Below are 63,017 nucleotides of genomic sequence, written 5' to 3'. Positions count from 1 at the left end.
GACAATTAGTGATTTTCCTGCATACGCAAACTTGTCAGGATGGAGCACTAAAGGCGAATATGCATGTCCTTGTTGTAATAAGGAAACTACATCGTGTTGGTTGAAGCATAGTAGGAAACAATCATAGTTGGGTCATCGCAGATTTTTACCTACTGGCCATAAATTCCGGAAGGATAAAGTATCATTTGATGGTAGTCGGGAAGTCAGACTCAAACCAAAATTGTTGTCTGGAACTGAGATGTTGCTACAATTAGAATTTGAGGATATTTTAACCCAATACAAGAGGGATGACCTTAAGGAGAGGCATAGGAGACAGGTAGAGAAGGAGAAAGTTGGACATCGCACCCATAGTTGGAAGAAAAAGAGTATCTTTTATGAATTGCCATATTGGGAGCACAATCTAATAAGACACAACCTCGATGTGATGCATATAGAGAAGAATGTTTGTGATAATGTGTTGTGGACAATATTAGGGGTTGCAGGAAAATCGAAGGATGGTGTTAATGCTCGGCGTGATTTACAAGATATGAATATTAGAAAACCCCTACATTTGCAGTTAAGAGGGTCGAATAAAGCCTATTTACCACCAGCACAATTCACGATGACCAAGGATGAAAAAGATTTGTTCTTAAAAGTGTTGAAGGAAGTAAGAGTTCCCGACGGGTATTCATCCAATATATCACGTCGTGTGCGCTCACATGATAGAAGTATTGGGGGTCTTAAGAGCCACGATAGTCATATTCTGATGCAACAACTTATTCCATTGGCTATTCAAAGATCGTTACCAAAGAATGTAATTGAACCCTTGATTGAATTGAGCAATTTCTTTAGACAATTGTGTTCGAAAGTGAATCGTGCGACGGATTTGCAATATATTCAAGATCGTATCGCTCTAACACTTTGTCATCTAGAGAAAATATTTCCTCCGAGTTTTTTTGATATAATGGAGCACTTGCCTATACATCTAGCTGATGAAGCCTTATTGGGTGGAGCGATTCAGTTTCGATGGATGTATCCAATTGAGAGGTATCTTCTTACTTTGAAGCAATACGTGCGTAATAGAGCTCATTCTGAAGGATCAATTGCTAAAGAATATCTTATGGAAGAATGCATGAATTTTTGTGCACAATATCTTAATGATGTGGAAACCAAATCTAGTCGACCCGTGAGAAACTATAGTGGTGCTGATAATTTGGGTCATGCTATTGGTGAAAACACAAGCTTTTATCTTGATAATACTTCTTGGGTACAAGCTCATCGGTACATCTTATTCAATACAAGCGCGGTTCAACCATTCATAAAGTAGGTTAAGTCACTCACTCAATATGTTATTATGTTTTATTGAATTTTCAACAAAATTTTTTGTATTGCTAAAATCTCAATCTACACAGCAAACACCTTGAAGTACTTCAGCTCAAAATGCCTCGTGTCGACGATCATCAGCTTCGGCGTGAACATTTTGAAACTTTTCACATTTGGTTCAAGGAACATGTATGTATTTAACTCTATAGATTCTAGTTACTTAAGTCGATCTACATTTTAAATTTTACATTTTCGTGTTAAATAGGTCCAAACTTTGCGAAGGACTACTGATGTCATATTTTCTGAAGAGATTATTCTCTTGGCAAATGGTCCTCATAACCTGGCAAGGAGGTTGAACGGGTATATACTGAATGGGTTTCGGTATCGAGTAAAGGCCATGGATGATCGTCGAGCCACACAAAATTGTAGTGTAGCTTTGAAGGCAGATACCATAAGTTATGCTAGTCGAAAAGACAAGAATCCTCGTGTGGGGTCTGTGTATTATTATGGACAATTGACAGATATTGTTGAGCTTCGATATTCCAATGAGAAGAAACATGTGTTGTTTAAGTGTGATTGGATTGACAATATTCACGGAAAGAAAGAAGATGTCTTCAATTTCACGTTGGTAAACTTCAATCATTTGTTGTACCGAGATGATCGAATTACCAATGAACCTTTCATCTTGGCGTCCCAAGCAGAGCAAGTTTGGTATGTTGCAGACCTGTTATAACCAGACTGGCAAGTCGTGGTGAAGATGTCTCAAAGAGGTTTATTTGATATGAGTTCGACTGATCCACAAATCGAGCCATACATAAGCCAACAATTGGAAGAAAATATAATGCTTCGTGATGAAGAAGTTGGTTGGGTGAGGGAAGCCGCAGAAGGGGAAACAGTTGATGTTCAAATAGGCTGATATTTAATCAACATTAGTAATTCAATTAAGGCCAAGGTTGTAGTTAATCATCAATTTCTTAATTTACTTTGTCTTTGTAATTGTATTAGTTCAATTAATGTCATATTATAGTTGATGACAACCCATTGTCTATGTTTCTAATGTCAATTAATGTTATATTGCTTGCATATTATTATGGGAAGGAAGAGGAAGCCTGATCATCCCCGGCGCATGATGTCTGATGTGCTACATAACAGGACAGCAGTAGCACCACCATCAGAGGACGCATCACATCGGCCACCATCGGAGGGGCCATTAGTGCCACCACCATCTGAGGGGCCATTAGTACCACCGCATCGACCACTATCAGTGGCACCACAACAGCTACCATGTACTCAGCCTCCACGCCTACCATCGGTGCGTCCACCATCAGTGGCACCACAGCAGCTAGCATCCCGACTAGAGTCATCAGCTTATGAGCTATCCGCAGGTATATAGATTTGCTTTGATTTGTATGAAAATTATTTAAACATACATTTATTTATGCTCATTATATATAACTTGTTTATTCTCATTGTATTTTGCAGACCCTTCGTCTTCTTCACAGCCTACATCAGGTATAAGAATTCGATTTGTATTCATATTATTTAAATTTGCATTTGTTTATTACCATTGCATATTGTTTATTGTTTTTGTATCTCGCAGGTCATGTTAGTTCTTCATCAATCTTGACTAGGCGTGGTAGAGGATGTGCCAAGGGCATTAAAGAGTGGGGTACTGCTAAAAAGCTGTACATACAATTTGATGAAAATTACTGCCCAATAGGGGATAACGTCGCTAAGTTAACTACTCAACTTGGCATCATTGTGCGGAATGGTAACATTGTTCCTCTTACTTTTCTTGACTGGAACAATGTGCCTGATGATATTGTTGATGCTATCTGGAAGGATGTGAAGGTAAAAGTATATTTTTGTCCACAAATTTGAATTCCAAAATTGTGTTATTATTATTTACACTTTGAAATTGTGTTTTATAGGACAATTTGAATATATGTCCAGAGGAGTACAAGCCAATCTGCATGAAAAACTGCAACAGCATATGGAAGGATCACAAGAACAAGATTAAGGTTAAGTATTTCAAGCCTGGAAGTTCTGATCCTAATCTGAAGGATGATGTTCCTTTGCACATTGTGCCAAGCCAGTGGGAAGAACTTGTGGAGTATTGGCGTACTTCTGATGCTGAGGTATACAAATAAGTTATATTTATGATATGTAAACATACAAATCATATTTACATACTTACATTTGTTGAACCTGTTATAGAAAATTGCAAGTAGGAATGCTAAAAATCGGCGAGCTCACGGCATAGCTCATACCACAGGGCGTACTAGTTTCTCTCAGATACGACATGAGGTTTACATTTTATTGTTTTATTTTTGTATATAAATAAACATTGAATATTTGCAAATTATTTGGATTCTAATTTTCATATTTCTAAAAAAATGTAGATGACCAATAAGGGGGAGTCTACTGATAAGATGAATGTTTGGCTTATGACACGTAGAGCAGATGACCCAGAGGTTATCCAGACCTTGGTAGTTTCCAAACACCTTTGATTGTATTTGAAGTTTATTTTATGTGGGTCAACCATCTTAATTTGGCATATACTTGTATGTCTTATTCAATACAGGATGAGTTTAATCGTCAACTCTCTATACTACCTGAGGATGGTCGGACTTTGGAGGCTAGGAATGCCATTTTCCATGAGTTGATAGGTCATGACGGACATGGATATTGTCGCACATACGGGAGAATTGTGCCTCGGAGAGCGGTGTATAAAGATGGTGCTGGGCCATCACAGTCAACACCCCAACCATCGACTATTGAGCAGATCACGCAGCAGGTTCGTGCGGAGCTAAGGGATGAGTTGAAGGAGGAGCTGCGAGCAGAGTTCTCTACACATTTACAGCAGATGAGAGCTGAGATGATGGCGTTTGTGTCACAGGGGGCGAGTGTGGATCCCAACAGACAGGTTCGATATAAATTAAATTGTTTGATAGTTCAATTTTCACACAAGATTATGTATAAAATTCGAATATGATTAACACATTATGCATTGACTATCATAGGTTCCTGATGCATCGAGTGGCCACCGGGCATTTAGGGAATCTGCAGAAGATGAGAATCCATATACACCACCACCAGAAGATCAGGTATAAAATGTATCTTTGCATTCTAAGCTAAAATGTATCTTTGCATTCTTTACATTGTAAGTTAAGAGACTTGTGGGAAAAGATGAGACGGTTTGGAACGAAACTTGGCACACACGACCGTCTAGGCACGAGAGACTTGTGGGAGAAGACGGGGCTCGAATCGGGTTCCCGGTTTGGGAGTTAGAGCCGGATTTCACTTTAGGCAAACTAGTTCCTTAAGAAACTTGAACTCGAGGTGTTAACGCCCCAAAATCACCAAACGGCGTCGGTTTGGCACAAAACTTGGCACACACGACCGCCTAGGCACGAGAGACTTGTGGGAGACGACGGGGCTCGAATCGGGTTCCCGATTTGGGAGTTAGAGCCGGATTTCACTTTAGGCAAACTAGTTCCTTAAGAAACTTGAACTCGAGGTGTTAACGCCCCAAAATCATCAAACGGCGTCGGTTCGGCACGAAACTTGGCACACACGACCGCCTAGGCACGAGAGACTTGTGGGAGAAGACGGGGCTCGAATCGGGTTCCCGGTTTTGGAGTTATAGCCGAATTTCACTTTAGGCAGACTAGTTCCTTAAGAAACTTGAACTCGAGGTGTTAACGCCCCAAAATCACCAAACGGCGTCGGTTTGGCACGAAACTTGGCACACACGACTGCCTAGGCATGAGAGACTTGTGAGAGAAGACGGGGCTCGAATCGGGTTCCCGGTTTTGGAGTTAGAGCCGAATTTCACTTTAGGCAAACTAGTTTCTTAAGAAACTTGAAATCGAGGTGTTAACGCCCCAAAATCACCAAACGGCGTCGGTTTGGCATGAAACTTGGCACACACGACCGCCTAGGCACGAGAGACTTGTGGGAGAAGACGGGGCTTGAATCGGGTTCCCGGTTTGGGAGTTAGAGCCGGATTTCACTTTAGGCTAATTAGTTCCTTAAGAAACTTGAACTCGAGGTGTTAACTCCCCAAAATCACCAAACGGCGCCGGTTTGGCACGAAACTTGGCACACACGACCGCCTAGGCACGAGAGACTTGTGGGAGAAGACGGGGCTCGAATTGGGTTCCCGATTTGGGAGTTAGAGCCGAATTTCACTTTAGGCAAACTAGTTCCTTAAGAAACTTGAACTCGAGGTGTTAACGCCCCAAAATCATCAAACGGCGTCGGTTTGGCACGAAACTTGGCACACACGACCGCCTAGGCACGAGAGACTTGTGGGAGAAGACGGGGCTCGAATCGGGTTCCCGGTTTTGGAGTTATAGCCGGATTTCACTTTAGGCAAACTAGTTCCTTAAGAAACTTGAAATCGAGGTGTTAACGCCCCAAAATCACCAAACGGCGTCGGTTTGGGACGAAACTTGGCACACACGACCGCCCAGGCACGAGAGACTTGTGGGAGAAGACGGGACTCGAATCGGGTTCCCGGTTTGGGAGTTAGAGCCGGATTTCACTTTAGGCAAACTAGTTTCTTAAGAAACTTGAACTCGAGGTGTTAACGCCCCAAAATCACCAAACGGCGTCGGTTTGGCACGAAACTTGGCACACACGACCGCCTAAGCACGAGAGACTTGTGGGAGAAGACGGGGCTCGAATCGGGTTCCCGGTTTGGGAGTTAGAGCCGAATTTCACTTTAGGCAAACTAGTTCCTTAAGAAACTTGAACTCGAGGTGTTAACGCCCCAAAATCACCAAACGGCGTCGGTTTGGCACGAAACTTGGCACACACGACCGCCTAGGCACGAGAGACTTGTGGGAGAAGACGGGGCTCGAATTGGGTTCCCGATTTGGGAGTTAGAGCCGGATTTCACTTTAGGCAAACTAGTTCCTTAAGAAACTTGAACTCGAGGTGTTAACGCCCCAAAATCATCAAACGGCGCCGGTTTGGCACGAAACTTGGCACACACGACCGCCTAGGCACGAGAGACTTGTGGGAGAAGACGGGGCTCAAATCGGGTTCCCGGTTTTGGAGTTATAGCCGGATTTCACTTTAGGCAAACTAGTTTCTTAAGAAACTTGAAATCGAGGTGTTAACGCCCCAAAATCACTAAACGGCGTGGGTTTGGGACGAAACTTGGCACACACGACCGCCTAGGCACGAGAGACTTGTGGGAGAAGACGGGGCTCGAATCGGGTTCCCGGTTTGGGAGTTATAGCCGGATTTCACTTTAGGCAAACTAGTTTCTTAAGAAACTTGAACTCGAGGTGTTAACGCCCCAAAATCACCAAACGGCGTCGGTTTGGCACGAAACTTGGCACACATGACCGGCTAGGCACGAGAGACTTGTGGGAGAAGACGGGGCTCGAATCGGGTTCCCGGTTTGGGAGTTAGAGTCAGATTTCGGTCTAGTCAAAATTATTTACTAAACTATCTTTGTAATTATATAGTAGTTAATTTTTTTATATTTTTCTGTAATTAAAATATTAACACCATTATATTGTTATTAATTATTTTTATTTTGTTTTTTTCAGATATTTCCTTAGTAGCAGTTTGCTTTTTGTGGAATGCGGGCGTATAAAGATTATAACCAACTTTTATTTTTTTAACCCACGAAGGAATCAAGACGAAAACTTTTGGTTTTGATTTTGATTTTGATTTATGTTATTTAAATTTGTGAACAATATTATGTATGTATTATGCGACATTATGTAGTGGCATAATTTTTATTGTTATGAATTTTTATTTATGTATTGTTATGAATGGAACAACATTATGAATGTTCATCATGTGCTAACTTTTGTTTATGTATGCATTTATATTATTATGTAATTTTTAGATTTTTTTTTTAGTTATTTTTCATTTAATACAGGTTTTTTTTTTATATTTTTAATTATTTTAGTACAGGGATTTTTTTTTAAATTTTTTTTTGAGACGGCGGAGCTCCCCCGTCGCAAAAAGAAAATGGTAGCAAGCTTTTTGCGACGGCTCAAACACTGTCACAAAAGGTAGGAATTAAACTAAGAATAAGACCTTTAGCGACGGCTCAGGTTGCCGTCGCCAATCGTCATTAGCGACGATACTTTTACCGACGGGATTTGGCAGTCGACAAAACTCTTTTAGCGACGGCAAGACTTTACCGTCGCAAAAAATCAGATTTTCGTAGCTTTTGGCCGACAGAAATTTGCCGTCGCAAAAAAAAAAATTTACCGTCGCAAAAACAATGGCGACGGCTCTTGCCGTCGCTAAAGCCCTTTTGCAACCCCCTCTGTTGCGACCCCCCACTTGCCGTCGCAAAAAACTATATACCGTCGCAAAAAACTATTAGCGACGGCGTTTGGAGTATTTGCGACGGCGTTTTGCCGTCACAAAAAACAATTTTTTTTGTAGTGATTTAAGTCTTAGATTCAATTTTCATTATGCCCTTATTTAGAAAGTTGGCTATTTTAATATGTTAGTTTAGTTTTTGATTATTTTAGTAGGTTAAAATATTTATGTTTGAGAAGATAGTGAGATTTTTTTGTAATTGAATGTAATGTTTATGAGAGAAAAATTGAAATGATTATGAATTTGATGTAACATTTTATATTATTGACTATTTTAACTTATTTTGTCTTTTTGTAGATTGGACCAAAAAGTAGAAAATGACCTTTGCCAAACAAGGCCTATGTATTATCAATTTTTTGAGATGATGTCCGCAGACTCTTTTCAAGATTTTTTTGATCCACATAAAAATATCACTTTACGTGAATTTCAAAATTAATTAAAGTACACGAAAACTGATCTAAATACTTTGTTATAATAAAAACAAAATCCATTACCAGGTTGATTTGGTGTTACCGATTTCACCTTTTTGTATTCTCCTTCTTGTTGGAAAATTGGTTTTATCAGGCTTATTTTGAGCTAACTTTGAGTCTAAAATTGAGTGGGTTCCAAACGTCTTTTGCGGTGGGTTCGAAGAGGTGACGTGTTCCTTGCCGCATGGCAAGTCACATGGTGAAGACGGTTTGTCAAAACCATTTATGAGTGAATGAAAATTTGACATCGTTTTCGGGTTTGTGAAATGGACATTTAAAGAATTAAATGTGGATTTCTTTAAAATGGATTGTCCTACATTGAAACTTTAAGAGATTTTTTGTGTGTATATGAGCTCTAGACTACAACACTTGGGTTGGGCCCCAAGGGCATCCCAAGTTTGTAGAAGAGAGAAGTTATGAACAAATGGAACCTTGGCCCAAACCACTACGTGCGCGCGTCGCCGTCCGACCGGCCGACCGAGCCGTGCAGTGCGCGGGTGTGGGCCAGGTCTTGTATTAATTTTTTGGACAAATTTCATTTGAATTATTGCTAGAATTTAATTCAAATTTGAATTTAAATTTTTTTCCAAACAAATCTTCTCCAGTCTTATATTCCTAACAGATTTAAACTGTTTTGAACAGTATTATAACTGCCCAGCAGTTACAGATCTATAACTTTCGAACAGATTCAAAACTTGGCTGCATATCTGTTTGAATTCAAAACAGCATCTGTTCAAATCTGTTTCATACATGTTCGGTTCTTTCTGCACCTGTTCGGACAAGTTTATTTGCCTATAAATACCAACCACTTTTCAGCAGTCTTGATGAAAAAATACATTTTGCTGTCCAGATTTTGTTCCTTTGCATATATAATCTTCATTCTAGTTTTAGAGAAAATTAAAGAGAGTATAGAACACAATGTTCTAGTTCCCCAGACAAATTTGTTTGGAATGCTACTACAAATTTGTGAAGATCATTGTATCCTGGGAGATAGACGCCATTAGACCGTAAGCACCGTAGCGGGGCAAATCTGTCTTAAGGACAGAGTGTCACACACTCGACTTGGTCTTTTATTTTTCATTCAATTCGATAAAATAAATTCTGTAAGTTATTTATTTTATTTTGTTTGATTTAGTTTCAATTTATTTTATTTACACAAAAGATTGTTCCAACTAGGGGTGTTCGCAGATCGGTTTTGCGCAGTTTGTGGTTCAGTTTTGACCCACCCGCATCTATGCGGTTTTGGAAAAAGTCAACTCACAACCGCTCGCAGTGCGGTTTGCAGTTTGTGCGGATATGGTTAGCAGATATGCGGGTGGTTGCGGACGATTTGCGGTTTACACTATTTTCTTTAAAAATTAATTTTTGAGTATTTGTTCCCATCGAATTTAGGTATCAGATTCATTTTATATATTTGTGATTATTTGACAACAATTTTCTGATGAGTTTGTAAATAAAAATTGAATATCAATGCATTAAATGAAAGTACCCAAAATAAAGAGACCCTGCACTAGCATTTTGGCCATGAAAAAAATGTATATCAATGCATTAAAAGTTGTACTCAATTAGAATTGTCAGTTCAGTAATCAATAATCAATCTAGAAGTTCTATCGACCATAAGAAAGAAAATTTTATTAGGAAAAAGTGGATGAGTCACCAATGAAAATCATATAAGAAACCAAGTTTAGAACTTGATAATTCTACGGCATTAAGAAAGTTGATAAATACTTAAAAATAAGGATTCTAGTGTCATAAGAGAATATAATGGTGCTCCTGTTAAAGTTACAAAGTTGGTATATAAAAAATAATAATAATAATAATAATTAAAGTGTGGGCGGTTTTTGCGGGTTGCGGGTTTAACCCGCGACCCGCTCGCAACCCGTAAATTTGTCATATTTCAAGCCGCATCTGCCCGCATTATGTTTGCGAAACCGCCCATTTATATACAGGTTGGGCGAGTTGGGCGGTTTGAGCAGTTCGGATAAACCGTTGCTCACCCCTAGTTCCAATACTTCTACTCCTTCTAATTTTATTTTTTATTATTTTATTTTTTTGGGTCTCAGTTTAAATTTTACAAGAATTTGTGGGAGTTGTTGACTTATAAGGTTCAACAGAAGTCTTTTCAATAATTTGAATAATATATTTTGAAAGATATTTTATGTATATAATTTATGAAAATATTAAGTTAATTTGATAATTATAATATTTTTATTTATTGTGTTTTGTCTCTACATAAATGGATGATTTTTTAAAATATCTTTATCTATTTAAATATATATATATATATATATATATTTATAATATTATACAACGTGTACCCTTAAAAAATATATTATATCAATGTACGTAATATAATCACAATGTTCCATAATAAATATTGCAATATATTGTAATTTGTCACACCAAAATGGTTGGTCATCACATTTCTTACCACAAAGGTTTGTAATATTTACGCCACACCAACATTCATATATAACATAAATAGTTTGTAACTTGGGATATCTACCCGTCTGTACTACTATTTGATCTTATCACCCATTATGTCCTAAATTAGAGTCTTATTATAATGCCCTCAAAATATAATACAAATAAACCATTTATACTATTAACATAATAAAATGATCTGCTTCATTTATCAGAGTTTCTATTATAAAAGGGAATTACATGTATTATATATTTATAAACATTCATTCTAAATTTACAGCATGTAATTCAAATTAGCGGTAACAAATAAATACCTTATGGACTTACATCTTTCTAAGATATTGCTTAGTTACAACAAAAGAAAGAGTCCTAGACTCTATACAAGTTTAGCCCTTGGCTTGAATAAACATTTAAGTACAAATATAACAAAAATGGAGCCATCAGCTTTCAATCCTCCCAAGCTATGACCTTAGAGGTGGCACGTCACTAGTACCTGAAAATGGTTTCCCAAGTAGGGTGAGCCAAAACCCAGTAGAGATAAACTAACACAATATATAAAGTGTAATTAAGATATAAGTGTGAAATAAATGTTCAATTTACATAACTAATTTCCACTCTTTCCATAACAATTCAACATTAATATTTACATCTCAATACACTATTATTCATTCATTTCAAATCAATTCATGAGTATAGGTCCTTGTTATCCAAACAACCCCAAATGAGACTACAACTTATTGGTTCACAATTTAATAACAACCATTGTTTAAACACTTCAATTTTCTTGCCATTTTACGGAATTTACATCCGAAGGAATCGGCATCCATATATATATATATATATATATATATAAGATTTCGGGACATTCACCCTAGACACTCCGGCTAACTTAATTTTACATAGAGTCCATCCCCTATCTCCTCTCAAACCTTCAAGTACATCTCCTATCTCCTCCCAAACAAAGATACATATACAATGCATTAAGAACATCATTATTTACAATGACCATCCATGACACATAATCAATAACTCAATCATACTGTCATTTTCAATGACGTAAGTTAAGCGATAGGTTTCAATTCACCTAATCCACATGCAGTTTTTACAACAATCATAGCTATCCTCTACCGATAGCCCAGATATTTCTAAACAGATATACAATCTTTTAAACAGATAATTTATCAAAATTTTCATAGGTGAGTGATTTAACAAATCCAATTACATTACTCACTCATACATCCTCCTAATTCCATACTTCCCATATCAATTTCATTATTTATACAAAATAATTTATTTAACTCAAATTAGGGCAAATCTTCTATTTTCCTCAAATTCAACCTAATAGTTAGATTCCACCATTTTAGCACTAGAGAAACTTCATACATAAGACCCCATATTCATTTTATAGATCAATATGGAAAACCCATTTTTTAAACTTTGAACCCAAACCCTAGTTTATGCAAAATCACTCTTAAATCCCATCATCTATACACAACAACACATATCTAGGTTAAAAGTCATATTAAGGTGTAGAATATCCCTACCTCAAAAGTATAAGCTCTAAGGAGATGAAAAAGAACTCCAAATGTGCACAAAACCAAGCTTTGTTCGGTTGGAAAGGAAGCCCACAAGATGCTCAACCTTTTTCTCAAAGGATGTAGGGTAGAGGTGCTTGGATCTTGGAGTATTTGTAGACAGAGAGGGTGCCAGATTAGAGTTTCAAGAAGAATATATCTGAAAAAGTGATGTAAAAAGTGCTTTTCGCGATCTGATATACGCGCAGTCCACTTGAGCGGAGATGTGTACGCTTGAGCGTAAGACACAACATTTTGTTCAGCTCGAGCGCAATAAAGGCCGCTAGAGCGCCAAGACACAACAACAATGCACTACCCGCTCGAGCGTATAATACACACTTTCAGTATTTTGCAGACAACAGACAACCCGCTCGAGCGCAAGGAATGCCGCTCGAGCGTGAAAAACACTCCTCCAGTACTTCTGCAGACGTGCCAAGTACTGGAAGTTTGCAACTTTTGCTTGAGTGCAAAAAGGCTCGCTCAAGCTGGAGGAGCAAAATTTTGGGCAACAACAATCTAGACCAACTAACAACCAACCTGTTCCAAACACGCCCAACATGTTTCAAAACTCAAATTCAAAGAGCTAAAGGAGGAAAACAAGACATAGACAACAATATACAATCATAGAACCCGAGTCCGGAATGCAACAAAGGTCAGGTCAATACCGGAATCGCTATACTTATTGTCCCATATATATGTTTTTTTTTATTTTATTCTATACCCTTAAGTGTTTTATATTGTCCTAAATAATATTTTGTTCTCTCTCTCTCTCTCTCTCATAGAAAACTCTTCTCTTTCTCTATAGAATTTCATACTGCCATCGCCACTAACACCACACCACCACCGTCACCATGGTTGTTCACCCACTATGGCCACATTATCGACCATCGTCACCTTTGTGGACCACCGCTACAACCATTGTTCACCAATCATCTTCATCATCTTTTCTCCGTTGCTATCAACGTCATTTGCTTTAACCACCGTCCTCATTATCCTTTCTCGCCATCGTTGTCCCTCGCCTTACACCACTATCCTCTTCTTCGACACCTTCTGTCTCCATATTTCTTATTTATCATCGATCTATTATTTTCAACGCCGATCTTCACTGGCGAGTTTAGATTTGGCCATTTTCAATGCCAATCTACTATCTTCGATGTCGATCAAATGTCACAGCCCTCGTCGACGTCAAGATGTAGCACTGACATGGTTGCTGGAGCTCCTATCTGTTGTTTATACTAGTGATAAATTTATCCATAAATTTATTGAATATTTCTATTTTTATATTAAACTTGATAAATTAGTAATGATAAATTTATCATTTGTAATGGTGATGACTAGATTTTCTTTTTATTATTATTTTTTTTATAAATAGTCAGCGATAAATTTATCACTAAATGTGTCAAAGATGAATTTATTACTAAATTTGACTTTTGATTCTTTGTCTTGATCTGTGAATGTGAAAAATAATAAGAACTGTTTTCTGGTAATGGCTCATTGTCTCTCTCCTTCATTCTCTTCATCATTTTTCTTCTCATTTTGTTTTGTTTCCACCAAATTTGAAGAGGTGGTGGTGGTGGTGGTAGTGACGTAATGGAGATGAAAAATGGCCAAAAAAATATTGTCAAAAGTCGAAGGATGGTAGTAATGGCAAAGGTTGCTGGAGGTGATCATCAGAGGTCGTCGGAGGTTATTATCGATAGCCAGAAATGATTGACAATGGCTTGAAGGGGCAATGGTGGGTCATGATAGTAATGTGTGCTGAAAGTAGAGTCAAACATGTGGGCTCACAAGGGTAAAATGAGAAAATGGACTAAATTATTTTGGGTATGAACTTCATGGGTATTAAGTCCGGTTCAAAGGACCAGCCGTAACTTTCCCTTGTAACTTTAATTAGACTAGGTCAGATGTTATAAAAAAAAATAAATAAATAAAATAAAATAAAATAAAAAAAAACTTCAATATAGGGATGCACACCATAAATTCATCCAATTGTAGTTTTTACCACAAAATATTATGACTATCATCCTAAAGTGACCAAACATTTTTTTGAGGGTGTAAACCTTTCCAGAATATAATATAATATTTATTTAGATTGTTGTTAGGTAAATCACAAACACACCTTTTGATATTTACTTAAAATATAAATTTTTCTCTGTGGTTGGAAAATTATAAATATCTCATTGCTATAACTTTTTATTTAATAGAATTAATTGAAAAAATAAAATTCATATATGCTCTCATATACAGTGATAAAATTACATAAATTATTAATTGAAATAAATTTCTAACATTATTAAAAACTGTTAATTGACTTTGATAATTTATTAATAAAAAGGACCACTTATTATAAAATTAAAAAATTTAATGGATAAGATGTAGTTTTCAGAATTACAAGAAAAAAAAAAAATTACTTTAAGCAAATTCTAGGTGATGTATTTGTAATTTATCCTCATTATTATTCTTTTGAATATCTATATAACGTTAATGTACATATCTAAATCGAAATCTTCTGTGGATTCTTCTATTTTAGCAGAAGCAGAGCCGATTAGCTTCTTCTTTAAATAAGGAACAATACCATCAGCATCCCGAGGTCCTTGGTAATCTTCTGCGGATTCTTCTATTTCAGCGGCAGAGGAAGAGCCAATTTGCTTCTTTAAATAAGCAACAATTCCTTCAGCATCTCGAGTAGGTCCTTGGTAATCTTGAATATGGTTCTCTCCCATTCTGAAGATCTTAATTGTTGGGAAACTCGAAATCTTAAATTCTCTTGCAAGGTCCATGTTCTTCTCTTCACTGACATCAACTTTAGCCAGGGTGACTGGAGGATCATGACTACTCAGTACAGATGCAGCTTTCTCATACTGCAAAAATCAATATGGATAGATATACATTATACATTATTAGCCAATGATATATATATGTTACTATCAACAATATAACCAGCTTGATGAAATCTTATGTAAACCCCCTCTGAAATTGGATACTTTCATTACCTCTGGAGCAAGTTTTTGGCAGAAGCTACACCTGTAACAGAACATAAAAATAATAATAATAAACATACCAGATAAACAGGGATCGTGATTCCATAATAATAATAATAGGCTTAAGCTTTTAAGTGGGTATGAGTATCAAATAATGTATGTTGGGTCTTGATATGATGTTTATTGACTTCAGAATTTCTTCCTAATGGATTGGATTGGTATTGTTGTGCGTTTATGGGCTCCCTAATTCCCCAACAGGACATACTCCCCAAAAACTACAATTTGCATCTATATAACGAACAGCTTGGCCTCATGAATTTAATAAGGAAAGAAAAAGCAGGAATAAAACAACCAAAAACAAGCCCAATCATGAGCAAGCACTGCACCGGAGTTGGTGAGTAACCAACAAAGCACCTCAATAAAGAAGGACAACAAAACCCAAACAAAGACAATGCCTTTGTACAAGCCCAGGACAAAGCAGAGCTCAAAACAGAATATCAGACCCAGCAAATGACTTCCATTTGAATCCCATCCACCAATCAAGAAGACCCTCTAGCTAGATTTGGACAGTATTTGGAGGCTTTTTAAATTATTTTGTATGAATAAATATGTAAAATAAAGAGTATCGTTCTAACATATAAATGAAAGATTAATTAGGTAAAATAAAATGCATGCCTTTTTCCATACTCTAACTAGTAAAAAATAAAAATCAGCATTGGAATTTCTCTAACCAGTAACTGCATCCATGAAAACGCAATACAATTTAATGGCAACCAGAAAAAAAAAAAAAAAAAAACGCTACTCGTAATCTCTAGCCAAAAGACATAAATCGAATTTGCATATTGAAAAGAAATCATATTATGATCCAAAAATAGGAGTGTCGAACGCATAAGAAGAGCACAAGCACATTCATGAACATCACCATGCCAAAAAACATAAGACCTCTCTCAGTCAGCAATGAACCACTAATTGACACATACTTAAAATCCAAGCAAAGTTAGCAACTATGAAAGCACCGACATTTTAAAACAAGTGCTGTATTTGTATTGGACACCGTAGGAATATGCAGACATGCGGGAACAAGTATGGAACACTCCGGGAACACTACATGCCAAGTTATTTTTTTTCCATTTTCTTTAATGTTTTTGATGAATTTTAAATGTTTATTATTTATTTCTTAGATTTAAATACTTAACAGATCATTCATAAAAAAATATATATAAATTGTAACTATTAATTTAAAAGTTTTTTTTTAAATAAAAATATAGAATTAGAGTTAATTTTTGTTAATATTGATTGTTTGTGAATGTAATATTAATATAGACAGCAAATAAAAATATATAAAAATATATTTTATTGTCGTGTCTCCGCTTTTTCCGTATTTCTATTTTTTTTAAAATCGCCGTGTTCAATATTCTCATCCGCATCCGCATCCATACTTAGGTTAGCAATAATGCTAACTATTCTCATTTTAAAGTCCTCAAAATAACCATAGAAGGGCCAAAAAAAAAAATACAAATAAATAAAATCATCAAAAAAAAAATCTAAGACTGTATTTAGATCATGAATTTAAAAAGGAAAAGTAAAAAAAGCAGAGTTTCTAAATTCCCACAGAAATTTATAATTCAAATATGGTCTAAATGTAAATCATTTGGATGAGTGTATTTAAGTTTAAACTTTAAAAAATGGTTGCAAGGTTAATTATTGGAGGTAGATTTATAACTATGAAGTGGAGGATTAAATGCTTTTTTTCATTATGTTTTTTGTTGTTGATTTTTTGGCCTTTAATTTTCTACACAAACGGATGAAAAAATATAAGATTGGAAAAAATTGGAAAAAAGACCCAAAAAAACGGAAGGCAAAAAAATTTAACTCTTTTATTTCTTTTGTTTTAAAAAATCAAATTTTTTAACTTTTAAATTCGTCTACACTACAGAGATTGAAAAAATAAAAAATATACATATAATTTTGAGAAAAAGAAATTATAGTTTTATTTAGGTAAATTACAAACACACCATAAAAATTTTACTTTTTCAATTAAAATTGTTAAAGAAAAATCTAACAGACAAGTATTTGTAATTTTTTAAATTACAAGGATAATTCGTATTTTAAATAAATTTCAGGTGTATTTGTAATTTATCGTTTTATTTAAATGTTCCCAATTAACCTTAATCCTGTATTTGGTTGGGAAATTTGGGGAGAGATTTGAAAAAAGGTAAGAGAAAAATTGGGTGAAATTAAGTAAAATATAAATATATTTTATTCACATTTCACCTATCTTTTTTATTTTTCTTTTCAAATTTCTCATTAAATCCCCGATCAAACACAACTTTAGAGAATTAATAAAGCAAAATTGAAATACATATACATACCCTGGAACGTAGAAGTGGACGACGATGAAGTCGTGGTTGCCAATAGTGTGGTAGAAGTTGGAGTGATCTAGATTCAGAACCAACTCCTTAGGTTCAGATCCAAACCACCCTGCAAATGACCAACCCATGATAGCCAAAACGAAGACCATGATCCATAACCTAGACTCCATTGCTTTCCTGCTAAGCTTTCTCTCTCTATAAACTCCTTTTCTCTCTCGCTATATCTCCTGGAGGAGCTTTGATTTTAGAGTGTGATTTTTCCGTGTTGACGAGAGAGAGAGAGTACGAGACTTTTCACCGTTAGTTGAGAGAGACAGCGATTATACTCGCTATGTGTATGGCTGATTATTCAGGATCACAAAATTACCCGATCTGACTATATTAGTTTAAATTTAATTTTAATAAAAAAAAAAGTTTGAGAAAAAATTGGTAAGGTAAATAAGGTAAGAAAAATGCTTATGGTCTGAATTTTTATGATCTAAAACCTAAAAAATTCCAACTCGTTATTCACGTCGAGTAATCTCATTTGTCATACTGTATCAGCTGTTATTGTAAACAAAAATTATATATCAATATTTTTCATAAAAATAATTGTATATTAATGAAAAATTTTGTCAACATTAATAATTAATGTCATAAAATTTTCAATTATAAAATCATATCAATAAATTTATCAACATTAATAATTGTATAATTAATGTTATAAAATTTTCAATCATTTCGTAATTATTTTCTTTTATTATAAAGATTCGAGTGTACGATTTTCTAGCACACGAAGTGTAGCTAAATTTTTATTTTTAAATAATTGCCTCTTGAAACGACAATGATTTTTGGTCAACTTTGTTCCACTACCAGCGTTGATTTGGTGTTACCGATTTCGTTTTTTTTTTTTTTTTTTTTTAATGTGTATGGATTGTCAAATTTAAATATAACTTTATAAGAATTTGAGAGAGTGTTGACTCATTAAGTTTATTTCGATAATTTAAATTATATATTTTACAAAATGTTTTATGTATATTATTTATAAAAAAAATTAAATTAATATGATAATTATAATATTTATATTTACAACTAAATAGATGGTTTATTTTTAAAAATATTTTAAAATATTATGATTTGGATCGATCTGATTTTTTTTTTTTATGAATGATATATATTGAGAATCCTATTAAATGAATAGTTTAGATAATTAAAAGGGAACCCATGATCTCTAAAATTCTCTCAAATTCAAATTTAAACGTAAGAGAAATTTAATATTTTTGTATTACATTTTGTAAATCAATGGGTTAGTGTAATGTTTTATCAAGTTTGAATTGGTGGTAAATGACAGGAGGCAGAGTTGCACATCCAGTTAAAAAAATAATTTTATTTATTTGTTTTTAGTAAGTTCTAAAATAAAAGTTGTGTCAAATTTTTTGTTTTCAGCCGTTTACTGTAGAAAAATTTTAAATTAAAAGAATTTAAAAAATTAAAAAAAAAATCGCTGAAGATAAAAGTTAAAAAAAAAAACCAATAATATTACAAGTTGTGTGTTAATTTTTAATTTATCACAAATTCAATTTTATTAAACCCGACTCTACTGTCATGTCATGTCATTATGAATGAATTATATAACTTAAATTGTGAATTTTTAACATATTTTTTTTATTATCATATTCGATCAAAAAATTGTTTCAGGAAAAATGACAATAACTATAGCAGAATCTTTTTGTAAAATGCTAATGTTATTAATGCCAAATAACAGAAAGAAAGTGCCAAACAATCAGGGGCAACCCTACACTTGCATGGGAGGGTTAAATTCAACCCACTCAAGTTTGAATTTTTTATATTAAATAGATGAAACGTTATTTGTTCAAAACAGTTACATGATGAACCCTCTTAATTAGACTTGAACCCCTTTACTTGTTTCTGGTATTCAACAAAAAAACAGTTTATATTTTTATAATATTATATACAGTGTGTATCCTTAAAAATGATATATTGTATCCACCCTACCACAATGTAGGTAATATAATCAGAATGTTCCATAACAAAACACTACAATATGCAATAATCTTCTGTGGATTTTATTTCACCAGAAGCAGGGGACCTTTCCTTTATTAAATAAGCAACAAAAGCATCAGCATCTCGAGGTCCATAGTAAGCTTGAGTATGGTTCCCTCCATTTCTCAAGATCTTAATTGTGGGGTAACCCTGAATCTTAAATTTACGTGCAATTCCCTGGTTTTTTTCTTCACTGGCATCAACTTTTGCTAGGGTGATTCGAGGATCGTAGAGACTCAGTACAGATGCAGCTTTCTCATACTGCAAATCAATATTATAGATATATACATTATACATTGTTAGTGAATGAAGTATATGTAACCAAAGTTGATCAAATCTTATCTGAACCCTCTGAAATTAAATGCTTTCAAGATTACCTCAGGAGCAAGCTTCTTGCTCCAGTAGCACCTGTACCAGAACACCAATAATAAGAAGCATACCAGATGAACAGTCCATAATAGTATTCAATAAGTACTTCATGTAAATATAGTAATTGCATCCACGAAAACACAAACATTTTAATAGCAACAAGAAAAATGTTTTGTACCATTTTTATGGCTTGCAAGTATTTTCGTCATGTTTGGTTTGGTTTGGTTTGTTTTGTAAAATTTTTTTTTAGAATTTTGTTTAAGAAAATGGAAACTGATTTGATAAAAATAAATATCAAAATAATATTTTTAAAATTTATTTCTAACGTCTCAAAAGATAAAATTATTTTAAAATGACATGTATTTTTATTTCTTTTATCAAATTAATTTTTAGTTTTTCTATTAAAAAAAAAAATCTAAGTCATTGGAATATCTCCAATCCATCACATTTTCCTTCATCAAATTTAAAGTGCTCAAAAATTATCTCCAATCTTTTTTATCAATTGTTCATCAAATCAAGAGAATCAATTTTTTCATCAAACAGTGAAGATGATTTTTTTTTTTATTAATCAAATTTGATGAAAAAGAGAAATTTAGAATAAGAGAAAAAAATTTAAAAAGATTTTCATGAAAATTTGATGAAAAATTATTAGAATAGTTCATATTAAATCAAATTTTTTACTCAAAATTAAAATCAAATTTGATGAAAAAATTGGTGAACGATTGGAGATAGTATGACAAAGAGCTACTCATAATCTCTAACCAAAAGACATAAATCCAATTTGGATATTGAAAAGAAGTCATATTATGATCCAAAAACGGAAGTGTTAAACTGCATAAGAAGTGCAAAAGCACATTCATGAACATCACAATGCAAGAAAACATAAGACCTCAATGACCACTAAAAATTACACTAACCTAAAATCCAAAACTTGAAAAAATGGTAGCAAAGTTAACTAGCTATCGGAGGTAGATTTACGATTTTGAAGTGGAGGATTAAATAAAAATAGAAGAGAGGTGTACTTAACTCTCCCTCAAGTGAGTTGAATTAGGAGACCAGTATTTCGTGCTTTGCAAGGATTAAAAAAATAAATAATAATAAAAAAAAGTGCATAAAGAATCCATATTATTACAAGAACACGAAGAGAATTAATGGAACAAAATTGAATTACAAACCATGGAGCGTAGAAATCGACGACGATGAAGTCGTGCTTGGCAACAATCTCAAAGAAGTTGGAATGATCTAGAGTCAGAACGAACTCTTTCGACTGTGAGTCCTCGTTTTCAGAAGCAGATGCCCCTGCAAATGACGGAACGATGACAGACAAAACGAAGACGAAGGACCAGATCCATAACCTAGACGCCATTGCTTTGCTGCTAAGTTTTCTCTCTCTATAAGCCCCTAGGTTTTTACGTTTTATAGTTTTGATTTTTCTGATGATGATGAAAGAGTGTAGAGAGAGAGACAGCGGTAGGCATGCGGGAGACATTAAGGTTGTATTTAGTTTGATTTTGGGAGATAAATTTAAAAAAAAAAAAAATTGGAAGAAGAGTTTAGAAATTTTTTTGATTTGTTTGATTGTATATTTTGAAAATAGTTTTGGAGTATGGGAGTTTAGGATGATTTAATATTTTGTTGTAATTGAGTAGATATGTATGAGAGAAAAAATGATTGAGAAAGAGAGAGGAGAGAGAAAAAATAATTGATTGATGTGTAGAAGAGAGAGAAAATGACTTTGGAACAAAATTTTGGAATTTTTTTCAAAAATTGTGTTTTGAGAGTGAAACCAAACAAGGCCTAAGAGTTTGTTTGGAATGTGTTATATAAGTGTAATTTTTTATTTTTTTTATTTTTTAGGTTATATCATTTTTTTTAATATTTTTTTTTGTAAAAAATAAAAAAATATATATTTATTTAAATCATTTCAAACAACCTAAAAGCAAATTTGAAAATATACGACAAATAGTAAAAAAAAAAAAAAAAAAGTATTATTTACATTTTTTTTTTCGTTTTTCTAGTAGAAAGTAAAATTCAGTGTATTTGGTTTGAGTTTTTTGAATTAAGTTTTTAGAAAATTAAGTTTTTGATTTTCTGATTTTTTTGTTTTTAGTGAATATTTTTTAAATTTTAAACATTTTTTTTACTTTTTAGATGCACCTTACTTAGATGTATCTAAAAAGTAAAAAATTTGTGAAAAAATAGTTTAAAAAATTAATAAATACGTAAAAATACAAACAATGTACTGAATTCTCGTATTTTTTTCTATTTTGGGTATTTAGTGAATTTTTAAAAGGTTTTCTTTACAAATTTTTTACTTTTTAGATACATCTAAGTTAGGTATGTCTAAAAATTTTAAAAATTGCTTAAAATATTTTAAAAAAATTAGTAAAAATAAAAAAATACGAAAAATAAGAAAATAAAATTTTCTGAAAAGTGTTTTTTGAAAAGTGAAACCAAGCATATACATTAATTTTCAAAATCAGTTGCCCTAATACTGGCTAGGATAGTTTTTGATAAAGTTGAAAATTGAATGTCAAGTTTTTTAAATTGTTTGATAAAAATTAAGAATAAGTTATTTGATGTGTAAAATAAAATTTAAAATTTGTTATTTTTAAATTATATATTTTAATTTTTATACTGTGATGATGGTGGTGGTAGTGGTGGAGTGGCATAGTGGTGGTGGTAGTGTTAGTAGTGGCGGTGGAGTGGTGGTGGCAGTAACGATGATAGTAACAATAAAATGATGGTGATATTCATGACAATAGTGATAATGGTAATGAAGGTGGTCGTAGTGGTGGTGGTGTAGATAGCATGATGGCGGTAGCGATAGCGGTGACATAGTGGTGATGGTAGTGAATCGTGATGGTGGTGGTAGTGGTAGTACTGGTTGTGGCATGATGGTGGTGATTATAATAGTGGCGGTGATGGTGGTGGCATAGTGGTAGTAGTGACAATAGCATAATAATTGTGGTGATGGTGATAGTGATGGTTAATGTGATAGTGGTAATGAATTTATAATAATATATATCGATATTCATGTTTAATATTTATAAATTCAATTAGAATAAAATAAATTTTATATGATTTAAAATTTTCTTAAATTTTAACGTACATTTTAAAAAATACTTAAATTTTTAAGTGATATCAATTGTGATTATCAAATAGATTTAATTGATTATTACTTAATCAATTTAGTTTTAAATACCAAATCATCTTATCAAACATCTCTGATTATCCACGTGGAAAATATTATTTGTCAACTGTTATAGTAAATGATTTTTTAATACACACAAATAAAATATATATATATATATATATATTTTCTTTCGACGGTGAAACGTATGAAACGAGAATGATCGCGAATGCCGAATTTGGCTTTTTGCCTGTTGATTGCAACGACGATGATTATTGGTAATGTAACGGTCAATCCACATCATCGTTCGATAGGAAAATGGTGTGTACTTTTTCAAAGGTGCATACTATATATATATATATATATATTTTATTACATAATTTAATTATAAAATATATAATATTGTCATAAATTGATGTAATAAAAAATTTTGTTCTCCAGTCGTAAATTTTTACAATATTAATCATAAAATTTTAAACATTTTATTATGTTAATTTATTGCGATATTACTCATTTTGTGATTTATATTATAAAATTTGTGATAAAATTACACATCTTTTTAGTAGGGTGTATATGGTATGGACTTTAGGATGCACAACATAAAATTACCCATCTAATTATAAACTAGAGAGGTTACAATGTGCACTTAAGCATTGTGAAAGACCTTATATTTTTTTAAAAAAAAATTATACATTTTGTGAGATGAAAGTTATAAATTTTGTGAATAAAGTCATGAATTTTGAAGTTATGATATGCACATAAAAATCATGTATAACTAAAGTTATATTTTTTTGTAAGAAAAATTAAATATTTTGTGAGAAGTAAAAAGATATATTTTTGGTGAAAAAAAAAATTATATATACATAATTTTTTTTTTAATAGAAATAATATTTTTTTACATAAGGTGCATATGAAAGTTAACTATACCAACTAATGTAATCATGCTCCACCATCTTAGTGTAATTATCTTGTCCAACTCATTCTACTAACTGACACATATGCCTAGTTAGATAGAAAACATTTACATGGTAGACTTTGATTAGTTTAATAGCTTTATTTGGCAATTTTTAATTTTAGTTAAAAAAGTTAAAAAAATTATTATAAATTGTCACAATTTTATACATTATGTAGTAAAATGTCAAAAAATTATTAAAATATTTTTTTCTCAAACGAGACTGACCAAAGTGGTATGATATAACCGTTTTATTGAATTTTATTTTATTTTTGTTGAGTTGATGTAACTCTTGTTTTTATAATTCAAACCGTTTATTATGTAAAACCCTTTATGTATATTATTTATAAAAAAATTAAATCAATTTGGTAATTATAATATTTTTATTTTGTAATATTTTCAATAGATAGTTCCTTTCAAAAACATTTGTCTTGTAAGTATATAATTTTTATTGCAAAAATCAACAAAGATGTTTTTATCAGTCATCTTGAAAGATATTTTTATGATGGGAATGGGTGGGAAAATATCTTTGCATAGTCCCCATCCCACCTCAGCCACCCGTAGTCCTAGTCCATTCTCTTCCAATCCAACAACCTAATCAACTAAAGCCGTAGCCATCAGAATCAACAAACCCCTCAAGATCGCAAACCCACACCCCTTCCTTCGCTTTTGCCAAAATGTGCTCAATGCAAGTGTTACTTGTACACGGTACAAGTATAACATGTGCATGAATGCAAGTATGAACCATGTTAATTCTAAGTGCAAACTCTATTGGGTTGTACACGCTTGTCATGTACAGAAGTAGCAAGTTTAATCTCCAACCCACCTAAAAAAAATATAATCACCCCCCAAACTCCCACTCACTCAAAAAAGTAACAGAAAAGAAAGAAGTCATAATCACTCCCCAAAAATGCACCAAACAGTGCCTCAGCTTAAAGGCAGATTAAAAACTCCATCCAGCCAGATTCCAATCCAGCATCCAAAGCTAAAAAGTTAATCAAAAGAAAGATAAAGGTTGCCGAAACTAGACATCAATGGTGCATAAGTAATATATAACTCTAAAATGTAACTTTACAAGAAAGGTAACAAGGAAACAACTTCCTCTTTTTGTCATTATCAAAATTTTGGAGTTACAATTCACTACATATCTGTCTATACACCCACAAGATGAACAACCAATCTATCAACAGACACCAAATGAGCTATCCAATCAATAAATAAATGAATTTCTGTACAAGTTCCTACCTATATCCATTCCATGGATGGAGGTGGGTAGTCCACACCGACTTTCATCCCCGCCCGACAAACGGGTCTTACAGTCAAGCTCCCTTCTTGTGCAATCGAGGGGCAATCTCCATAACCTTTCTCTCTCTCTCTCTCTCTCTCTCTCTCTGATGTTTTACTACACAAACTGCTCATCTACTTCCACCTTCCCCACTGTCATGAGCTTCTACATCATCCTATTGTTGCTCCTATATTGCCTAAAATTCACCTGTATGATTCTTATCTGCTTTCCTAAATTTACCCAAAAAAAGGGTAGCTGATCTTATGGCTGCCCTGTTGGTTTCAAACTAAAACTGAAACAAACACAAGTTCATGTTTTCAGATTTACTTCCCACCTGTTTTTTGGCTCTGATTTTCAATCCTAACATGCTCGTAAGCTTTCAGCGCCTCCGAGGTGAAATTGCTCAACTCCTCGAAAATCGGAATCAAACCTCCTTGTAAACTACTAGAAGCGGCATTATGAACTAATTTAGCAGCCTCCTTGTGCCGTGCCTTCTCTTCCTCCAATCTCTTTCTCATTGAATCCAAATCCACCTTTAGATCATCTAGCGGTGAAACTCCATTTTCTGAAGGAACAAGTGAACCACTAGTTTTATCTGACATCGCATCTTGGCCTCGCTCCATTCTTCCTCTTTCCATGCGAAGCGTTTTTAGTCGTTTTTCAAAATCCTTTGACAGGTACTCTGCTTTGAGCCTCTGTTTTTGCTCCTCATCTTGTTTCTCCCATAACTGTAGCAAACTTGAAGCAAAGTTACGGATTGCATTAGGTGCTCCTATTTCTGAAATAGTTTCCATTGCTTGAAACCAATCATTACAAATTATGAAAATTGGAGGAGCTCCGATCCGGCCGGGGGAAAAAGGAACAATCCCATCGGGGGATTCTTCAGGTTCATGAACTAGGCACCTTAAAAGCCATCCATTTAAGGACTCAATAAAGGATTTCTGAGTCTTAATCCATTCACTAAAACGATTGAACCACGCACGAAGCTCCATTTCAAGTTCAATGGTGGCCCTCAAGTTTGAATCTCTTCGAGAACGAGTATTTGCTCTCAAGCTAGTTTTACTCTCCATGATAGCTTGGAACTGCTTCTGGTGGCACTTCAGCATGGTCTTCCACATTCTTCTCAATCTGTGGTTACAATGAGTTAACCATATCATGAATGAAAGCATGCATTCAGAATGCAAGGGATTACAAAAAAAAATTAAATGCTTACTTAAAAGAAGAAACAAAGGTTCCTATACTTAAAAGAAGAAACAAAGGTTCCTATACTTAAAACAAGGAACAAAGGTTCCTATCTTCCCGCCAAAAGTTTACTCCATGCAAGAAATGTTAAAATAAAAGATAAGAAGGAAAGAAAGAAAGAAAAAGGAAATGAATAAGTGAATTGCAAGCATTAAAACATCATTAACACTGGGTATCCCCCTACTTTTACTGTCAAGGCATGCAACCCCACATAATGATTTTCTTTTATAAAAAAAAATTAAATTAAACTAAAAAACAATGAATTCTGAAACAATGAATCTGGAGATTCTTATTCAATCACATGAATCAATTTTTAAACCCGGACATGCTTTGGACACTTAGGGGACACGATTGTCTATCGCTCAGACACATATAAAGCACATTACAAGTTTTAACAAAATAACTTTGGATTCAATAATAAAAGAAAACAATGTAGATTTACAATCTATTAATCCCTTCCTGAAACTTAAAAATTAGTGTTATATTGAATTTTTTTTTTTTCTAATCAATAAATGAAATATTCATGTGTGTAATATATAATAAATATAGAAAATATATCTTTTGCACATGTCTCCCATATGTTGTCCTTATTTTTTGAAATTGCAGTGTGTACGTGTCGTGTCTCATGTCCGTATCCAAGCTTCTTCACCCCCTCAAAATTCCTGTCATCCAAACTAAACCTTCTATATGTCCAGTTTCTAAAAAATAAAAATAAAAATGGCATTTGGGATTGATCATATCTCTTCGTTTGTATATGGCTAAGTTTTCGCACTTTGCAAGTACTTATTTGTATTTTTTTTACTTGTCAGACAACAAATATTGACATGTACCACAAATAACAAGAAATTACACTTCTGACAACATAAAAGTCTGCTTCATGTATAGTGGATATGTAGAGGAAGTATATCAAAAATTCAAAATAAAAAATTGAAACTATAAATCTAGACAAAGAGAAGTATGTGCATACCCATAAATTAATTCAGTGACTTGTGGCTGCAACTCCTCATCCCTTAACTTTTGTATTCTGCCTGATATAGTCTCAACAGCTTTAACGCAAACATTAAGTTTTGTCAGCAACTTCCTTACTGAAGCCCGAGTAGCATCAATCTTACTAGACTCAGCTCCCCGGTCATCCAAAACTTTCAGCATCTTGCACTGCTTTTCATAGATAACCCGAAGTCTTTCTTCATCCTAAATATGAGGAAGCACTTAAACAATTTGAGCAGGATTGTATTGGAATGGCAGAAATAAGAAAAGTACAAATCCATGTTGGTTTTTTGTTTTTTTTAAATGTTATCAAGCTAAATCTAAATATCTAGGTTCGCATTAGAAAAAACAAGGTCATGTTGTGGTTACATCTAAGGCAACTTTCAAACATTTGCCTTGTAACAACACAAATTCATGAGGATCCAAATTATTCAAATATTCTGGCCACAATGCTGTATAAACCCCAAACATAAATTCTGGTCACGGGTTTCTCGCTCTGGAAGAAAATAGGCCGTACAGTATACGGGTAGTACCCCTCTCTAGAGTTTACAAGCACATAAAGGTCAAAATTGTTCCTTTCAGTCCGTGCATTCCCCTTGTGTGATTAGGCTTTTCTCTTTCAATTAATTGGGTTTTGCCACAACCACCATATAGCGACCAACTCACCATCACAATATAAAAGGGAAATTTTCTTTTTTAAATATTGATAATTTAAATTTCAGCTTCTTGTACATACGAAACAACTTGATAAAATTCAGCATTTAAGTGCATGGCAAACAAATTTTCAGATTAAAAAATTCAGCATTCAGTTTTTTATATTTCAGTTTTATCAAACAGCAGCCAACTATAGTTCTATCGTGACTGATGTTATGTGGATTATAATGTGTTGAAATAGAACTAATTAACAAATCAGAACAATCCAGACTGATTCAGTTTACAACAAACTTTTCATCTTATGAAAAAACTGGCCTTGATATTTAAGAACTCACATTCCAAAAATACAATAAATAGCCTGCCAGTATCAACTTTAACAAATTCCCATCTTCTTTTGAGATGAAGAAGTAACAGAAGAACAATCTACAAGGAGCAGAAGATTATAGCTATTGCACCTTATTGATGAATTGTTGATTCATCAGTTTCTTAAGGTATGCATACTAATTACTTAAGAGAATTGTTCAATTTGTAACTTTTGAAACATGTATTAACGGTTTCACATAAAAGATCTGTACGAAAATTAGAGGGGATGGAAAATTATGAACTCAACTGTATCAGTGACTTGAGTATTTGACCACACCCATGAATATGCTTGGAAAATAAGTACATAGAGCAACCAATATCGATGATCCACAGTTGTTCAATGAAGAAATGATATGATGAAGAATTCGATAAAGCAAATACAAATCCCATGCTATATGGCGGTACTACAGAAAGGACCTTGATTAGAAAAAAAAGAAGGATGGGAGCAAAAGAATAAAGGGGAAAACATAAAAACCAGGGCGGCACATTCTCTCTCTCTCTCTCACACACACACACACACAAACTGTTTGCATAATCTGTGAAACGTCATCATTCTCTCTCTCTCACACACACACGCACACACACACTGTTTGCATTATCTATGAAACGTCATCATTTTTGCTTCTCTATCAAGAAATAAAAAGATATCAATTAGTTATATTGATAAACCAAATTTTATATGTACATACATATATACAATTTTGTTAGAATTTACCATAACCCACTCCACCTACCACCTCCACTACCACACACACTCACCTACTTCACCTACTTTCCTACACCTACCACACACACTCACCTACTCCCAAATCCTCTCCTATATAATAGGAAGCCTTGTAATATCAACAGCACAACAATCAGATATCAATATCAATCAATAATACATAAATTTTTACATGGTATCAGAGCCAGGTTAACAACTTAGTACTTCCGCTTCACCGGCGGGCGGCAGCCTCGCCTTGGCCGCCCGCTGGACCTCTACACATACCTTCTTTATACCTTCGTTGGCATCATCCCTTCCGACCCTCTGCATCTTCTTCTTACATTCCTCTTGCTTGTCTCCCTTGGAGTCTCCGACTTCCTCTGTTTCTCAACCGCTCAGGAACTTCTTCCAGTCACTGTGATTAGTTCATCAAGCTGTGCTCAAGTGCTTTTTGTTTTTACAGAGCTATCATGAGCCTTGGTGGCCCTTCCGTGGGTTCTGGTGAGAGAAGTGCTAGAAGGGCATTTGAGTTTGGGAGGACCCATGTGGTCAGGCCCAAAGGCAGACACCAGGCCACTATAGTCTGGTTGCACGGCCTCGGCGATAATGGTGCCAGCTGGTCCCAACTCCTGGAGACGCTCCCTCTTCCAAATATTAAATGGATTTGCCCAACTGCTCCTTCTCAACCAATATCTTTGTTTGGTGGTTTTCCTTCTACTGCTTGGTTTGACGTACACGACCTTTCGGAAAATGCTCACGATGATTTAGAGGGTTTGGATGCAACAGCAGCACATGTTGCAAGTCTGTTATCCACAGAGCCCACTGACATTAAGCTTGCAGTTGGAGGTTTTAGTATGGGTGCAGCAACAGCCCTCTATTCTGCAACTTGCTTTGCTCTTGGGAAGTATGAGAATGGCAGCCCATACCCAGCCAATTTAAGTGCCGCTGTTGGACTAAGTGGCTGGCTTCCATGTGCAAAGAACTTGAGTAGTGGGATAGAAGGGAAAGATGAATCCCTCGTTCACTGTCCCATACACCCACATTCTTGTTTTTTTTTTTTTAATCAACCCACTATCTCTCTCCCTTTGCGCAGTGATTGATTTTTTATTTTTCTCTTCTTTTTTTAAAACCAACATCATCATCTCCTAGCCTGGCAGCCGTATCATCCATCCTCCTTTTTATTGTTTTTTTTAACCCACTCCTGCACCCACTCAATCTCCCTCTCTCTCCTCTTTTCTCACTTTACTTTTTCCCACTCATACTTTTTTGGTTCCATCTTTCCACCCCCGCATGTTTCCCACTATATGCTTTCTCCATTCATATTTTATTTTTATTATTCTTATTATTCAAAAACACAACAAAAAAAAAAAAATAAATAAATAAATAAATAAAATATATATATATATATATATGTCCAAACACCATTGTTGTTTTTCACCAATCCGTCTCGAACCCATCTTTCATTTTGATTTCACATTTCTTCTTATTATTTCTTTATTTATTTTTCTTTCATCTTATTTTTAATTTTTTTTTTTCAATTCCATTCATACCATATAGCTTTTCACACCAAACTCATTTTATTCATGTTGGGGCTCACCCCGATCACCATTTTACAACAACACTAAAAAAAAAAAAAAAACCCACACCCACAGTGGGGTTTTCTTCTCTACTCTGCTGCGGGTCTCTTCTTCTTGCCTCCGTCTTGGACAGTCCTTGACGGTGCTGCATCTGAGTTTTCCACGCCGCCCAGCACGTTCACTCCCCCATACTCTTCCACTGCAGCATATGGCGGCCCTCCAAATCGGAACATCACGGTGGCCTTCCGCTTCAGCTCCTTGTTTTCCGCCTTTAGCACACTTATCTCTGCTCGCGCATCCTTATACATGCGTTGGAGCAGAGCCAGTTGGGCGTTTACATGCTGCACCTCATTTGTCCTACTCTGCAGCCGGTTCGACAAATTTGTGACCGCCGTCATGCTTTCCACACATGCCTTCAAAGTATACTGATTGGCCTCCACATCTGACTGCACTGCCATTCTTTGCTCCACCGACCGCATCGGAAAGTTCAACGGAGCAAACTCCGGGGCGCTTGGTTGAGTTTCCAGTGCCACCGCACCAGTTCTCTCTCTCGTTGACTCGTTGAGGTCGGGAAAGAGGGTGAGCAGCCCGCGGGAAGACGATGAAGCCATTTTCTAGGCACCAGAGTGTTACACAGTATCTCTCTCAGAATTCTCTCTCAGAAAACAGAGTGTTACAGAATTTCTCTCAGAAATCTCTCTCAGAATATCTCTCGCAGGTTTTTTGCCTCAGCCTCAGCCTCAGCCTCTATCTTATAGCCGAGGCAGCCACGCGCATCGCGCGCCTCTTACCACCAGCCGACAAACGGGCACGCAAGCCAAGGCGCCCACGTGCCTCGCCATCATGTCCGGCACACCTTTTGATGAATTGGGCACGCCTTTTGATGGCACGCCTTTTGAAAGATTGGGCACACCTTTTGAGGGTGCGACTTTTTAAGGGTCCGACAAGACTCTGTAAACTGTCCCGACATTGATTCCGGTTAGCTCCTTAATGGGTCCGACAAGACTCTGTAAACTGTCCCGACATTGATTCCGGTTAGCTCCTTCATGGGTCCGACAAGACTCTGTAAACTGTCCCGACATTGATTCCGGTTAGTTTCTACAAGGGTCCAGCAAAGACTCTGTAAACTGTCACAACAACTGTCACAACATTGTCTGCTACAACGGTCCGACATGACCCCATAAACTGTTTTCTACAACGGTCCGACATGACCCCATAAACTGTCTTCTACATCGGTCTGACACCACCATACAGTGTCCTCTACAACGTTATGACACCACCATACAGTGTCCTCTACAACGTTATGACACCACCATCCAGTGTCTTCACCAATGGTCTGACACGACCATACAGTGTCTCCTATCCTCTTTTATTTTTATGTATTTTCTTGTTTTGTTCCTCTCTTCAAACTCAAGTTGGTTAGTTTCTATCCTCCTTGAGTTTGCGGGGGGCTGTTAGAATTTACCATAACCCACTCCACCTACCACCTCCACTACCACACACACTCACCTACTTCACCTACTTTCCTACACCTACCACACACACTCACCTACTCCCAAATCCTCTCCTATATAATAGGAAGCCTTGTAATATCAACAGCACAACAATCAGATATCAATATTAATCAATAATACATAAATTTTTACAAATTTAATTATATCCCTTTTTAAAATTATTCTATTTTAAACACTATGTGTGCATAGTAAAATATATCTACATATATAAAATAAAATATTATATTAAATAAAGTAAATCTTCAAGTTCATGATTCATGATTCAATTTGCAATTTGACAACAATGTTCATGCCCATTAATTGGTAGCTACTTTCTTATCAATCTTAGTAATAATCATATTATATTCCTCTACAAGTTGCATTATTCTCCCAGGAAAAGATGTAACTACTCAAAAGCAAACACAAAAATTATTATTGTAAACAGGTGAATACATTTTGAATTTGGCATATCAAGAGAAAACCACATACGTGCTCACAATTCTAACCTAAGCATAAAATATAAATCAACTCATCATTACCTTAACTTCCTTGTATAGTTTCTTCTCCCACACATACAGCTTCTCCAGAGTAGATGAAAGGTTACAAGGCTTCATATTAGTGTTCTTCCCCAAATCCTCATAATAAGATTTTGCCAGTTTCATTGTCCTAAATGTATATCTTACTGATCGCCTGGATGGAGGGTGTGAAGATGACAAGGAAGGTGCTACCATATATGCAATCCTGGATAAGATCACTGCAAAAGACACAAAAGTTCCAATAATTACCAAGGCTAATGTTTGTTTCTAGTGACAATATCATTATCTTTTCGGCCAAAGAACTTCAATTAGTTGAAACCAAGTGTTCCATGGGAGTAGATATTAATTTACTTAATGGGATACATTTAATTCAAGAAAGTTATCTTTTAATCTTTCAACCTGTTTTTTGGATGTACATGAAGTTTCAATTCTCTAGCGTTCTATTGACCAAAAACAAGTGCAATATTGATTATCAGAAATTTCTGAGGAGAAAATCGTTTAAGGTTTCCATCTGAATTTCTTTAATTCTATTCTCTCTACTTTTCTATGCGTCTTTTCATAAAAAGCCAAAAAACCAGCTAAAATAACAAAATCCCAAACGAGGCCAAATCAGTGGTTGCACCATGGTTTAGAAAACAAGCTAACACAAGTAGGATCTGACAGATGCTTGCTCAAGATGACTAACATAAATAACAAACTTCAAGAACAAGAAATAAATAAGAGAAGGAAATGTCAGAAGAATGGCAATGGAAGATGCACAAAAAAGGTAACTTATGCAATAATCAATCTTGGGCATATGAATGTGTTTCACTATATATGTTCATTCCACATCTGGAATAATATTTAATTTAAGCAAATTATCCATCTGCGACTAGACCAAAACAAGGAGCCACTTGACATTTGATTTGTGACACCAAACCCCCCTATGTTGGCATGTAAAGTGCAACCATTACATTTTCGTCTAATATAACAGCGCATAAAAGTCAAGTTCAATATATCTGGTTTTGGGTTGCTTCAAAGGTTTTAAAAAGCGGTGTTTCGTAACGACTGCAGCGTAACCTATTTATAGATATAAACTGATAATGTAAAAACATTAAATGCAAATACAACAATCAAACTTCCATTGAATTCTTCAACCACAATGGCAGCCATTCTTGAACCCTTAATTTCAGCTTCTTGTTCCTACCTCCTAGATAGGCCAGTGAAATCAAGCTTACTCACAACAGGAGAGGGGTGTGGGCTGCTGTGGTGGGTAGGGGTAGAGATGGAATCAAAGAAAGAGAACAAAATTTTTGGAATGTCCAACAATATTTTGGGGGTGCATTTAGAGGTTCCCGCATGTTTTACATATTTACGTTAAAATGACAATTATGCTTCTCAAAGTTTATTGCACTTTCTTCTTGCTTGTTTGCTCACCCTATTTGACCCAGCAGTGCATCACCCTCACTCCATCTTTGATGCACACTTCCTCAACCAATCACATTCTCACTCTCCTACCACTACCAGCAATTCATAGCACCACATACCACGTATTATGTTCTTTCTATACCAAAAACCTATCCCCTCTCTCTATCAATACCAAAACCCACCACTTATTATCTTCAGGTTACCTCGTTGCAAGAGAACTTGATCTTTGTACAAATGTTGATTGGTTGTCCTTTTACAGTTTAGCATTCAATTAGAAGTAAAACATATATGCACGGTCCATAATTTTAGTTTTATCATCTAGAAGAATGGGGATGGTAAGCAAATCTTCTGACTTTTGCAACTGGCCGTCTAAGAAACTTCATTTAGGTAAGTTCCATGTTCTAGTCTCTGTAGTTGACTTCCTTCACAATACAAATAATTTTAGCAAACTACCCTAAAAATGGACCAACAATTCCATGCAAAAAAGCATTGAACAGTGACTTATAGACAAGACTTGACAAGTAATACATAAAAACAGTGGTAAATTGGTAATGATAACAAAACAAGAAAAAATTGTGAGACACAAAAGACACCACAAGGCAATTAATCAACTCAGCAATGAACAATGCATAAGAAAAACATCAGAGATCAAGGCAACAATAGATGAGATAATACCTTTATGTAAACTAAACCGAGGCTGATAAGGCACCTTGCCCGCCTCAAGCAACATAGCAACCTCCTTGCCAAAACTAGAAGCTGTTGCAAAGTCATCCCTGATTTCAGTAACAGCTTCCTGAAGATCTCGCGTGCCATGAGCAGAAATTTTGGCCCTTAACTTGGGAGATTCAATTTTGTGCATTGACGCTGCATCTACCTCAAAAGTCACCCCCTTCTTCCTTTCAGACCCATCTTCGGTGCTTTTCACAGACCCATCTTCGGTGATTATTGATATGATACTATCGGGACTGCCTTTTTCCTCTTTCACATCAACTGAATGTGTTGCCTTACTATTTGGAGATGGTACTTTCCTTGAAGTCCCCTCATTATGTTGTGGAGGGATACCTCTTGTTGTGCCCTCACTACTACCATGTGATTGCACTGTCTTTGAACTTCCCTCACTGCTCTGTTTTTGTGATGGCACTGCCCTGGAAGTGCCCACCCCTGAATTTTTCTTTCTATCTTTATTCAAATTCTCCCCCTCCTGAAATTTTCTATAGGCTTCAGTCTCTGTTTCGTCTTCCAAATCAGGGATTCCTTCCCTCTCTCTCACTTCATTCGAATCAGGACTACTAGCAATTGACCCACCCCCATGTCTACTATAAGAATAATAGCCAGGATAACCACTATCATACCCATCAAAAGGGTTGAGAAAGTTCCAAGCAGACACCTTTGGTGGCGAAGGAGGTGGAGGCGGACCAGCTGGAGTATTCTGTTGCTGATTCTGAGGCCCACCAGGTGGCGAACTCATTGGGAACCCAAAAAATCCACTATTCTCATATGGGTCAGATGAATATGAGTTCAAATATGAATATGATGTGTCTGGCTTAGTTGGATCATAAATTACAGACTGAACCTGGGGTGAAGATCTCTTCATATAATATGCATATGAAGTTGAAGTAGAATTCACTCCATATTGATCCCAAGCTGGTTTGGAGGGTGAGTTCATTACATATGAGCTCCAACTTGTTTGAGGGGGTGGCTCAGGTGGGTATCCTCCATACGGCCCCCAATCCGCTGTCTGAGGTGGCGGGTACACCCCGTATGGCCCCCAACCTGTTTGAGGCGTTGGTGAAGAATATGAAGGTCCTTCAACTTCAACACCTGGACTATCATGTATATGAATATGACCAGAATCAGAACCCAATTCTGAATCAGAACCTGAAGACAAATGCAAGTGCGAATCGCCCCCATCGCGATCCTGATCATAATCATCATCATCATCATCTGAAAGGTGAATATGTGAACCCGAACCAGAATGCGAAAGCGAGGTTGAAGACGATGAATTTTTATGATTACCACTCTTGTTTTTGTTCTTCTTGCTCTTCCCTTTACCCGAGGGTAATGTCAATACAGGGGAATCCGAGGGCGAAGCAATTACGAGCTCTTCATCGACGAATCGGCGAAGAGCGTCTCCGACGACTGTCAAGGACCGGAAGTAGTCTACGTGGGCGGCGGCGAGAGCGTAGCGGTGGTCCGCGGCTGCTCTGATCAACTCTTTTCTCTCTCTACAACGGATCACCAATGGAAATTCGTCCACTTTCGACCCTCCACAGCCCATATCAACCACCGCCGCCAAACAAAACCCTAATCCAAACCCTAACTTCACTCATCTCGAATCCTGTCCATACAAACACAGAACAAACAAAGGCATTGTGAATATGGAAATTCAAATATCTCAGAGAAAATAGCACTTCAAATCAAACAGAGAAAAGACACATTCGCATACATGTGGGTATTGAAGTAATGGGTAAGTATGAAGTTGGGGGAAATTGAGAATTGAAAGGAAGATATGTATAGTAGCAGTGAAATCTGACCTTTGAAAATGAGGAAATTGACTTGTCACCGTCCATGCGAAGACATTTTGAATCGTTGAATGTGAAGGAGACCAAGACTATGGGTCTTGTATTTTTGTTTTCTGTGGTTTTTGGAAACAAAATTAGTGTTTTGAGATGTGTGGTGTTGGAGATCTGTAATTGTAAGGGAAAGAGAGAGAAGCTTCTGAGCTTTGAAGAAGAAGAAGAAGAAGAAGAGAATTTGAAGAGGAAAGCAAGTGGAACGCGGTTTTCATGACTACCACCGCCATTGATGATGATGAGCTTTCTCTCACCAACTGCTTTCTCTCTCTTAATTTCGCGGTATTTGTATTCGTAGGCTTGCTGCCCTGCTGTAGTCATTGTGGTGGTCATGTAAAGCAAGCATGGAAGAGTTGCATTGCGGGGGAGGATCTAAATTTTATTTTTTAAAAAAAATTAAAAATTAAATGCATTCTTTTTGTTTATTTCCACACCTAGCATACGTCTATTATACTATTTATACTTTTTAAAATGTATATTTATTTAAATATAAAAATTACTTTATTATGTTTATTTAAAATGTCTAATGTTAAAAATATGAACAATTTACTATATAAACATATACTAACGTTAATCATTGCACAACATTTTCCCTTTTTAAAAGCTCCCTTTTGAATTCAATCAAAAAAAAGCTTGTATGTTATTATTTTTTAAGATTTGAATCTGATATATTAATAAATAAATAAAAAGTAATTTCAAATACTAAGAAGCGGTTCTTATAGTTATCAAAAATTTCATCATAAATCATAGAGTAATTTACCAATAAAAAAGATGAAGTTTCACTTAATAGCTGCTTTTGATATTTTATGGAATACAATTTTATTTAATCACCTTGACTGCTTTTTTTTTTTTTTATAATTTTATTGAAGGAACAATTAGAGAGGACAGTTACCTTCATACACAAATGTCATTTGAAAATACAAAAACATAATTAAGCATTAATTAAAGTTGGTGATACTTTAATGCTTAAATGAGAGGGCTGTAATTAGGTTTCAAATTTCATTAACTCAAAAATAAATAAATAAATAATTGACAGAAGTGTGAAAAATTAACTTTTGATTATGTGTTGATCGTTGCTTCCATTGCTTGAAATATATTGATGTCTTCCTCTCCAAGCTAGTATATAATTCAATTTGAGAGAAAAGTACTAATGTAATACGTGATTGGTTTTTCTCTATCTTTTCTATACAAATGATATATTCCTCTAATTTAAAAGTTTTAAAAGAGCTCTAATGATATGAAAAATAAAAAAATAAAAAAATTAAGACTAAAATATCACATCACATAAGACCCACACACCCATTAAAACTATTAAAACTCTTAATTTACACCTCTCAATCTTTTCTTCATCTTTCTATCTTAACATGATTGGTAGACTTTTTGTTGTTCATTTCTCACATGTCAACATGTGAAATGAAAGAAAATTCTGACACAAAAGAAATGTCAAAATTAACTATAAAACATATATCCGCAAATATATAACAAATTTGTAAACCCAAATATAAATACGTAAATGTCTTGGACTCTTAGGCCAAGTTTGGCATCTTTTAAAAAATTTAAAAAGTTAAAAAGTCACTATCCTATTTAAATCACATCATCTCATTTAAGTCACATCACCTCTCTAACACATCACTTCAAACCCAACCCAAATCCAACCCATATTTCATAAAAAGTCAAAAAGTACATTTATTTAGTCTTCCCAAACTTAGCCTTAGTGTGGGTGACTCCCACCACCCTCACTGGATTGGCTTAGAATTTTTTTTTTTTTTTTTAGTCTTACTGTGAGAGCATTTTTTTTTTTTTTTTTAGTCTTACTGTGAGAGCCCTCCACGTGGAGGTGGAGATGCTGGGGTCATCCCCACTAGGGTCCCAGCATGGTTGATATAAATATGAGAAACAAAGACACACATAATCTTAGAGATTTAAACCTGATGTGATTTATCTAATATTCCTTTCCCATTGTTTTTCTCTATCTTTCTATCTTATTCTAGATTTATTAATATTTATCTAATATTCCTTTCCCATGGTTTTTCTCTATCTTTATATCTTATTCTATTCTAGATTTTTTTTTTTTATTCAAATTCTATTCTAGATTTATTAAAATGATTGATAGACTTTTTGTTGTTCATTTCTCACATGTTAACATGTGAAATGAAAGAAAATTCTGACACAAAAGAATTTCAAAGTAAATTATAAATTTGATACATCAAATTAAAAAATTAACTATAAAAACATATATTCGCAATATAACAAACTTGAAAATCCAACAGATAAATATGAGAAACAAAGACACACATAATTTTAGAGATTTAAACCCAAGGCTCCTAATAAAACACAAAGACTCTTATGCCTATTCAATCCATTGTTTGTAGTTCAATTCTTTTTATAATTAAATATGTTCTATATCTTGACTCAAAAGAGAAAAGCAAATGTATTCAATGAGATATTTATTTTGAGGTGAAGGAAGGTGGTTGTATAATGAAAGAGATGTAGATAAAAGGTAGCTGGTTAAGTTGGGAGTTGATTGATAGATTTGATGGGCCAATGGCAAGATTACATTAAATTATTTATAATGAGTTGGGCTAATTCGGACCAACCACTTGTCCTCATGGGCAGGCCACGTGAAATACCAAAAAGTATTAACTCAACAGCCCAGGCAAGGCTGACACCGTCAAGCCCCACCTCATCTATTAATTTAAAAAATATATATATATATATATATATATATTAAAAATTTACAAATCACTTGTGATAAAAGAGTTAAGTCTATGATTAAATTTATAACAAATTAAAAATTAACATATAACTCGGCATGGTATGTTATTATAAGTACAATTGGAGGCCTCAATTTTTTTTCTTAATTTAATGGATAAGTAATTAAATATTAAGAAAAATTGTTGAGAAATTCATTTATAAGGGAGTGTATGGTATTAAGTTCAAGGTTTATTTTGTTTTAATTATAAGGATATGATTAATAAAATTGTTTAATAAGAAGAATAAATTATTGTTTTGAAGAATTTTTTTTTTCATTTTTGCTCACTATCGTTGGACTGTCTCTGGTTGTTGGAAAAGTCTCCGAAGATGATAGATGACCAACTGGTGGTAATATAGACAAATATGTAAATTAGGTGAACAGATAAGTAATACATGAACATATAGTTAGATAGATAAGAGACATTCACTACAACATTTTCTTAGTTTAGTAACATTTAAAAGTGTCACAAAATTACTATTATTATTTTTTAAATAGTAGACAAATAAATAAATAGATAAGAATAATATAATCTTTCAAATTATTATTATTTTTATAATCCCGAAAGATTAGAGCTTGAGGGATTGCCCCCAAATTTTCAAAATTGAATTTATGATATGAGTGCCATATTATATGAATTTAAATATTATAGGAACACAATGTATTATGTTTAACTTTGTAAAGTTTACTGCATATATATTTTTTCAGCAACACCACAAACCTAAAATTATTTGTTCAGAATTTATCCAAAAATGAGAATTAATGGTTTAAATTTACTGTAAATGAAATTACTTACTTTTTATTAGTCAAAGAATTTATTTTTAAAATGAAAAATTAATTTTGAGTCTTAATAATTTATATGTAGAAAATTTTGACAATTGAAAGTCAAATACAAACAAATTTACTAATGGCTGATGAAAATTATTGTCTGTTGGAACAATTTTTTGTGTAAAATAAGTAATCAAACAAATCAAACAAATAAAATAAATTACTTATTGAATTTATTTTACAGAATCGAATGAATAATTAAAAGATCAAGTCGAGTGTGTGACACTCTATCCTTAAGACAGATTCGCCCTGCTATGGTGTTAACGGACAAATAGCGTCTATCTCCCAAGATACAATGACCTTCACAAATTGTAGTAGCTTTCCAAACAATTTGTATGGCGAACTAAACCTGTGTTCTTACACTCTCTTAATTTTTCCTAAAATAATATGAAGAATAAGTTGATGCAAGATAGCAAAAACTGGACAGCAACAAAATGAATTTTTTCCATTTTTAGACTGCTGGAAATGACTAGTATATATAGGTAAAAATGGACAGACCCGAACAGGTGTTATTTTCAAACTGGAACAGATTGGTTTTGAAACCAACAGGTGCATTACTGTTTGAACAGATAACTGCTGGGTAGTTTTTATCTGTTGGAAACTACAATAGTTAAAAACTTGTCTAGGACGTTTTGAATCTGTCCGGGTTCCAACATATCTAAAAAACTGTTTGGAAAAATTGAATTGGAAGAGGTAACATTGGACAGGAAATTAAATTCAAGTTTGATTTAATTTCGTTAAGAATTTTGGAAAAAATTAATAATAGAACCGACCACACTGGCGACCAGACAGACGGTGGCAGAGCGCGCGCGGTGGTTTGAGCCAAGATTCCATTTGTCCATAACTCCTCCCTTCTACAAACTTGGGATGCCTCTTGGGGCTCAACCCAAGTGTTGCCACCTAAAACTTATATACACACATAAATTCTCTTAAGTCTCCAATGTGAGATAAGCCTTACAAGGAAATCCACATTTAATTCTTGAATTATCCATTCCACGAACCGGAAAAACGATGTCAAATTCTCATTCACTCATAAATGATTTTGACGAACCGTTTTTACCGTGTAACTTGCCATGCGACAAAAAACACGTCACCTCTTTGGACCCACCTCAACAGACGTGTGGACCGCACTCAATTTTGGACTCAAAGTTGGCTCAAAATAAACTTATAAACACCAATTTTCCAACATTGTCACTGCGTGATTCTATGTAAAATAGGCTCATAAAATCAATTTCTTTAAAAGTTAAAAAAATGGGTATTTTTAATCTGAAATGAAATTCTCATTTGTGTTAATCAAATATACCAAAAATCATGAATTTCACTTGTATCAATATATATATATATATATATATATATTGTAAAAAAAAAAAAACAATGGAAAATTCTATAATATACAAATTATAACTTGGTTATAACTCATGATATATTATTTTGATTATTAATTGAAAAGATCTTTACTAATTTCTTATATTTTTTATTATGTCTAAAGTAGTGAATCGAGTTTTTAATTATACTTCAAGTGGTATTTAATATGATCTATTATAATATTTTTATATGACAATATTTAAGTATTTTATTACACAAAAAAGTGCTTAAGGTGGGTTGACTCAAAGGTAGGATTTATACTTATATCAGTAAGATCGTAAGAGTCATTCACTTTGATGCATAAAAAATTATAAATTCAAATCATAAATAATGTCTTCAAAGGGAATCAGACACAAAATCTTTATAATCTTAATAATTTCAGTTCTCAAAGGGGTTCTGATTAGTTATGAAAGACATCATAATAATTGCAAAATTTTTATTCGAGCCGAATTATTTTTACAAATCTTTTTTGATAGAGCTCATGAAGATGCATTATCAGTAATACTATAAATTCAAAATTTTTATTTAAAAATTATTCAAGAAACATCAATACGTTCATTAATTATACACAAAATCATTTTCGATAAATTATTATTCTTTAATAATACTCCACATTATTTATATTTGACATTTGTCATATATCTTTTAAAAACTTAATAAAAAAAAGTATTGAGTTCCATTATTTTAATCAATCAATACCAAATTGGATGCTACATGTATAAGTAAATCACTTCTAAAAATATAATGTTTAACATAAAATCACAATAGAGTTAACTTTATTTAATGTGATAATATTTTACGATATGTGCTACAAAAGAATAATAATAATTTTGATTTAAAATATTTATTTTAACAATCTTAGACTTATTGTTCTATAAAAATGTTATTTGAATACTTATATATAATAAGTTTAGTTAAATTATTTGTTTATTTTGATAATTTTAATTCTATTGTGCTATTAAAGTGTAATTATAATATAATGATTTTATATTATATATAGTAAATTATAGGAAAAATTACTCATAGGTCCCATATTAGAGAATGTTACTCCATCTAGTCCTGAATGTTTTTTTATAAACCATTTAGTCCTTTTTTTACATCAGAACATTATCATCAAAACAACATCAAACATCACAACATTAATCATCAACATTGTGAACATCAAACATTCTTGTCCAACAACATCAACTACAAATTCATGTATGATCCAATAACAAAGTTGATGTAGTCCAATAACAAACCCTAACACTATGCTGATTCTCTTGTGCTTCTTTGAAGGCGGCGGCATCGTTATTCGACACGTTGAAGATCGTGAGAGAGGTTTGGTTCAGAGGCAGAACCGTACCATTGAAGCGATTTTGGAGCTTGTCTTTGGGGTTTGTGGTGTTGATTCGGAGTCCACAGAAATGGCAATCGGACAAAATGGGTAGATCTCTGGTTTTCTTACGGAACCGATTGGAAGATGAGTCCGATGATAGAGCCGAATTGGACGATGCAGCGGCAGCGGCAGAGCCCTGTTTTCTAACAAATTAACGAATTCATACGCTTCATGCGGACTCCTAGACGACGCCGATCAGATTTTCCATCGAATTCCCTGTAAAAATGTAGTTTCTTGGACGATTCTGATGTCTGGGTATGTGAAAAATAGCCTTTTCGTCGAAGCCATTGATGTCTTTCGCGCAATGGTGGTAATTAGTGGCTTACAACCAAATGCAATTACGATTTCAAGCATTCTACCTGCTTTTGGCAACGTGGGTTTGATCCAGATCGGGAAATCGGTCCACTCTTTTTGGATTCGACACGGTTTTGGAACAAATGTGTTTGTGGAAACCGCCATGGTTGGTATGTATTTGAAATTTGGATGCATAAGTGTTGCTCGGCAATTGTTTGATAATATGTCGGAGAGGAATACTGTTTGATAATATGTCGAAGTGGTTTCTGAGGGAGAATAATGTTTGATGAATCATGTTGGAGAATAATGTTGATGAATAATAATGGTTGATGAATAATGTTTGATGTTGAAGAATAATGTTTGATGAATAATGTTTCATGTTGAAGAATAATGTTTCATTTTGATGTTTAATCGTTATTTAAAAAAGCGTTTAATCGTTATTTTGATGTTGTTTTGATGATGATAGTGTGATGTTTGATGTTGTTTTGATGATGATGTTTGATGTTGTTTCGATGATGTTACTTGTAAATCTGATGTTTGATGTTTGATGGATAATGTTTGATGTTTGATGAATAATCCTAATGTTTAATGGTTCAGAATTTGTGTTTGATGTTTGATGAATAATCCTAATGTTTAGTGGTTGACGATTGATGAATAATCCTAACGTTGCTAATGTTTGATGTTAGATGAATAATGCTTGATGTTTGAAAAGAAGGGAAATCATAAAAAGGCCTATAGTAAGCTTCTTGAGAAATAGGACCTATTAGTCCAACAAAAAATCTTTGGGACTAAATGGGTTAACATTCCCAAATTTGGGATTTATTGGTGCTTTTCCCAAAATTATAAGATAGTAAAATAAACAATCATTTTGATATTGAAAATAATAGTTAAATTAGAAAACGAATTAATAATATAAAACTAAAAGTGATTCTAATTATTTAATTTAATTTTTATTTTTATATTTATTTGAAAAACAAAAATATGTAGAAATGGAACTACACAAAATTTATTTAAAAGATTAAATATAAATATGTTATTATTGGATTAAGAAGAAAATACATAAATTAAATATGTAGAGTGTTGATTTTTTTTCTTTAATATTCTTTTTGAATTATTCATACATATTGTATATAGGTATATAAAATTTAAATTAAATATAAATATTTTATAATAAATAATTTCATGTTAAATATAAATTAATATTAAGACATAATAAGATAGACAAATATATATATATATATAATTAATTCGATCTGTGCGATGCACATAATTATATACATTTTATCTTATTTATTTATTTATTTATTTATATATCGAGATAAATTTTTTTTTAAATATCATAATAATTTAATTAAAATATTAACTCTATAAAATAAATTTAACAGCGACAAAACTAAATATATGATGAAAAATATATGAAAAATAAGTATTTTTCAAATAAAGTCTATATAAAATTGGTTATTATTATTGAAATTGAGTTTGCGTAAACCTTTATATATAAATGGAAAAAAAACATACTGATGTGATTTTTTTTTAAAAAAATAAAGGAAAAGTATTATTTTTATATCTATATTTAAGAATGATAATACCCATCCATCCTATATATGACAAATTTCTATTAAAAAGAAAAAAGAAAAAAGAAGAAGAAGAATGAATCACTTATTGCAAGACATATACGGTGCATATATTTATTTGCATATAGTTTATTTGTTGTCTAACATGTGGTCTTTTTAGAATGATGATTTGTTGGTTTTAATTAATAATAAGCATAAAAGATATAAACTACGAGTCGTACACTCATATTAAAATTTGATTTTATATCTATACATATTTTTAAAATTTACTTAAAATACAGATTGTCTCTTCTGATTTAGAAAATTACAAATAACTCATTGTTAGAATTTTTATTTAATAGAATTAAGCAAAAAAATAAAATTCATAATTGCTCTCCTATATAATAATAAAATTACCTAAATTATTAATTGAAACGTATTTCTAATATCATTAAAAACTGTTAATTGATTTGACGATTTATTAATAAAATAGACGATTTGTTATGAAATTAAAAATCTCAAGGGTAGAATATAATTTTTAAAATCATAGGAAATGATTCATATTTTAATTAAATATCAAAAAATGTATTTATAATTTACCTAATAATGTAAGTTATGGAGATCCTTTTAGTTGCAACAAACAAACAATAAACCAAGTTAAAAATGCGAACCCTATGCGGAGAAAGGTATATGCACTCAAAGTTTATTTTGGCAATTATGAAAAAAGTTAATTTATTGACTTATTTATTTATTTAATCCACATCACTTTTTTATTTTTATTTTTATTTTTTTAAACTAATAAATTAAGAAAAAAAACACATTCTAAAATAGGCCTCAATCATTACACTCTCATGCACGCCACGAGCATATAGAGTAGGGGTGAGCATGATCCGGATTGAATCGAATTGGGATAAAGTCATAATCAATTCGTTATCTACAGTTCTTGAAAAATTGGAACCAATCCAATCCGTTTAAATCGTTGAACCAATCCGAACCAATCCATTAAAACATGGATTGGATCAGTTTAGGATCACGGATTTACATAATTAAATAACAAAAAAATATATATAACACTTTAATTTCATAAAAATATAAATATAACACCATATTAGTTTCACAATAGCAACATGTCTTTTTATAATAGCGACATATTGTTCTAGAATTTAAACAATCACAAGAAAACTAGTTTCACCACAAGTATTTAGATCATTACAAATTAACGCTAAAAACTAGCAAACAAAAGTAATAAAAAAAAGATATTATGCGAGTTTAGGTTTGAATTTAAGTTTTATATGAAATAAGATATTATGGAAGAGGGTGCATAATAAAAATATAGACTATTTGTATACGGTCCGGATCGGTTCCAATCCAGAACCGTGGGGTTCAATCCGGAACCAATCCCTGAACTACGAATTTTTAATTTTTCAATCCGGAACCGAACCATAAATTTTTAAATTGAACTGGATTAATAAATTAGACTGAACTGGATCAGATTATGAATTGGACGAATTCTTTGTTCAGCCCTAATATAGGGAGAGTGATGTACAAATTTTTAAGGACCATTTTGATATTATTTCAGAAGCACATAACCACATGCAATGTGGATGTGGTGGTTGAACTTTCATTATCTGTAAGTCAGAAGGCTGTTAAAGCTTATATAGATCTCACCATCCACACCTTTTAGATCTCTCCTCCCGTTAAAAGAAGGCCAGTTGTTAACCTAATCTAAATGGTAGTTGGACCATGGCAGAGAAAAAATTGCATTTGAATGGATCATACACAATCATTAAAGAGATCAGTTTTTTAGCTAAAATTAAAAATTACCAAATGAGATCAGTTTCATTTTAATTGCTATTATTTTAAATTAAATAGTTTAATTCCCACACTTTAAGTTTATTCAATTTGATTATTTCGTTCAAATTGAAAGTTATAATTAATGATTTTGAGATATTTGTCAGTCTTTTAAAGTGTATATGGAGACAAAAGTTAACCAAAATTCGAATGAAAATACCAAATTAAAAATGGACTTAAAGTATAGAGATTACATTATTCAAATTAATAAAATAAAAAAAATCAAAATAAAATTTAAATCAAAATATTAGCAACACTTTCAAATCAAAACCTACGCCAAACGACTCAAAGAATTAGTCTATACTTGGAATTCAAATTATTATTGTAGTAGCATTGGAACTATATGCACGGGAATTGAAAAAAAAAAAAAAAAAAAAGTTTAACATCTATTTAGTATTTTTTTTTACATAATTAATGAATGCAAAGAATAACATATCTTCATATATTATTTTTAAAATTTAACATTTTAATTACGTACATTTACACATAATACACGTTTATATTTATAATATACCATATTAAAAGTATATGATTGAGAGTAAGATAATAGATCACTGACTTAAAATAAAATCCAATAAAAATTTAAAATAATTATTAATGAAAAAATTGATCAGCATTTTTGATGGGGAGATTTTTGAGGTGATGGCGTTGTTACTTGATAGCATGAAATCATATGTTTCGTGCTATCATATACTCTTGTGTTGTTTTCCAAATTATGACCCCTTGCGAAGGTTGTCTTTGTTAGTTGTAATGGGTTAGGGTACTCTTGTGTTGTTTTCCAGATTATGACCCCTTGCGAAGGTTGTCTTTGTTGGTTGTAATGGGTTAGGGTGACTAGGATTATCTTTATTAAATGTGTTTTGCCACGAAATTATCAAAGGAGGAGATTATTAGGTTTTTTGTAATTGGCAATCCCCTTGGACAAAAATACCATCCAATTGTAATTTTTTTTCATTTTTTTTTTTTTTTGTATCTATAAGTTTATGAGAGTGTAGATATGAATCCAACTCAAGTTGTACCTGAGTAGAGGAGTTTGTGCTAATATTTCGTATCATGATTTGAGCAATCTTTGTTTGCCTTTTCGTTGACTAAGTACGGGGTCAAAGTTGATGAACTACTCGAGCAGTCTTTCATGCACTCGAGTAGTGATATAGTTCATTAAGTATCTTAGATTCTGTTCTAAATTTCTGAAAAACATGTTTTACCGCTCAAGCGGTAGATTTTGCGCTCGAGTAGTCTTCACAGCTCTGTTTCGTATAAAGTGCATCGTTTACTTGTTTTAGGAAAAAAAAAAAAAAAAACCGTCCAGATTCTCAAAAAATGAGTAAAAAACAACGTTTTCTATATCGGAGGGTATATTTATGTATGAGTTTTGTTGATGTATAGAAGGTGATCGATTGATTAACGAACTACATATTGACAAACATCAAGGGTTGTTTTTTGTTCTTGCATTTACAAAAAGAGAGAGGTGTTCATCGGTGGATTTCGGGGAACTTGGGCCTAAAGTTATGGTAGATTTCGGAGTGGCTAATCGTTGTGAATTCGACATTGGCGTCGTGGATTCAATGTTGGGCAAATAATTTCGAGATGAAGATGGTGGTGAAAGAGACACATTGGGTTTGATTCAATTCGAGCGTCGATTCGCTAGGTAATTAAGGGGTTCTCGCGTGTAGTTCTTGTTAGAAAAATAGTACCAAACTATATGAAAAATATAATTTAAAATTATGCAATTGATTTTTGGGCAAAACCAAAAACTGAAATAAATCGACATAATAACGGGACAAAACTTACAGTAATAGATAAAACCTGATCGAGTCGAGTGTGTGACACTCTTTCCTTAAGACAGATTCGTCCTCTCACCGGTGCTTAGGATTCAATGGACGTCTATCCCCAAGGATACAACGATCAATGTCTTGCACTAGCAGCACTACTATTGCAAGTCTAGCGAACTTCGCCGTGGATGTACTCTCTTTATAGGAAAATTACACTTAGGAAATATGAAGAATAAATGCAAAGTGAAGAAGAAAAGATGAATTCTCTATCCAAATTGAAATGAGGGGGATGGAATTTATAGATTCCTCCATGACTCTTTAGAAAGGTTGTGACCCTTCAAAAGGACACATCCTTCTATGTCAAGAGACACAAAAATTAGCGTAAATTTAATTCAAATTTTCCAACAATCCCCCACATGAATGAAATTTACGGAAAGGACATGCAACAATATGCAGACAAGGAGAGAATACATTAAAGAAATACCCTGCATCGGGATAGGTAGCTTTTGGCTTTGAACCTTTCCTAGTGAAAGCCTATCGGACTTACTAGCTAGTCAGTGGACATAATGTCTTGAACTGTTCAGCCGTTTGTGTAAGCCAAGACAATAGAATTCACACAGAGTATCTCCAGACACAGTTTAGTTCTCACAGTTGTGCCCATTTTGGCCTTGGGCATCTCCTGGTGTTTCATGAGTACTTTAGAGAATTTTGCCTTATCAATTCTCATAGAAGCGGCCCCTCCACATTCATATAAGTGATCTTTATTTTGAGTCTCTTAAATGCTCATCTTGAAAGATATTTGATTAGGATTTTCAAGATATAAGTGATCATTAAAAGCATAGCTTACCCTAAGTTCCCTACATACAACACATGTTGCAGATATCACTCTCATCATAGGAATGGATAGGAGTTAGACTCATTTAGTGATTTCTGGCGAGCCACACATAACTTAGTTGTCCCTTTAAACTTAGTTCTTGGGATCTCCAGTCATCTAAGTAGGGTTACCACTATGATGACTCTAATGTAATAGGCTTTAATCACATTTCCCTCAATGAACTTTCTCTCATTTGCTCTTTGGTCAAACATTTTGTCTAGCGGCCGTTATTGTTCATTTGACCTTCTCGATTATATATCATTAGTGAATCCATTATATTATCCTTAGACAATATTTACAATTGAAAGCAAATATCTTATGGTATTAAGTCTTTGATTACATCGAGATTTACCGTTACTCTATGTCACTCTCATTTTCAAATTTAAATAATAAACATAGAGGTGCTCCTTAGGAGTTAATGAAATTATTTTTGCTTCTACTCCAACTTTGTCCTATAGAAAGAATTGAGATTTTTTGTGAACCTATTATCGGAACCGTTATTTTGGTAAAATCCTCCAAACACCCCCACATTTTAAGTATTTTAAGAAAAATTAATTTTCTTATTAAGATATTACCATACAAAAATATCAATACACCCCCACAATTCTAATATAAATTAAAATATAACATTCATCACTTATTGACTATGATGTACTTTGAAAAATCAAATTCTGAAGAGAAATAATGAATTCCAGAATAATTATGACTACCACAAGTCACAATTAATGCTTTGACAAAATCATATCCTCATAAAATTTTTCCCAATAATCAAATAATTCAAAAATCTCATTTAATTGTATAATTCTTTAAAATGCATTTAAGGAAAAATACTTGTACAATGCATTTTAAGAAAAAGTACTTGTACATCCAAATTAAGATTTAAACGCTTAAATTTGAATACTTCTTGTACGAGTTTCTATGAATAACATGTCATAAATCATAATTAGTAGATAGCTTTGCTTTTTTCCCCCACATTTGTGATAATACACAAATTAACACAAATATCATGACTCAATGTTGAACTATTGACACTGTCACAAATAATAACTCATTTTTGATAAAAGAAAATTAAATTATCTCTCTTAATTCAAGAGATAAAGTCCCACATTAATATTATGGTTCAAGATTAAATAAATTCTACTAAACAAGTAAAATAATTATTGATGACAATTTATGTCACAAAACTTAAAGCTACTTAAAATAACTTTCAATTGATTATTAACAAAATAATAATCAACACAAAAGATGTCTCAATCTACTTCCAATTAAATGGAACAACACCACTATTTAAATCATTAAGTTTGTTAACGATTGTTAATACTACTGTCACAATCAAACAAAAAAGGTATTTACATATGAAATATATTTTTCTAAATAATACCCCACAAGAGATCCATTGATAGTTACATATATGTCATAAAATTCATTCTAAATTAATTAAAACACTTGTGTAAATGACATCAATAATGGTCATCAACAATTTATTATTACATAATTATCTTTGTACACAGACCTTTAGTTTGTATTAAACAAACATAATCCAAACACTAGCAATATATATACAAATAGGAAACATACACTAGAAACTTAATTGAAAATATCCACATATGTGAAAACAATAAAACTCAAAAATCTGATAAAATAACAGAAGCATAGTAGAAGAAAAAATAGAAATCGTCAAATTCACCGCTTTTACTCCTGTTGCAGCGTGTTTTTTTTTTTTTTAATGGCTGTTGTAACTTTCTTCTACAGTCACGTGAAATAAGAAACCTTTTGACTAGCAAACCAACTCTAATACATTACAGATTAACCTTACAAAACTCTTGTACAAGGGAAAAGCTTTTGTCAGTGGCAAGTCTATGAAAGAATCACGTTAAAGCATAGGCCACATATACATACTAAATGTATTACACAGATGAAAATTTGGTAACGAATAAACTTTATCCAAGAAAAATATACAAATTCTATCAGAACAAATCTGGTTATAAGCATCAGCCTGAAATTTGTCTTAAAAAACTAAGTAAATAAAACACTAGCATTTTTCTGTTTCTAAAACAGTTACAAACTGCCTTTAACAAAACAAAGTATCACAAAAGTCACAACTCTTGAAACCATAAAACAGTTATTGTAATTTGAAAGTTGTGATTGGTTGTTAAACAAAATTTTCAATCTAAAAAAAATAAACTTACCAATTTTTGAATTAACGAGTGAAGTTTCATAACAAACCAATTGACTCCTAATATAAATTCAAACATATTATAATAGAAAATATGTAAATTGGTTTCTGATAGATTCAAACTATTTATAAGTTATAACCGAAACTGTTTTGACAATGATAAATCTGTTTAATAACAGTTCCTGATACACAAAACTATATTTTCCCAAAAACCATAAACATGATGAAATCTATCTTAAGATTGTTAGAAAAATAGTACCAAATTATATGGAAAATATAATTTAAAATTATGCAAACGATTTTTGGACAAAACCAAAAACCGAAATAAATCGACATAATAACGTGATAAAACTTACAGTACATAAATAGATAAAACCTGATCGAGTCGAGTGTGTGACACTCTTTCCTTAAGACAGATTCGTTCTCCCACCAGTACTTACGATTCAATGGACGTCTATCTCCCAGAATACAATGATTAATGTCTTGCACTAGCAGCACTATTATTGCAAGCCTAGCGAATTTCGCTGTGCATGTACTCTCTTTATAGGAAAATTACACTTAGGAAATATGAAGAATAGATGCAAAGTGAAGAAGAAAAGATGAATTCTCTATCCAAATTGAAGTGAGGGGATGAAATTTATAGATTCCTCTATGACTCTTTAGAAGGGTTGTGACCCTTCAAAAGGACACGTCCTTCATTGTCAAGAGACACAACCATTTGAGTAAATTTAATTCAAAATTTTCAACAGTTCTTTTGTCTTCTTAGTGGATTATTTTGTGACTTTGACTTGTAATTTTTTTTTATCACAATTGGAAATACTCAAATTGTGATTTTTTTCCACGTTATATTGTTGTGCCGATTTGTCGTTATTTATTTTCTAAATATAATTCAATTCTTGTTTAATTGGATTAGATCTACTTGTGTTTGATTGGGAATTACTATTTATTATTTAGGATTGAATTGTAATTACAAATCACAATGTCAAAATTTTCAAAAAATTTCACAACTAAAATTTTTAAACTATATAATTAGATAGGTTTTGAACTTTAAAAAAAGTCAATGTAATTTACTTTAAATATGTTTTATGATTCGCATTATCCCATACCCCAACAATTATAGCTTTTGAATGATTAGTTGTTAAAAAGAAGTTGAAAAGAAAGCGTTCTATTATTTTTTTCTTTTTTCATTTCTTTGTAAGATAAGATATTAATGAGTTAGTAAATTAGACTATTAATGAGCGTTTGACATTCCTTCCTAAGTTTGATCCTTGAATTTTCCTCTGAAAACCAACATATAAAAATAACTTGAGCCAAATTACCCTTGAGGGGGTAGCCTAGTTGGCAATGAGTTTGTTCTTTACAAATTTAACTTTGACTCTTATCCGTTCTTTTTGATTGTTCGGATTATACAATTAGAGTATGTTGCTTGTTTCTCAAATTTATATTCTTAAAATGGGCCTAAAAGACCTTACTTAGGACATAATTTCTACTTCTAATTCTCAATTATTAAAATAAAATAAACTTGAGCCAATCAAATTCTAAAGCCCAACAAGTTAGGTGCTTACAAAGTTTTTGAGTGCTTACAAAGTTAATGAATACTTTTAAGTTAACCTTGGTCCCTCATGTGCAAAAGCCCACAACAAATTTGAGTTAGCTTGCTTCAAAAGGATATGAATTCAATAATGATGACAAAGTTGAAGAGAAAAGACTGAAAAAAAGAAAAAAAGAAAAAAGGGCTCAAGAAGGGTAAGCTACTTTCCAGAAAAGACTACCACAAAATGCTTCCCCAAAAATGATGAATCCAAACATAGCCATGATAACCCTTTTTCGGTACCACCTTTGAAATGGAGAATGACGTTAAAAAGGCTTTTTAGATGGGGTTTTAAAACCATTAAATTATTTCAAGTCCACTCGTGTTTTAATTCGATAAAGATCTATTTACTATTGACTCGTTCGGTAATTAGTCAAATTTAAATATGTTTTAAAATTTATTAAGTTTTTAGATCAATAAATTAGTACTTTTTTTTTTTTTCACTTGACTTGACTCGATAAGAGTAGTGTTATTTCAGTCTAAAAATTAGATTTGTTTTTCAAATTTAATAATGTGATAATCTATTAAATCAACTTTGTCTCTTATATATTTTTTAATCATTAGTCAATTATATCCTTTATACATTATTAGGTCTAGAAATGAATTTAAAAAGTGGATTTGTGCATCATTTTTTACTCGATAATATTCTCTATTTCGACTTAAAATTTGCAATGAAAATAAATAAATCAACTTTAAATATATTTTGAAAATCTTTAAATTTTAAGCTAAACTTAAAAGGTTACCACCGGGCAAACCCAACTAGTTGACAATTATATGTTTAGGCCCTTTTTCAAAGGTCTTCTGATAGATAGAGCTTGTTAGTGTCAACAATGAAACATGTCCCAGAAACACTTACTATTGCCCATCTCTAAAAATTTCCAAAATGTGTGTAAATTCTTGAGCTCTCTGTCACTGGTCAAGTATTTACACAAAATGTTAAGAATAATTGTCTGGGGTTACTGTATTTTTATCAAAAGTGTGGAACTCTTTATAAAAAATGTGAGATGTCGGGGCCAGTGATCTAAAACAAATTATAAAAGAAATTTACTCAGAATTTCCAGCTAATTGTATTTATCTTTTGATACCATCTATATTAATTCTGATCCGTTAACTTTATTAAAAAAATATGTCTGTCAGTATAATTAATAATTGATGACAAATACATATCCACCATGAAAGTTTTAATGGATCCTGACTCAAACCAATCAAAAAGATAAATTTTGAATTTTTCAAAAATAAATTTTTGAGTTTTTAATTTATATATTTTTATTTTTAATATTTTAATCATTATTTTTTTAACTTTTCAAATTCACTTAAATTAAATAAAGGGGCATTTACATACAAGTCCTATTTTGTGAACTTATACTCCATTAAGTCCTAAATATAATTATTTGCTCATTCAAGTCCTATTAGAGGAAAAAACGATTGTAATGGGTAGAATCTCAAGGTCTGAGTGGATTCAAAACAAGTGGCAGACTACAGCCTTACTAAAGCAGATGGCTATCTTTAATAAAGAACAAATGAAAAGGGCCTATGAAATCATAACTCCAGGCGAATATGATCAGTGAAATCTACACGTCCGTATGGCCAAAAAGGTAACAACAGAACAATCATGTACTACCATTGATTTCGAAGAAAACAGAGCACGCATCCATTTTTATTAGATTCAAAGCAACCCAACAACAATACCAATCACCAAAAATAATAATAATAAAAAAAATCACCAAAACTTGGTACAAAGCCCACGGACCTGCCTTGCCGCCGCCGATAAATCCCCCGCCAGTGTTCCCAAATACTGTTATTTTCTCTCTCTCTCTGTCTCTCTCTCTATGAAACTGTGATGGAGTGACATGGAATGGAAGGCATTAGGACTAAGCAGGAGAGAAAGAACTAGTTTTATTTGGTACAATGGTGACCAAATCATGGAGAGAGGGAGCTCTGACATAGAAGAAACTTTTCTCAGCGTTTGGCTTTTGAGAGACAGAACAACAAGGTGCTCTGTTTATGGGTGTGATCTAGGATATTTTGAAATTGAGAACCTTCTCAGTTTATAATATTCTCAATTTTAATCATGAAAAAAATTGAGAAATTTCTCAAAATTGATAATTATAAATTTCCTAATTTTGATAATAATTTCAGTTCATACTAGAAAAAAATTGAAAAATTTCTTAGTTTTGATAATTATAAATTGAGAACATTCTCAGTTTTGGAATTAAAGGATAAAACGTCTTTTTACCTCTAAATGAGACTTACTGGTCCAAAAACTTTTTGATAGGACCTAAGCTACCACTAAATATGTAGATAGAACTCTTAGGTAATTAATCCTTAAATAAATTTTGACTTTTGCATTTTTAACTTTCGTTTCCTTGACTTTGATTTTAATCAATCACTTGTGCATTTAATTTTTTCTATTTTGAACTTGCACAGAGAGAAATTAAGTCAATGAAATTATAGGTGAGGTCCTAAATAAAAATCATAAAAAGTTATAATTAAATCATAACTGACACAAAAATAATCTCAAGGGTTTGGCCTAGCTAGCACAAGTTAAGGTTTAGAGGTGTGCTTCCTCCAAATTTCAAGTTTAATACTCAGTTAACTCTAGTAAATTTCTTGGGATCAGTCTATATAGAACATTTGCTCTAACTTTAAATGAACGCGTAAGCTAGTTCCGACACCCGTTATCAATTTTTATTTTTTTATTTTTTTTATCTAACTCCAAAAGAAATTATAATTATATCACAACCAACAACACAATGAGTCATCATCAAATATCACAAAATCATAACTCAACATATGGTGGAAGTATGCATTATAAAATTTCCCAAAATATGGAACCATGTGAATTATTATAAACTTCAGAGGCCTGTTTGGTTGCAGAAAAAGAAATCATTTTATTTTTGAATTAATTAATTTAAAATTTGTTAATTTGTAAACTATCATTCACTTTTTTTATTTTTCAAAGTTATAGCAGTAGGAATCTGTAATTTTTGTATGTTAACAAATCATAGATAAAGAATTATGGGTTCCATTTGGTTTAGTTTTTTAAAAGAATTTTGCATTGTATTTTGAAAGATAAGTTCATGAAAAAAGTTTTAAAAATTGAAAATTTGTTTGGTTATGAGTTTTGAAAATAATTTTGAGATAATTTGTAATTTTTTATAATTTTTTTGTAGTTGAATAAATGAATGTGAAAGAAAATTTGATTGATTGATGTGTAGAATGTGAGAGGAGAGATGAGAGAAGAGAAAGAAAAAGTAATTAATTGATTTATTAATAATAAAAAAGAAAAGAAGAGAGGAGGGAAAAAAAATAATTTTGAAAAAAGTTTTAAAAATTAATAAATTAAACATATTTTTTGATTTTTTTAATCTAAATATTAATTTAAAAACTAAACCAAAACGTACCATGGTTTTTTCTCGCATGGGTTCGTTTGGCATGAAGATTTGAGTTGAGTTGAGGCTATTTTAGTCACAAAAAGATAAAATAGACTTTTTAACCCAATATGATAAAATGTCACATCCAAACCAAAATCATTTTATTTTTTTTCTCACAAAAGTCAAAAAAATCAAAAAACTCATCCAAAATGAGATTTTTTAACCCCATGCTAAAATAATAAAAAAAGTCAAAAAGTTAAAAAGTCAACCCACATCCCAAACGAAGGCATAAACATTAGGTCAAACAGTTGGCGTGCCTGCAGTGTAGTGCAGTGTGTGCTAACACAACACAACAAAAAATAAAGCTTGAGACCCCAAATTTTGTGACCTCCACAACCCCCAATTGATTGATGAAAAATCATGTGTTTTTATTTTTATTTTTTCTCTCTCCTCTCTCTCTCTTACAAATGTTGTGGGGGTTATGGGCGTCTGTAGCATATGATTGAAGAAAAAATTATACATCAATAATAAACTTTGGCCAATTTTGGAAAGTAGATTAAAAGTTAAGTTTTTGATTTTTTTTTTAATTTTAGGATAAATTACAAATACACCCCTTGAGGTTTTTAATTTTATAACAAATCGTCCATTTTATTAATAAATTATCAAGCCAATTAACATTTTTTAATGATATTATAAATATGTTTCAATTAATAATTTAGGTAATTTTATTATTGTATAGAAGAACAATTATAAATTTCTGTTTTTTAGTTAATTCTATTAAATAAATTTTTTTAACAAGGGGGTATTGTTACGCAACCTCAGTTGCAGAATTCACAGCATGATCAGTTGCAGAATTCACAGCATGATGATCAATCTGTTTGAAGTCTGTTAGATTAGTCAACACTAGTTAGTATTAACTATAGCAGTTGTAAAGTTGTTAGAACTATAGTTAATTGTAACTATAGTTAGGTAGAGTATATTAGTTTATAAATACTGTACATGTGCAGATTGATTTAAAAAAAATTAATAAAAAATCTGTTTTGACTCTTCTTCATTTTCTTGAATCTGCTTTATGAAATCTGCTTTATGGTATCAGAGCCATAGCTCCAACGAGTATTGCTCTTTCCTCTTCGAAGCTCCTTAAAGCTTCTCTCCCATGGCAGATTCATCTAGCTGTGCATCTCCATCACTTCCTTCCAATCTTACACTTCTTATATCAAATCTTAGTTCCTTTGTCACAGTAAAGTTAGATTCAACTAACTACATCATCTGGAAAAATCAGATGCAAAATATATTGCGAGCAACCAAATTGATCGGTTTTGTCGATGGATCCAATGATTGTCCATCACCTACTCTCAGCGATGCAAGCAACAAAGAAGTTTCTAATCCTGAGTATCTTCAATGGATGAATATCGATGCTCATCTGCTTAGCTGCATAACCGCTACTCTGTCTCCTGCAATTTTTTCCTCTGTTTTGCATTGCAAGACTAGCTATGAGGTATGGAATGTTCTTCAATCTCGGTTCACTTCTCTTTCTAGATCTCATGTGCATCAACTCAAGAACAAGATGAATCATCTCACTAAGAAAGGATTAAGCATGGATGCATATCTAACTGAGTTCAAAACCATAGCTGATCAGCTAGCTCTAGCATGTGCACCTGTTGATGATGAGGATATAGTTCTATTAATCTTGAATGGATTACCGGCTGAGTATAATGCTTTTAAAACTTCCATCCGCACCAGATCTGATTCCCTGTCTCTTGCAACTCTGAGTTCTTTACTTTGTTCTGAGGAGATTCATATTGAAGCTGCAAGCAAAAGTTCTCAAGCATCTGAAATTCCTTTTGCCTATACTGCAACTACCAGATCCTTTTCTCATAGAGGTGGTTCTAATGGTTCTACTAGAGGCTACAGAGGTAATTTCTCTAACCGAGGTGGAAGTCGTTATTTTAGAGGATCCAGCTCCCGTCGAGGAGGAAAAAATTTCCAGTCTCCACATCCACCATTTCAGCAATCTCAGTCCAGTGCATCTTTTCAGAATTCTCCACCGCAATCATATAATATTCAGCATCATACTGGTTCTCTAGTTGTTTGTCAGATCTGTGGCAAATACAATCATACAGCCTTAGAATGTTGGCATCGCATGGATCATAGTTTTCACACAACCTCTGGTACACCTAAAGCAGCATATGTAGCTTCTGCTTCTCCTTCTCAATTTCAGTCCTCCTCTGCTCCTCCTACTTGGTATGTTGATTCTGCTGCCACCAGTCATATTACCAATGACTTGAATCAGCTTTCTGATTATCAGCCTTATCAAGGCACTGATCAAGTCACAATTGGCGACGGTTCTTCTCTTCCTATACATCACATTGGTAATGGTTTGCTTCCAACTCCTTCTTTTCCACTTAAACTCCAAAAAGTTCTTCATGTTCCTCATATTTCTTCTAATCTGTTATCTGTTCATAAACTAGTATCTGATAATAACTGTTCTGTTATCTTTGATGCTGATAAGTTTGTTGTTCAGGACAAGGCTACCAAGAGCATTCTGTATAAAGGCCTTAATTCTCAGGGTCTTTATCATGCTCCTCAATCAGTTTCCATGTTCTCTTCATCTTCTCCACAGGCCTGTTTCAAGAGTACTAATTCTCCCACTGCTGCTTCTTCAACTGCTGCTTCTGCTCCAAATTGGCATCTCAGACTTGGACATCCTTCATCCACCAAACTTCATCACATTATTAACACTTTTCATTTGCCTTCTCACACTTCCTCTGGTTTATGTTCTCATTGTTGTGTCTCTAAGACACATAGACTTCCTTTTAGTTTGTCCAATTCAACTGTTAATAAACCTTTAGCTCTCATTCATTCAGATGTTTGGGGCCCATTTTCTGCTTCTGTATCAGGCTACAAGTATTATGTTGTTTTCATTGATGATTTTAGCAAATTTACTTGGTTGTTTCCGCTTCATTACAAGAGTGAAGTATTTTCTAAATTTCTTGAATTCAAAGCTTTAGTTGAAACTCAATTTTCGACATCTCTTAAAATTCTTCGCAGTGACAATGGTGGTGAATACTTATCTACTGAATTTCAAAATTTTCTTAAACAAAAAGGTATTCTACATCATCTTACTTGTCCTCACACTCCTTCTCAAAATGGAGTGGCTGAGCGAAAACATAGACATCTAATTGAAACAACTATTGCTCTAATGCATCATGCCTCTTTGCCTTTAAATCTTTGGTTTGAGGCACTCGCTACCGCTGTCTTGCTAATTAATAGATTACCTACTGCTAAACTTCACAATCTTACTCCTTTTGAAATGTTGTTTAATAAACCTCCAGATTATTCTTTTCTAAGAATTTTTGGTTGCAGGTGTTATCCTTGGTTACGGCCCTATACTAACCACAAGCTTCAACCTAAGTCCATTCCATGTGTATTCATTGGTTATCATCCGTCAGTGAAAGGGTATCGCTGTCTTGATCCCTCTACAGGTCGTATCTATCTTTCTAGGCATGTTGTGTTTGATGAAACTTGTTTTCCTTTTTCATCTTGTTCTTCTTCTTCTTCTTCTTCCCCAATTCCATCAGTTACTCACTTACATTCTTTTTTCTGGCCCTCCACTTCTTCTTCTGTTTCTTCTTCTTTACGCTCTTCTTCTTCTGTATCTCCTTCCTCATCTGCACCTCCCCTTGTTCCTCTTCCTGTTCCTAGTTCTGCTAATCCCCCTATTTCTTCTACTGATCTTTCTCTCTCTATTCCTAGTTCTACAGTTCCTTCCTCCTCTTATCCTATTCCTATATCTTCAATTTCTATTGATTTACCTCTCTCTGCTCCAGTTTCTACTCATCTTGCTCCTCATATCTGCTCCAATACTCATTCTATGGTCACTAGGTCCAAATCTACTTCTCTTTCTCCTACTGCTCATCTGGCTCATGTTCCCACTGAACCTTCTTCCTATAAGGAAGCCTCTCAATCTTCAGATTGGACTCAAGCTATGCATGACGAATTTCATGCTCTTCAACTTCAACATACTTGGTCCTTAGTTGACCTTCCACCCAACAAGAATGTCATTGGGTGTAAGTGGGTTTATCGCTTGAAAAAGAACTCTGATGGTTCCATTGCTCGTTATAAAGCCCGGTTAGTGGCTAAAGGTTATCTCCAGGAGGAGGGGATTGATTATCAAGAAACCTTTAGTCCTGTTGCAAAGCAGCCTACTATTCGCATTTTATTGTGTCTTGCCCTTCATTTTGGTTGGTCTATCAAACAATTGGATGTATCTAATGCTTTCTTGCATGGTGTCCTTCATGAGGAGGTTTATATGACTCAACCCTCTGGTTTTATTGATTCTTCTCATCCTCATAAGGTGTGTAAACTGCATAAAGCCTTGTATGGGCTTAAGCAAGCTCCTCGGGCATGGTTTTCTACATTCTCCACTTTTCTCTTGTCCCAAGGTTTCATTGCTAGTCATTGTGACTCTTCTTTGTTTATTAAGAAGACTACATCTGCCATCACCATTCTGCTTATATATGTTGATGATATTTTGCTAACTGGGAGTGATGGTTCTTATATTACCTCGTTGCTTGCTCAAATGCATCAAGTGTTTTCCATGAAAGAGTTGGGTTTTCTGAATTATTTCTTGGGCATCTCTGTTCACACTTCTGCTGCTGGTTTCTTTTTGCATCAATCTAAGTATGCCACTGAGATCTTAGCCAAAGCTGGGATGTCCCACTGCAAGCCCTATGCCTCTCCCATGGCTACTAAATCCTCCAGCTTTCCTAACTCTGATCTTCCTTTTGCTCAGCCTGCTTTGTATCGCAGTATTGTTGGGGCTCTTCAATATTTGACCATTACTCGCCCTGACATTGCTTTTGCTGTCAACTCTGCCTGTCAACATATGCACGCTCCTTTGGTTAGTCATTTTAATGCTGTCAAACGCTTATTGCGTTATTTGAAAGGAACTCTTGCTAAGGGTCTTCAGTTTCAGCCAGGTCCTCTTGTTCTCACTGCCTATTCGGATTCCGACTGGGCTGGGAACGCCATTGACCGCAGATCCACTACTGGTTTTTGTATTTTTCTGGGTCCCAACTTGATTTCTTGGTCTGCGAAGAAATAACCTACTGTTTCTCGCTCCTCCACTGAAGCTGAATATCGCGCTCTTGCTCAGACTTCAGCCGAGCTTAGCTGGCTTGGCATGCTTCTTCGAGATCTGCACATTCCTCTTGACCCACCTACTCTATGGTGTGACAATCTCTCTGCCATTGCCCTGTCTAGTAATCCGGTTTTTCATGCTCGGTCTAAACATATTGAAGTGGACTATCATTTTGTCCGTGAGCGTGTTGCTTCCAACCAGTTGCTTATCAAACATCTTGCTACTGCTGACCAGATTGCTGATATCCTCACCAAACCTCTTTCAGTTTCTCGGTTTAACTTTCTTCAGCACAAGCTTCTGGCTCATTCTTCTCCTGTCAGCTTGCCGGGGCATGTTACGCAACCTCAGTTGCAGAATTCACAGCATGATCAGTTGCAGAATTCACAGCATGATGATCAATCTGTTTGAAGTCTGTTAGATTAGTCAACACTAGTTAGTATTAACTATAGCAGTTGTAAAGTTGTTAGAACTATAGTTAATTGTAACTATAGTTAGGTAGAGTATATTAGTTTATAAATACTGTACATGTGCAGATTGATTTAAAAAAAATTAATAAAAAATCTGTTTTGACTCTTCTTCATTTTCTTGAATCTGCTTTATGAAATCTGCTTTAGGTATTTGTAATTTTTCAAACTACAGAGGGCAATCTGTACTTTAAGCAAACCTCAAGGGGTGCATTTGTAATTTACCATTTTTTAAAAAAAATATGCAGAAAAGTAGAGAGATAATGTGACTTAATAAACTCAAAACACTGACTTCTAACCGTGTTTCCAAAATATGCCTTTATTAACAATTTTATTTTTTATTTTTTATTTTTTATAATTGGTATTAGGATTAATTTATACGCATCTTGAATATTAATAATTAAAATTTTAAATTATTTTTATGTATTTATAAATATTTTTTTAAAACAAAGAAGTGTAATTCTATAATTAATAATTAAAATTTTAAATTATTTTAGGGCGGATTGCACTAATAGTCCCTAGAGTTTAAGACTCGTGTCACTTTGATCGTTGACTTTTCAATTGTGACATATTTGACCCTAAAGTTTGAATCTTGTTCCAAATAAGGACAATTGAAGATACCATTGCTCAATTTCAAAGGTAAAGTTGTCAATTTGATAAAATATAAACTAAATTGACAAAAATAAATATCAAAAAATATATTTGAATTTTTAAAAATAATTTATACCCACCAAAGATAAAATTATGTAAAATTGACAAATCTTTTAGACTTTTTTTTTTTACGAAATTAATTTTTATTATG

At 33.3% G+C, this 63,017-nt stretch overlaps 4 protein-coding genes across 4 annotated transcripts; 1 reads left to right on the top strand and 3 right to left on the bottom strand.

Annotated features, from left to right (window-relative positions):
* Positions 1-14,563: 14,563 nt before the first annotated feature.
* Positions 14,564-17,810, bottom strand: LOC114315295 (protein disulfide isomerase-like 1-2). Its single transcript, XM_028261914.2, has 3 exons — positions 17,484-17,810; positions 15,124-15,154; positions 14,564-14,991 (listed from the first exon to the last, which is right to left on the bottom strand). The coding sequence occupies exons 1-3, from the start codon at positions 17,651-17,653 to the stop codon at positions 14,602-14,604; spliced, it is 591 nt and encodes a 196-aa protein (XP_028117715.2). The 5' UTR covers positions 17,654-17,810; the 3' UTR covers positions 14,564-14,601.
* Positions 17,811-19,396: 1,586 nt separating this feature from the next.
* LOC114315265 (protein disulfide-isomerase) lies at positions 19,397-21,505 on the bottom strand. The gene is made up of 3 exons (XM_028261848.2): positions 21,071-21,505; positions 19,904-19,934; positions 19,397-19,787 (listed from the first exon to the last, which is right to left on the bottom strand). Exons 1-3 carry the CDS (start codon positions 21,382-21,384, stop codon positions 19,521-19,523), a joined length of 612 nt encoding a protein of 203 aa, XP_028117649.2. The 5' UTR covers positions 21,385-21,505; the 3' UTR covers positions 19,397-19,520.
* Positions 21,506-25,063: 3,558 nt separating this feature from the next.
* On the bottom strand, positions 25,064-37,826 carry LOC114315298 (uncharacterized). The gene is made up of 5 exons (XM_028261917.2): positions 36,762-37,826; positions 34,903-36,565; positions 32,824-33,038; positions 27,475-27,698; positions 25,064-26,393 (listed from the first exon to the last, which is right to left on the bottom strand). Exons 2-5 carry the CDS (start codon positions 36,503-36,505, stop codon positions 25,589-25,591), a joined length of 2,847 nt encoding a protein of 948 aa, XP_028117718.2. The 5' UTR covers positions 36,506-36,565; positions 36,762-37,826; the 3' UTR covers positions 25,064-25,588.
* On the top strand, positions 29,656-30,960 carry LOC145792125 (uncharacterized). The gene has a single exon (XM_082872610.1). The coding sequence runs from the start codon at positions 29,685-29,687 to the stop codon at positions 30,312-30,314; it is 630 nt and encodes a 209-aa protein (XP_082728736.1). The 5' UTR covers positions 29,656-29,684; the 3' UTR covers positions 30,315-30,960.
* Positions 37,827-63,017: the final 25,191 nt, after the last annotated feature.

This window comes from Camellia sinensis, chromosome 6, assembly GCF_055761805.1.
Source record: "Camellia sinensis isolate YWXY chromosome 6, ASM5576180v1, whole genome shotgun sequence".
Lineage (NCBI taxonomy): Eukaryota > Viridiplantae > Streptophyta > Magnoliopsida > Ericales > Theaceae > Camellia > Camellia sinensis.
The sequence above is the reverse complement of the archived record's forward strand: the minus strand, read 5'-3'. Positions and strand labels throughout refer to the sequence as shown.

Coding starts and splice junctions, on each gene's coding strand:
- LOC145792125 (XM_082872610.1), top strand. CDS start 29,685: ATGAGCCTTGGTGGCCCTTCCGTGGGTTCTGGTGAGAGAAGTGCTAGA.
- LOC114315265 (XM_028261848.2), bottom strand. CDS start 21,384: ATGTCTCCCGCATGCCTACCGCTGTCTCTCTCTCTACACTCTTTCATC. Junction 19,935..21,070: donor GTCGATTTCTACGCTCCATG/GTTTGTAATTCA, acceptor GTTCTGGTACAG/GTGCTACTGGAGCAAGAAGC. Junction 19,788..19,903: donor GCAAGAAGCTTGCTCCTGAG/GTAATCTTGAAA, acceptor ATTGATTTGCAG/TATGAGAAAGCTGCATCTGT.
- LOC114315298 (XM_028261917.2), bottom strand. CDS start 36,505: ATGGGCTGTGGAGGGTCGAAAGTGGACGAATTTCCATTGGTGATCCGT. Junction 33,039..34,902: donor TCGGTTTAGTTTACATAAAG/GTATTATCTCAT, acceptor TGTCTTTTGCAG/TGATCTTATCCAGGATTGCA. Junction 26,394..27,474: donor GTCACTGAATTAATTTATGG/GTATGCACATAC, acceptor TTGTAACCACAG/ATTGAGAAGAATGTGGAAGA.
- LOC114315295 (XM_028261914.2), bottom strand. CDS start 17,653: ATGGAGTCTAGGTTATGGATCATGGTCTTCGTTTTGGCTATCATGGGT. Junction 15,155..17,483: donor GTCCACTTCTACGTTCCAGG/GTATGTATATGT, acceptor GTTCTGTTACAG/GTGTAGCTTCTGCCAAAAAC. Junction 14,992..15,123: donor GCCAAAAACTTGCTCCAGAG/GTAATGAAAGTA, acceptor TGATTTTTGCAG/TATGAGAAAGCTGCATCTGT.